We start from the raw sequence: 72,089 nt of genomic DNA on the forward strand, positions 1-72,089 counted from the left end.
TTTTTGTACAAACAAAACCAATATAACTAAAATCGGAAGGGAAGCAACAAATTGGGAAAGAATCTTCATAAAAACCACTGTTAAAGGTTTAATTATGCAAATTTACAAGGAACTAAATCATTTGTACAAAAAATCAAGCCATTCTCCAATTGATAAATGGACAAGGGACATGAACAGGCAGTTCTCAGGCAAAGAAATCAAAACTATTAATAAGCACATGAAAAAAGTGCTCTCCATCTCTTATAATCAGAGAGATGCAAATCAAAACAACTCTGAGGTATCACCTCACACCTAGCAGATTGGCTAACATGACAGCTATGGAATGTAATGAATGCTGGAGGGGATGTGGCAAAGTAGGGACACTAATTCATTGCTGGTGGAGTTGGGAATTGATCCAACCATTCTGGAGGGCAATTTGGAACTATGCCCAAAGGGTGATAAAAGACTGTCTGCCCTTTGATCCAGCTATAGCACTGCTGGGTTTGTACCCCCAAAAGATAATAAGGAAAAAGACTTGTACAAGAATATTCATAGCTGCACTCTTTGTGGTGGCCAAAAATTGGAAAATGAGGGGATGCCCATCAATTGGGGAATGGCTGAACAAATTGTGGTATATGTTGGTGATGGAATACTATTGTGCTAAAAGGAGTAATAAAGTGGAGGAATTCCATGGAGACTGGAACAACCTCCAGGAAGTGATGCAGAGCGAAAGGAGCAGAACCAGGAAAACATTGTACAGAGAGACTGATACACTGTGGTACAATCAAACGGAATGGACTTCTCCATTAGGGTCAATGAATGTCCCTGAACAAGCTGCAGGGATCTAAAAAATACTATCCACAAGCAGTGGATAAACTGTGGGAGTAAAAACAACAAGGAAAAGCAACTGCCTGACTAGAGGGGTGGAGGTGATAGGACTGAGGAGAGACTCTAAATGAACACTCTAATGCAAATACGAACAACAGGGAAATGGGTTTGAGTCAAGAACACATGTGATAATCAGTGGAATCATGCATCGGCTATTGGAGAGGGAAAGGTGGTGGGGGGGTGAGGAAAAGAAAATGATCTTTGTTTCCTGTGAATAATGTTTGGAAATGACCAAATAAATAATGTTTATAATAATAAAAAAAATTAAAAAAAATAAAAGATTTGACTTGATGGTCACAGGTATATTTCTTATCAAGGCAGAGCATTAATGTGAAGCTTTCCTGAGATGAGATATGCAAAGTAATTTGCAACTTTAAGGACTAGATATACATACCAAATGTTAACATATGTCATTATAATGAAATGATTCATGCATGGTACATGAGTTCAGTGTCTTTACTGTGCTAAGTGCTTGAATATACTTGATATGTTTGTTCATTAATGGATGCCATTGTCTGCTAACAGCTGAGGAAGTGAATATTTTCCAAAAAACAAACTTAGTTAAAACACATTGGGGAGAGGAAAAACCTTTAGACAGATGGCAATTAAGGGCAATGCAGTAACTTCCTGCAAAACAAATATAAAAGACACCATTAGCCAAATGGCAAGGTTCAACACTTAAAAGTTACAGTGAGTTTTGGAAGCAATGATTTGGGGTACTTATACTTACTCAGATTCAATGGCCATACTTTACCTAGTATTGATTGAATTATGAATAAAGAGGTAGCCTTGGAGCTGGTGCTCAAATCTCACCTCTGACACTCTGGATAGTGTTAATCTGGGTAAGACAATTGATCTCTCACAACTCTGGGCAATATTATAATATTAGTTTACAGAAAAGTTGCCAACTTAAATTGGTGGAGAGAATTTCACTCTTTGTAATTCTATGTATCAATGAAATTAGAGATCTAGTGACTATTATTGTAGATCAAGGATCCTTATTCTTTTTTGGATCATGGAAATTGTTGATGGACTAGTAAAGCCTATGGTTTTATACTTCTCTGAGGAATGTTTGAAATTTATAAAATGTAGAACTGATTACAAAGGAAACCAATTATAGTGAAATACAATTGTCAAAATATAAATAAAAAACCCTCAAATTTATCTTTCACAGGTTAAGAACTACTGAAGGTTGAGTAAGTGAGAATTCTGAGTCAAACAATTATAATTGGCAATAGGTAACATCAATCAGAGGGTAAGTAGCTAGATTTGGAGTCACAGGGCCAAGTTCAAATCCCTTTTCCCACCATTTAGAATCTATATGACATTATGTAACTTAATTATAAAACTGAATTCCTTATCTGCAAAATAAAGCCATCTAAAGTCTTTTCTATTGGGAAGTAAGCAGCATAGTGTTTGAGGTACCAAGTCTGGAGTCAGGAAGATTCATTTTCTTGAGTTCAAATCTAGCTTCAGACACTTATTAGTTGTGTGACCCTGGACAAGTCAACTTTATCCCGGTTTTCCTGTTTCTTAATCTATAAAATGAACTGGAGAAGAATATCTGTGTATCTCTCTCTTTTTCTCTTTTTCTCTCTCTCTCTTCCTCTCTCCCTCCTTCTCTCTCTTCCCTTATCTGCATCCCCCTTCTCTCTTTATTACTTTCATCTTTCAAATCCCTTTTGTTCTCAATTTCAATTATACTTAACTCCTCACTCTTTCTTACTCTCCATATAATATTTATCAAGCATTTTGAAGGAATCATCACTGATTATCTTCACAAACACTGGCATCCTCTTTATATCCTTCCAAATAGTCTTCAATTTATCCTCCTAATTTAGGAATACTCACAGGCATGCATTTTCCCATATTATTTGAAGTTGTTCAAAATGCAATTATCTTAAAAAATTAATGTTCTCTACTTGCAAAATATGGATGAATTTGTTTATTAAATTGTTTAGAAAAGTTAGCTTTTGGACTTGATTGACTGTTGACAATTTTATTGAAAAAATTTTAGAAACATGAGAGGATAAAAATGTATTCATATTCAAGATGTTTTATATCAGTCTCATAGCATTTGACACAGTGAATGCCACTTCACCCCTGAGGAATGAACACAAAAGAAAATGATCACAGAAGTGTTCAGTTCAATGGGTTTGCAAAAATACTCTTGAGATATGAGCTTTTAATTCTGTGGAACAAAGGGGTTCTATGAGAATATTACTACAAGGCAATGATAACCTATAATTAACAAGAGGAAATTAGATTAAATAGAAGGCACTTTGAATTCCTTAGACAAAAAGTACAAAAGCATCATTATACAAATTTCAAAGGAAAAATGGAAACAATGATAGGAATATCCTGCAACATCCCTCCAAGGATGGATTAAAAAACAGATGATATGAGGAGCAAAAGAAGAGGAAAGGACCTTTGCAGACACTTATGAATACTGGATAACAAAAATGTTTTAGATGAATATTAATCAGTTTTAATTAATCAAATTACAGTTTTAATTTTAAAACAAATAGAAATTTAGCTTTTTATTTCCTTTGCAATGATCCCAAATCAAGGATATAGAATATGATGAAGTCCAATGCAACCTTACTGCCAAGGTAACTAATATGATCGTGTGCTATACTAGAAAAGGCATAGTGTGTAGGACATGACAGGTGATGTCCTGTTCTGTACTCTTGTGTCCAGTAAGACCACCTCTGGAGTACTATGTTCTCTTCTGGTCACTAAATTTTAGGAAATATAGTTATTACCTAGGACAATGACTATATAGTCCTCTAAAACGTAGTCCTTTAACCAAATATTGCTTAAAGGAAAGAGGGAGTTTAAAAGAATAGAAAGCTTAGGGAAGGGCATGAGAATTGTCTTGATGATGTAGTATAGGAATTAACATATTCTTCAAGGTCCCAAAGGTCAGCACTAGGGGCAGTGAATAGAAGTTTCAGGGATGTGGATTTTTCTATAATGTAAGGAAATATTTCTTAGATACTAAGCTATCTAAAAGTGGAATGGGCTTCTTCAGGAAATAAGAAGTTTATCTCTTATTAGAAGCAAGCAGTAATAGAGTTCTGAAGAGATTTTTCAGACGTAGTTTGAAACTCATAGCCATTAAGGTACTTTCCAATCCCAGGATTCTGTGGATACTCTGTAAAAGTTCATTTAAAAAAGATACACACACATACACACATCAGCCATGGTCACTCTCGGGGGAGTGGAGTCCCTCGTTGCTGCCACAGTGAGGGGGGTGGGACTAGATTATCTGCTTATATTTGCAGTGGCAGAACTGCCTTAAAGCCTAGGTTGGAGCACCTGAGGTCAATCATAGTGTGGGGCTTGGAGGAGGAGGACCCAAGATTACATCTGATCCTGGACTATAAAAACTGGATTAAATAATAGGACCCAGGAAAAACACAAATACACTCAAAACTATTCCTAAAACCTGACATAACATACTCTGGCACCATAGGAGCCCTGGGACTTCAGAAAAAAACTAATCAAGTATATAACCTGGCTGCTAAATTTTTTAAAAGCAAACAAAGGGGAAATAACTCAATCATTGAAAGCTATTATGAGGACAGAGAAGACCTGGGCTCAAACTCAGAGGACAATTAAGAAAAATTGCCTTCTGCAAAAAAAGCAAAGAAATAAACGAAATGGCCACAAGGTGGAAAAAAAAACCCTTTGGAAAAGCTTAAAAAGACCTCAAAACCAAAGGAGAGAGTTAAAAAAATTAAAAAAAAGCAAGAGCAATGAAATATAATACACAGGAAATATCACTCAAATGGAAAAAAAAAGTATCAAGAAACTCACAAGAAAAAAAAAGTTTATTAAGAAGTGTAACTGGACAAAATGAAGCTAATGATTTCTTAAGAAAAGAAGAAATGCTAAAGCAAATCAAAAGAATTAAATAGAATATTAAAAAGCTTATAACAACTGATCTGGAAAATAGATCAAAGTGACAATATAAGAATAGTTGGACTCCCAGTAAATCAAGATCCACAAAAAAATTTAGATGCTATACTCCAAAAAACTTTGAGGGAAACTGCTCAGAAATTCTAAAATCATAGGGAAAATTAGAAATTAAAAGAATGTATAAATCACCACCTCAAAGAGACCCAAAGATGAAAATGCAAAAGAATGTCATTGTTAAATTCCATAACTCCCAGGTTAGTAGAAAATACTACACCTAACAGGAAAAAATGTAAATATTACAGAGGTAAAATCAGAATAACAAACATTGTAGCCACTACATTAAAAGACCTCATGACATGGAATGGAGTAGTTTATAGAGAAAAATAACTGTACTTACAACCATGAATAGCATATCCAGGAAATCTGAGTATAATTATAAAAGTTAAAAAAATGATATTTAACAAACTAAAGGAGTTTCTACTATTTCTGAGGACAAAACCAGAACTCAGTAGAAAATTGAACAATTTGATTTATAAGAAATTTAGAAAGGTAATGATACAAGACTAAAAATTATCTACCCAAATGTCAAATTGGTTGATTCATATATGGGAAAATGACACCTATGGCCTCTGGGATTGAAATCATTGCCTAGATATTTTGAAGGGGTGTGTAGTAAGGAAGACTTAAGGTTGAGATGAATGTAATGGAAGTCAAAAATGATATGGGAATAGGCCAGGAGGATATGGGGTGGAATGGCTATCTAATACAGGGGAGGAATGAATAGAGCAACTCTCATGGAAAAGAGGAGTTGGGGGTAGAGGGCTGATAGTATTAGAAACTACTCTCATTAGATCTGAGATAAACATACATAATTAGAAGAGCAAAAATCTTCTGAACATATAAATAAGTAGTAGCAAAATGGAATGGAAGAAGGGAAGGATTAGTAGTCTCCTTGGGGGACTGAGGGGACAATATATGTAGGATAGGTTAAAAGAAAGGAGAAAAAGAGGATAAATCAAGAGAAGGATACCTAAATAGGAGTACATACCAAGAGGTGTGGGAGTAGGATTAAGGTGAAGAGATAAGGGTGGTTTCTTAGGACAATATAGGGGAGAGATTTTTAGAATCAAACTTAAACAAAAAAGTAGGAGGACATGGTTGGGAAAATAAGGAAGGAATTTTTGGAAAAGTGAATACAATAAAATTAAAAGTGAAGGGGCTGTGACATTCAAACCAAAGTTCCACTGGATATGACCAAGCTGCAAAAACTTGTTTTGGGAAAGAGTATGGTCTAGGCAAAGAAATGTGTCTACTATCTAAGGATCAATCTAACAAAATATGGTTAATTGACTTGCCCAGGATCACACAACTAGGAAGTGTCTGAGACACTGAGACCATATTTGAATCTTCCATCTCCAGACCTGGCTCTCTATGAACTGAGGCACCTAGATGCCTCAAAGATTAAGCTGTTCTAATTTCCTTGACTATCGCAGTCCCTTAGCAGAAAATAGATTTAATTCTATAAATAAAGATAATGAAAAAAAATGTTGTAAAATGTGTAAAAGAATACAAAAGATATGTGCAAACACAAAAGAAAGTCATGAATAACTGAGGTAATATTCACTTCTCCATGATATTTAGAACCATGGTTCATTATGCTATTCAGAGACTTTTATTTATCTGTCAAATGTAGTATATTAATATTCCTTTTTGACCTTTCAGGGTTTAAGAGAACTAACAAACTAACCTTCTAGGACATAAGTAATGTCTAAAGATTTTTTTTTTCTGAATAATGCTCATATCATGTTTCAAATAATTATATTTCAATATATTTCAAATGACTCATACAGAGGAAAATTAATATGAATCTGAAGTTCCATCTAAGATTGATCAGATTTGCAACAAGAACAGAAGAGGAAAATAATTCATTTTAAAAGGGATGTGGGGGATAAGGTAATTGATGTATCATTGGGACTGTGATTTGGTCTAGCTATTCCAGAAAGCAATTTGAAACTTTCCCCATAAGTCACGGAGGCATGAATAATCTTTGACCTAGCAATAACATTACGGTATTCCAAAGAGATTAAAGACAGAAGAAAAGAATCTTTATGTATAAAATACTTCTAGAATCCTTTTTGTTGGGGGAAAAATTAGAGTCTAAAAAGTACCCATATATTTTGGAATGGTTAAACAAATTTTGATATATGAATACATTAGAATCCTGTTAGGCTTGTAAAGGGGAAAGGAATTATTTTTAAAAGGGTTGAACTGGATTATTTAAGAGTGTGTTCACCAGGACTTTATATAAATTTGAAAGAGATTTATTTACAATTTATTTTAAAAATGTAGAAAGAGTGAAGTAAGAAAATTAGAGAGAGGATAGGGTAAGATATCTAGCTTAAGCACTAATTTACTTCCGGTCCCTAGCCCAACCCAGGCAGGGAGAATTGATTCTTAGCTGACCTCAGCAGAGCTGAGGACCTGGGGAAAAACTTTCTCAAGAGGCTAGTTTCTTTAGAAAATATCCAGGAAAGGAGTTAGCTTTTTCACTCACCACATGTCAGTCCAATAGTCTCATCAGAAACAGGATCTTAGGTCCAGTCAGCAGATTCTCTCCTCCAGCCCCCACTCCAAAGAATGAAGAAGTGTCCCTCACAGGAAGTGACCACTCCTTTTAAAGATGCTTCTTTTGCATCACTTCCTGTGTCTTCCTCCACTTTTTATGTGCAAAAATCATAGTCTAAAATCTTGCTTAGGACTGCCCAGGTGGCAGTCAGTCTATTCTGATTCATCACTAAATATTGTATATGTATGTCACAGACTTCCCATTTAATGCTTAAGTGGGATGTTTATACTTTTGGTGATTAGATCTAAAAATGGGCAGATCTTCCTAATCAACTTTAAGTAGAGAGAACCAGGTCTGTGTTCAATTCTGATCTCAGATACTTCCTAACTGTGTGACCCTGTGTAAATAAATTGCAACTGCCTAACCATTACTGGTCTTCTGCCTTGGAACTGATACTTAGTATCATTTCCAAGAAAGTAAGAGTTAAAAAAGGAAAATAGAATATTAAGTGCCAATTTTCTAATGCTATCATTGTCTCTGGGTATTATGGCAAAGAGTGTAAGGATGTCCATATCAGGTAATGTTTCCTTTTTGCTACATGCCATCAACTTATTGGTAATTAAAAATAAGAAAAAACTAAAAACCTAAAACTAGAGCAAGTACAAAAAGGGAAAAAGAAGCACTAAGAAAAAGGAAAACAAAATATTTTCCTAATAAGTTTTTCCTTCCATGGTGAAAGTCTATTCTCAGTACTACTTCATCTTCTACAACAAAATAATGAGGATACTGCCACTTTATATTAAAACCTTAAAGCATGGAATTCCAAGCATGTCAATGAAATAACTCCTGGAGTGAACCAAGCTAAAGGGTAATAAAGCATGCTGTGTAGATATTGATGAATTCTTTTATCTTGACAGAATAAAAAAAATCCACACAGCACTTGATATCTCAATCTATCATTAAATAGTTGAATTATCTGAAAATAGCAGACCTACATAGACCTTTTCTAAATCTTCCTTAATATCTTCTCCATGATTCCTCCATATACTTGTCTTCAGCATATATGGTTACTGAAAGTTAAAAAGAATGGTTGGAGATGGTTTATTTATGAAAAAAATCAGTTGATTAAAATAAGTGGAAACAGCAGAGTCCTTTAGTTTAATCAAGCAAATGCTGGACAAATCCATCTTGTTTATGGCTGTAATCATTAGAAAGCAACCTCATATTCACATTGTTACCCGGCTCAGATCCATGAATAAAACCTATTGACATCATTGAGATGACTGGGTGCAAGAAGCAAATGGATAATAAATGTCCATCAATGATTATGAGAATCTATACAAGGAGTACTCAATTTACAGATTAATTGAAAGTTGGTGGTTAGGAAATTTAAAACCATTTTTTTCTGTATAAATATCTAAAGCTTTAGGTGGTAAATAGTAGTAGGAGTAATAGTTGGAATTGTTTTGACTATGAGAGAACCTATTTAACCCCAAATCCAGTTGAGATTAAAATATACTTTTTTTTACCTGATTTGCTACTCCATGTCTTTTTCTTATTATTCTCCTTCTAATTATGTAGTATTTCAGATATATTATGGGTTAAACAGGCTTTCAAATGATGTGGTGGTAAGCTAATTTGATATACTCAATAGATAAAAACAGCAACATGATTTGGCTAGTATTAAATAAAACCCACATACTCAAATGAAGAGGAACCACTCCCCAGAGATGCAACTATTGTATGCCAAATAGTGAGAATCATCCATTTGAGGATGTAGAATGTAAGTTGCTTGAAGGAAGGTACTGTTTTCACTTTCTATTTATATCCCTAGCACTTCAGCCCATTGCCTGTCACAATATAAGCACTTGTAAAACATGTATTATTTGATTCATTATGAGTTAGAAAGATCTTTTCCCTTCTCAGTATCTTTTATTGGAGCATCATTTATGCTCCAACATGGTATGTCCAAATGTCAAAATATGAAAGCAACTAAAGGCTCTGTTGTGCATCCTCTCATCTTTTTTCTATCCTCTTTGGGTTCAATTATTTTATCTATGCAGATGATTTCAAGATCTCCTAAGGTCTTTTCTTGAAATTTCAAATTAGATTTCCTACATTCAAACTCAACATGTCCCAAACAGAACAGGTATTTTCCCCCAAACTCATCCTTTTTCCTAGTATCCTTATTCCTTATGAAGGCTCTATCGCCTTTTAAGCACCTTTGCTACCAATTTCAGTCTTAATCAACTCCTCAATCTTTCTTACTCTACATATAAAATCATTTGTTAAGTCTTGTCATTTTTGTCACTGCATCTCTAAACCTGTCTCATCCTCTCCGCTTACAGGGACTCTACACTAATTCAGATCCTTATTACCTCTCCCTCAGACTATTGCAATGCTCTACTCACTGATAATCCTGGCCCAAGTCAGTCCCCCTTCCTGTCAGTCTTCCACATATTCACTCCACAATTGCCACAGTAGTGTGTGTAGGATGTGCCATGTAGCTAAACTGTAGGCTGGACCATATTCCTTTGTCTGTTCAGTATATTAGAGTGTCTCTATTTCCTCTAGAGTCAAATACAAACTCCTCTGTGGGTCATTAAAAGTCTTTCACCATATGGACCCAATCTAGCATCCAATTTTATTAAACATTACTCACATTTATGTTCTTTCCAGTTCTATCCAACTCTCTTTTTTGCTTTCCTCACACACAACATTCTAGTTTGTCCAACATGTTTACAATAAATTCCCTCCTCATTTTTGCCCTTAATATTACTAGAATTTCCTTCAAATATCTCCTTAAATATTACTTCCTAAATAAGGCCTTTCCTGATCCCCCCTCCACACTCCAAATTGAGCTCAGATAATGTCTAATGGCGTCTTACTCCAATAATATTAATTTTTGTTATATTTTTATAGGTTTAGTCATCAATACTTGTGTGCAGGTCTGCTGTCTCTATCTATAGAGATAGAATCAGGGGAATAAATGTTTTTTTTTCTTCATTTCCCTTCTGCTCTTTTCCTGGGCTAAAGACTTCAGAACCACATCCTCACACTAGCTACCTTCCCCCAAATCTCCCCTTCTCCTTACTTTTTAGCTCCCTATTGTATGTTGTCTGTCTATATAGAACTGTAGCCTCCTTAAAGGCAGGATATTTTTCTTTTTTACTTCTAATTGTATTCTTATTCCCTAGCCCAGGGCTGGGCACATGGTATATGCTAAAATAGATGCGTGTTAGCACCTTTCTCCACTTTCTTTGCCTTCTCTTTCTGTCACTTCATGTAAACAGTACTTACCATTGGACCTCACAGCTACCATAAGCTTAATGAATTGATCAATTCATCCATACATACTTCCTATAGAAAGTGGTCCATAAAGTGAACCTTGAAAGAATCTCGGGACGCTCATAGGCATAAATGAAATAGTAGCAAACTCAAGGAATAGAGAATAGTTTATAAGTAGACATGAAGGTGGGAGGTAAAATGATCCACTCTAGGGACCAACTGATATTAGAAATCAAAGGAAAATTATTGTGGACCCAGTAGGAATATGAGACTTCCTCCTGTAGAATCTGGTACCACTGTATAGAAGCAGAGAGGCAGGGAGTTATAGTAAGAAAAAGTGGACATGTAGGCATTAATATTAGAAAAAAGGAAGAAATAAAGGTTTTTTTTAAGGATTTTCAAGGAGAAGGTAAAAGGTAGTGAATAATCTGACTGATTAATTATAAGAACAAGATTATAAAGATAAGAAAATAAATACAAAACAGATGTGATTGACTGAATAGAAATATGGAGATTAGTGACTAGGTATGAAGGTGAGGAGGGAGGAATAGATTTAGGAAAAATGATGCACAGGAAAAAATGGAAAGATGGTATATCATAGTTAGATAAATAAGATAGAATATTTACCATCAGTAAGCTTAAAATTCAGATTTTTATTTTTTTAGGTAAAAAGGAATATTATTTCATTTTTACAAATAATCCTACATCATAACCATCCATTCAATAGTCTTCCATTGATGCTCTTAGTCCTTTATTAATTCTCTGTTCAAAACTTCAATCACTCCCTATTTCTTCCTTTTCCTCTACCATGCAGACACACACACACACACACACACACACACACACACACAGTTCTTTTTTTAATATTCTTTAAGAGTCCAAATTCTTCCTCTAGCTGACACTTTATAATTTTTCTTTGAAATTTCTCTCTCTGATCTATATTGACTGAGCAACTCACTTAAACTCTCAGTTTTCTGAGAAACTCTCTAGGATATAAGGTGCATAAGAAAAGTTGATCTGCTGAAAGAGTTCCTTTTACCAGTACAATCACACCTCTATTCCTTATTGCTTTTAATTACACATGAAACTTAGCAGAATAATCTTCCCATTTCTTCCCCTTCTTGAGCATCTACTCTCTGCATAACCCTCTGCAGTTTGATTTCTCTGCTCTCCATTTTATGGAAATTGCTCTTTTAAAAGTCACAAGCGACCTTCATGAAAACCAGGGGGCTCTCTTATGTCCTTGTTGTCCTGACGCATTGGACACTGTTGACTAATCACCATAGGATAATGAATTAGCATGCTATCCTTTGTGGGCTAAGCAGAGTGTTGGTTTATATTTCAGCTCCCTTCTTCCTGACCAAGTCCTCCAAGGTCTAAGGTGACTCAAAGATAAATGTGTTTCTTTTTCCTTTAAGAAAAAAGAAAGAGATGCTGGCAATTGGCCCAGGGTTCTATATCCTCATCATCCAATCTGATCAAAGCAATCAAGATCTAGAGGCCAGTGGCCAAGGCTGTACTTTTTCCAAGGAAGCACCCTTGCCCTAGAGCTAGTTTTTCCATGTCTATACACTTAAGCTAGCCATTTAACCCTTCAACTACAACAATAATACAAATATATGTAAACCCTTTTTACCTGCTTTTTCTCAAAAAATGAAAGCCTTTTTTCTTCTCTTTAGGAAAAAGAAAGGATTAACAGCTTTTGGTAGATTCTTTCTCTTTATCTCTGCCTCTTTACCTCTCTCCTTCAGAAAAGTCCATACTGATGCAATAGAGTTACCAAACAAAGCATAGGGCAGGTAAAAGAGTACCATCCTGTTAAAGAATACTTGTGTAATTTATCAGTTAGTGCTATTGAAAGAAAACAATATATCTGTTTTTTCTTTTTATTATTTAGAAGTCATTCTATAATGACCATAGTATCTTGAGCTACTGATTCCTTTTTTGATAGGTCACGGAATTGAAAGTTTAATCAATATAAATTCGATATATCTATAAATCTAAAAAGTCCACTATTTTCTATATTTTATAATACTTTTTACTTTTCTATTAAAACAAATAAAAATGATTCTTATATCAGAGGTCATGAGAAAATGATGCTTTAAGAAACTTTAATTTTGTTTCATTGTTTCTTTCTAGATGGAATTTTAGTATTTGGTACACCTCAACAGTAGCCTCTAGGTTTTTCCTAAACTACTCAGTTTCCCAATGCTTGAAGAGAAGAGTTTCCATATGCTGATTTCAGACATTGAAAGAATTCATATGGGAGGACATTGAGACACCCAATAGGATCTCTCTTCTTGGAAACTGTATATTTCCCATGACTACCTTAGGGTCTTCTGTGCAGTTTGGATAATTCTTTTCTCCCCATTTCCCTCCTTCCCACTCTCACTCCCCCAAAATGAGAAGGTGGTAGATAAGGTTATTATATTTTTATTATTATATTATTTTATTATTATACATATGTATGTATATATATACACATACATATATATGTATGTGTATATATATACATATACATATAATATACATATTATACATTAGAAAAAAAAAGTTTGTGTATTACCAAATAGAAAATGATTTGTTATGGATGGATCTGTGAATCATTTATGAGCTAGTTGTTCATGTACTGTTGAACCACTGGCCAGTTGGAGCAAAGATGAAAAAATAGAGAACTAGAAGAATAAAACATTTAAAAAAGAATATACAATTTTAAAATCCATCCTTATGTATTTATACAAACTATTGAAGGAATGTATGAAGATGATAGAGCATACACATAGAATAAAACTCATATTATATTTAATTTTTTTAAATCAATCACCATAACCAAGTGATCAAAAGAGCTTAAAAAGTCTTTGGTAAGTAAATATTTGACTTATTGCTTAACTGAGAGATATGATAACAAAGTATAAACTATAAATTCATTTCTAAAATTTTACATAAAACATTTAATAAAGATGATGAGAGACAGATTTGGGGAAAAATTAGAAGCAAAAAACATTTTGAAAAATGTATGGTGAGAGACTAACTAAGAAAGCTGTCTTGAGGTATTTAAGGATGAGAGTGCAATAAGCATAACCAAAAACATAATAAAATGGAAGATTTACAAAGATTTTTATAATATACTGTTTTTAACAGCAAGAATAATACAGCCACCATACATATTCTCAATGCCCCTAATGAGCTTTTAGAGGAAGTAGAAGTAGTACTAAAGCAGGAAAAGGCAGGAAAAGTAGTCAAATCAGATCAAGTTTACATGAAAAACTATCCATATTAAAAAATGATCCAATTATTGATTGATCAATTCATAAGAAGCATAGAATACCAAAGATGGATAGGGAGGGGAGAATTAAGAGAAGGGGGAATAGGACCTATTAATATATAGAAAGAAGACAGAGGATATCAACCACTGCTGAACCATAGGTCTACTGTTTCATGGATATGATTTTTTTAAAGAGTAATTCACATTCACAGTGAGAGCACCCATTGAAGGGATGAATGACAATGAACAAATTTTGGTCTTACTGACACTGAAGCTATCATTAATAAATTAACAAGTCTTTTCAGAGTATTATGAGGGGCTGACAGGCTGAAAGTGATAGTCTGCAGTAGACTACATTCTTACCACCATTTAAATGACTCTAATTTAAAGTGAATGCAAGATCTTAATGTTGATTATTTATTAAGCTATTATTGATTTTCATTTTAAAAACCATTTCTTAAAGAAGAGCAAAAATCTGTGTTGAAAGCTTTCTGCCAATAAGTTTTCTGTCACCAATCCATCAAAAGTATTAAAGATACTTTGAAAGACAAAATAATTGGAGATGAACTTATTATGTAATCCTTTGGTCATAATTATTAGGCAAGAGATAAAACAGAAAGATATATTCTTACCAAATTATTCACTTTAGTCATGGAGATCTAGCACAGAGTTTGAGTTGGAAAAGGAGTCTCTAGGATCATGAGATATTGCAAATATTCTTGTTTGTTGATTCCTTTACTTTTTTAATGAATCCATGCTTATGGAATCAAGTCCCTGAACATTTCAGAGATTCCTGAAAGACATATCTAACTATGCAAATTTTCTTCATTTATTGTCAATATAATGACATTGATCTCTTATAGATATCATTCAGCAGTTTATATGCCTTGAGTAGAGACATTAAATGGACAATGGGTTAGGCTTAGACTTAAACAAGAGGAGAACAAGGAGAAACAGAACCATTTTTTTTTAATGACCCCAAACTTCCCTGAAAAAAATCACCTTTAAAATACAGATATCCCATTTTGAATAGCTATGTGTCAAGGAACACCAAATTGAGAATAATTTAAAATAGATGTCCCTTAGAAGAAAATGAAGAGGAATATAGTAAGGATTACAATGGCATATCAGAAATCAAATATGGAATTATGTAATAGGATCAGAGAAAATATATTATCAGATAAATGCAAATAAATAAAAATAGACTGGTTAGGCAAGAGCTGATAAGTGGGCAGACTATGTTCTCTACTATTATCTTCACATCAGGCAAAAGCCAAGATTTATCTGAGAACCATGGGGAGACTGATCTGGATAATTTGTTTGAGGACATGGTCAAGAATTATACAAGATATAAAGGCAGAGAAGTGTAGAGATCTGTACCACTACAGTTATCACCCACATTGATGAAATCACAGAACCATTTGAATTTTCAAGTCTAGATTGCCCAGAAAGTTGGGATGTGAAATCAATCTATTTTAATCATCAAGTAAAATAAATATTTCATAGTGCTATAATATTATAGCTTTAGGGCTATAATAGGGCTCTTGGAAGTAATATAGACCGATATCACTTTAACAGGTGGAAAATTGAGGCCCATAGTGGCTGAGTTCCTTGATATCTTGATAAATTTGACCAAATTTTTTAGTTTAGTTTTGTTTCTGCTTTGTTTGGTAAAATTAGAGAAACACATACATACATTTTTATTACATTGGTTCAGACTATTCTATTTTTACATAAAATATATAGTGTAATTTAGCATTGATTGTAGTCATAGTCTTTGAGAAGAATTTAAAATAGTAATAATTTTAGATTCCTCTAAAGTACAGGGTGACATTATTACATTAACATCTTTGCTGCTCTTCCCTTAGAACCCTGGAATTTTTCCATTCCATTTTCACCTAAAATTGTTCCCATTAAAGTTCAACTACCTAAAAGTAGGGATTATCTTGCTTTTTAAATTATATCACCTGTGCTTATCACAGTGCTTCATAAATACTTTGTGTTTAATGAGTGTTTTATTCATCTACTGATTTATTCTTTCATATAAAAAGAATTTTGAAATCATAAACTCTAGCTCTGATGGAGAAGTTAGAGTATCAAGTTTAAACTTCTCATTTCATAAATGAAGGCATTAAGTCATTGAGAGGTGAGGAGATGTCTTTTCGTTCTTGGAAGTCTTCACGTAGAAGTTGGACGACCACTTTTCTGATATGTCATAATATGAATTCTTTTCATGTTTATGTAGTGCTAAATGGCTGCAGAAGTCTTTTCTAACTCTCTAAATTCTATGACTCATTGAAATGAAATGATCAGCTTGGCATTAGAAAATATAATATTTGGTGCAAAGGTTTTTGATTCCAAATACCATGCTCTTTCTGCCATGACAAAAAGCCTAAATGTATATGCCTTAATCTAAGATATTGTTTTTCCTTAGATTTAAAATATTTACTGATTTTTAAAAATATTTCTCAACAAGCAATCTGCAGTAATTCCCCTAATATAATTTAGATACTAACTATATATCATAAGCTATATTGTCAAAACTATTTCTAAAGTACTTAGTATTCAAATTCTAATTATTAAAAGAAAATATCAAAAAGAAAAATCTAATTTACTGTTGACATTATTACATTTATCAAAAAAGCAAATAAAATACTTCATACCTCAAACCTTCATTGAAGAAACACATTTTAGCTGAGTAATTGTGTCAATCACAAGAATTTAAACTCATTCATTGGCAAGTTCACTAAAATTTCAAGAAACTTGTTTCAGATAGCTGGGCATTCAAAATAGTGTAGCTTGATTCTTTAAAAATCAGTTCACTATGGCAAAATTAAAAGGCTTGCTTCCAATATTCTGAAGATGTTGGCAAACCCTTAAAAGAGGTCAAGGTACATATTTGTACCTATATCATATAGACCCCCAAAGTTAAATTCTTCTAGCTTGCATTCTCTCTGTCTTTCTGTCTCTCTCTATCTCTCTGTCTATCTATCTATCTAACTCATTTGAAAAGACTACATGGTATAAATGGTCAGCCTTGGAATCAGTAAGTCCCAAACTTATGTCCTGATGTGACAAAAAGCTCCTTAAGAAAGGGCAAAAGCCTGTGGTAAGTCCATAAAGTTTGGACTTTTAGAGGAGTTGCTAATCTTGGTCAATAAAAGTTATTTCTACACAGTGATTTCCCCACAGACAATGAGCCCCACAATAAAGAACCTATTCAAATGAGTGCCACCTCTTTGATAAATCTTGAAAATCATGCTGGATATTTTTGTCTCTCCCTTTGATAGGACCATCTCTTCTCATGATTTTAATAAGAAAGAAGCAGGATAACACGACAGTGAGCTATTCAAATCTGATTTCAGGAAATTACTAGCTGTGTGACTTTGGGTAAGTTGTCTTCTATAAATTTAAGGTTTTGGATTAGATGACAGCTTAGATGTCTTCAAGCTCCAAATCTGTGATCCTGTGCACATTTGTATCAATGAAATATGCCTATCTTATAGAGTTGCTCTGAAGAAAATGCATTGTAATTTTAAAAATATGATATAAATGTACACTCATACCACATCATAGAGGAAGTTATCTTGATAGTATATCATCTAAAACAATAGATTTTGAGTTCATATAATATGAATTAAAACTATAGAGAAGCAAATTGTAATTATACAGTATAGTACCTCACACATGAAATCCATGTGATGAGAAGAAAAAATGTGTTAATTTGAAACTCTGAAGACCTGGGTTTAAATACTGTCTCTGTCACTTAATTTCCATGTGACCATGGCAAAGTCCCTACCTTTTGGGGCCTCAATTTTTTTACCTAAAAAACATGGAATTTGGCTTACATAGCTTTTAAGGTCTCTTCTAGCTCTCAATCCATGATTCTGACTATTCCCAAAATGTATGCCCATAATACAGTAATAACTACATTTTATAATTAATAAACTGTTATCCATTTTGAACAAAATGACAAAAAGTTCATTCTATTGTTAATTAAAAACTGAAAGCATTCACAACCTAGTAGTATCTAGCATAAAATGGTAAATATCCTTCTTTCTCAAACTTCTTAGAGATTTCCATATTTTAGAAAACTCAGGGTCTAAATGAACAAATTATTAAATAATTCATTCTTTTCACTACTTATATAATATAGGCACTGGAAAAGACTAAAACAATCATCTAATTCAGTCCATATCTGAATAGTGGTTGTCCTAGACATGCACCTTGAAAACTAATACTATCTATGCAATTTATTTTTCCTGTGACCTTGGGCAAGACATTGATTCTCTGAATGGCATTTTCCTCATGTGTAAAATGAAAAGAGCATACTTGATAACTTCTAAGGTTTCTTGTAGTCCAAAATCTATGGTCCTGCTTCTACCAAGGCAGAATCCCCTTAGTTAGATTATTTCACTTCTGAGATATTCTAGAAAGCTTTTCTTCATAACAGTTTTATATATAAATGTGATACACACACACACACACACACACACACACACACACACACATATATATATATATATATATCTTTAACTGACAAGTGGTTATAATATTAATCAATTTTTCATGAAGTAAAGAAATCAGGGTTCCTAAATAGAAACTATGGAAGAAGAATAAAACTATTTTCATTTCTCTCTTTTATACAATTTATTAAGTTTTACTAAGTCCTTGCAGAATAAATTTTAGAATGGATTTTCTTGCTATTTTCTGTCTATTTTAATGAGTATTTATTTTTTGCTGAATGTACTAGATGGTCAAAGGATTTTCCTCTAACTCTCAAATTCTCTGATTCTAGGATTCAATGGAAAGTTAGAAAAAATAAACCTCCCAAAGAATCTATTTTTTTTCTTCCTTTTCCTTCCCAGGAGAAGAATATAGTACCTAACAAACATCAAATGCAACATTGTTATATTTAATTTCTTTACATAATCATCTGTCTTCTTTTAACTGATATTTTTGTTTGGTGTGGTGTTTTCAGTTCTGACATTTGATTTCATTGGTATAATGATAATAGCAGCAACATTTTTATAGTTCCTACTATGTGTCAGGCACTGCATTAAGTACTTTACAATGATTTCATTTGATCTTCACAACAGCCTTTACATTTTTGCCACTTCATAGATGAGGAAGTTCAAGTAATAAGAGATGACATCACTTGTCCAAGGTCACACAGCTAGTTAACTGGAATTCTGAGAAATTAGAAAAATAACTTTTCTACATATGTGGTTCACAGTCAGTTTACCTTATCCTCTACACCATGATGCTATTCTATACCATTATATTATAATATTCGTGTCAGGGCCAATAGATTTTCAAAGTATATTTCAGTACTTTGATGAATTTATACTTAGCAAACATAAATACTCCCACCCATTATAGAAGTAAAAATAATTCCTATCTCTTTTCCAATGTAACCCTTAGTAATACTTTCCTATAAATCTTTGTTAGAGATTCATTCATCATAACATCCTCTATATTTCTTAAATTTGGGTAGATATCAGTGATCTAAGTGGACTGTCAATAATCTTTCTTTCACTTTGGCTAAATGACAAGTAAGCCCATATTTATACATACATACATACATGCATGCATACATACACACATACATACATACAATTATTTCTGGCCATATATACAATCATTTAATTTGCTCATTGGAATTGTCCCCAGTGATATTCTCGTCCATCACATACACAGAAAGAATGCCCACTATGATATTACCAAAATTAGTTTCCTAGCCTCTTCTTGAAAACTTTCAAGCAAGCTTAAGCCACTAAAATATTTATCAAATGGCATTCTGGCTACTATTTCTTCTTAATTTAACAAATTTAAGTGTCTAGATAGACAGAAAAAAAAAACAAAGAAAAAAGAAAGAAGAAAGAAATAACTATGTAGATAGATAAACAGATATTACAATAGATATATCTTAGAAACTATTTAAAACCTATAAATCCCTCTTCCCTGCGGTCTCAAGAACTTGAGAAGTTAACGTGTGGAATTTCATGAATTACAACTCTACAGTATCAGCTAAAGATTGACATAAAAATGATAAGTGACAGACTTCCATGGACAGAGTAAAGATGGTAGTGTATGGAAAACACTAAGCTGACTTCTTCCAACATTCTCTTCAAATATTTTTTAAAAGCCTCCAATCCCCAAAGGACCTTAAAATCTGCATACCTTTTAACCTCAGAATGCCATCTCATATTTACAAAGCAAATATGAAAATGAAATTATAAGAGACTAAATAAGATTAGACTGTTTACATTTCTGTAAAGAGAGGGAAAGGGTTTGTGGGAAGGTGGTGGAGTATACCATGAAACTTCTTCTCCCTCCTATTAGAAATTCATAATTGTGAAAATAATCTGGTTAAAAAGCACAGTGGTAAATCAGTAGAATGGATTAGGTACACAATGCACAGTAGTAACTAATTGTACTAATCTAGAGTTTGGCAAAACCAAAGTTCCAAGCTTTGGGGACCAGAAGTCACTAACAAAAATTGCAGGGAAAATTTGAAAGCAATTTCGAAAAACTAAACATCAACTAAATCTTACACTGTATACCATTACAAGGTTAAAATGGACAGAGAATTCAGATATAAAATTTGATCTCCTAGGTAAAATGTAGGAACATAGAAAAATGTACCTGTCAGAACTATGGATAAGTGAAAAGTTTATGACCGAATGAGATAGAGAATGTCATGAAAAGTAAGATGAATATTTTTACATGAAATTAAAAACAAAAAGTTTTCATGTGAACACAATTAATATATTCAAAATTAGAAGGGAAATGAAAAACAGGGAACTTTATAGCAAGTTTCTTTAATAAAAGCTTCATTTCTAAAATATATGTGAGCAAATATATTTTAAAATAGAAGATATTCACTACTAATATCTGATCAAAGCATATGAACATGCAAGTTTCAGAAAAAAGATTTCAAAGCTATCAATAGTCATAGGAAAGATGCTCTAAATAATTATTGAGTAAAAATACAAATTAAAACAATTCAGAGATACCACCTTTTAGATCTGGTAATATGATAGGAAAAAGAAAATGAGAAAGTGTGGAGGAGAAGTGGAAAAATTATGACACAGTTGCCCTGTTGATGGAATTGTAAATTTGTTTGACCATTCTGGAGAACAATTAGGGACTACATTCAAAAATTTAAACAAAACAAAACAAAGCAAAACTGTAGATGCCCCTAGATACTGCAGTGCCACTATTTGGTCTGTAACCCAAAGAGAGCCAAAAAGGGAGAAAGGAGTCTTTTTAGTGACAAAAAATATTTATAGAAACTCTTTTTGTGGTCATGAGGAATTGAGGGAATGCACATCAATTGAAGAATGACTGAACAAGGTGTGGTATGTGATTAGGATGGAAAACAATTGTGCTATAAGAAATGAAAAAGAGCACAGTTTCAGAAAAAATGCTGCAAATACATATGGACTAGTGGAATATTAACTGATCAGAAGAAGAACATTGCTTACAGTAACAGCAATATTTTAATGATGATCAACTGTGAAAGACTTAGCTAATTTAATTAAGACAAGAATCTAAAACAATTCAAAATGTCCCATGATGAAAAATGCTTTCTACTCTACAAGAGAGAAGGGATGAATGTAAAATACAGATTTAAACATTTAATTTTTTGTTGTCTTTTTCAGTATGGATAAATATGCAAATATGATTTGCATGACTTCACATACATAATAATTATCATATTGCATTCCTTCTAAGTGTTTCAGGGAGGGTTTGGAAGGAGAGTTTAAAACTCATTTTTTTTAATGTATGTTAAATTTTTTTACAAGTTATTGGAAAATATTTAATGATATAAATAAAAGAGACAGGCATTTCAGGTAGATGCTGGTTATTATTAAATGTACTGTATAATTTCTCAAATCACACAAATTAATTTTTTCTTCCATTCAATATGGAATGCAGTTCTTTGATCATCACCAGAATCTTTATTAGGTAGATGCACTGATAGAGCATTTCTATAGATTTTCCACTCAACTATATCATGAATAAATGAACATTCCTTACTCATTTGCTTTTTTAGTGTGGATTACTAAGGCAAATACTTTTGAATGATTACAGCTTTTACTTACTTACTGGACAATGTTAGTATGCTAGAGACACTCAAATAAATTACATGAGAACAATAATGTCTCAGTACCCATGTTTTACATATCCTGGTGAATATTTTGTTAATTTTTTGACCAAGTGTTATACCATTCAAATATGCAAAAAACAATATTTATGTATTCAATTTCATTCTAAAAGTACATATATTTTTTAATATATACAAACTAGTTTCTTTACAACTCACTTGAAAGATAGAAAATGGTGTTTTGTGAATTAAAAACAAATTGAAAACTTATAATAGTAAAGTGTTCTTATTACCATGATACAATGAAGTATACATCATCCTGTGTGTGTGTGTTTATACTTAAACCAAAAGTAGCTACATTGTAGGCTATTATTCTCATCCAAAGAGATTTTGCCAAAAAGCCCACTTTTGTGACTTTAGCAATAGCACTTCCCAATATCCCTAATCTTTAGTTGTCAAACCAAAACATAGCAAAGATAAAACTACTGAAAAAAGCCACAAGTATTAAATTAACCCAATAAAATTTACATTAAGAGTTGTCAACAGCCAGACTTCAGGCTGTGTAGACTGGCAAATTTGACCAAAAATAGACATGTTATTTTCACCTGAATTATTGGAATGAAGATAGTCCTAATTCTCTGCATCACTGGCAATTCTGCAATTTACTCTAGGCTATGGTAAGAACAATAGCCTCTTTGGCATATTTTCTATGAGACAGAATCTAAAAACTCAACTTGTAATATATATTATCCCCAAGATGAAGGTAACATTAGACCATTATAATATTCAAAATAGGAAATTAATTTTCACCAAGAATTTTTCTATGGAGATAGTCCATTCTCCTTTTCACTGTCATATGGAATTAATGGATCACAACTTCCATTAATTCTTCAATAAAAATTATTATCTTCTTGTATTCTACCCTACTCAAGCCATATATGTATTACCATAGTCAATTCTGGGAATATTTTTGGAAGGAAAATTTCATAGGATTGAGCATATAATGGAGAAGTAGATGGCCATGATGAGGGGTAAGTCACACGAGAAACAACTGAAAGAAGTCCTGATATTTAGTGTAGAGGACAGGACATTAGGATCTGGTGGGATATATTCGTTATCATCAAGTATTTGGAGGGCTGGTTCAAAGATTGTCCCTAATTATAAATTAGACCTCCACAACTTGACTCCATAAGGCAGAGTTACAACCAATGGATAGAATTTGCATAGGGACAAACTTACAGGACAAATGTAAATAAGGGAAACATCCTAAAAATTATTGTTTTCTAACAGTAGAATGACTTTCATGGGAACTAGTGGGTTGGATAACTGTTGTTGGGATGATAGATAGGGGACTTTTAGTCAGGAAAAATTTTTATTATATACCTTCTAAAATCCCTTTCAGTTCTGAACATGAAAAAGTAAATCCATACTAATTTATATAATACACAGAGCTATCCCAACCTTTTCTTTTCTGATTGTAAATCCCTTTCCCTCTGTTTAACCCAGTTTCCTCATCTGTAATTAGGATAATAATAGCAGCCACATTCCAGGGTTGTTGTAAGGATCAAATGAAATAATACTTGTAATGTAATTAGCATAATACCTAGCATGTGATAACCATTTGTAAATATTTGCTATTATCATCAAATAAGAAATTTGGTTGTTGATTTTACTATTTTTCCTTTTATTTTTGCCTTTGACCAATATGTCTTAGAATTCGCTCTCTGGCAGGAAGGGAGGAATAATATATATATATATATATATATATATATATATATATATATATACATATGTTTGTGTGTGTGTCTGTGTGTGTATGTATGTATACTCAAACATTTGTTACATATATATATATATATATATATATATATTTACATGTACACAATCAACAAAACAATACATGGAGCCATGATTTGTTGCATTTGTTGATTTCCAAAGTGTAAATGCTCATGCTAAAATATTTAACAATAGGCTTTTATGAGCCAGTTCAAGTTATCTCTAACACTGCCCTTACTTTGGCAGTGACATCCCTATTATTTCATGTCATTACCAGGAAGGAAAATAATACATACATATATATATATATATGTATAACTTAAAATTGAATGTACAAATTATTAACACAATAGGAAAAATGGCTTAAATTAGAAGAAATCTTCCTTTAGACATCATTAGATCATACTTGCAATTGTGATTATTTATGACAACAGAAGTCTTCATAGATGGATTAAATAGCTTGTAAAAGAAATTTATATAAGATTGATGGAGTTAGTATGGCATTGGGATCTGTCATTCACTTTAGAGGAAGATGTCCTATATTCAAATCCTCACAGGTTTTTACTAGCTTTTGACCAAGAGTTGATCAAATCATTTATGAAATGTGATAAATTATGTGTCTTTTATTTATCCTGTTGTCCATATAACTGTTTAAGCCATGAGTGTTTGTCTCTGAACTTAATTCAGAAATTCAGCCATCTTATAAGGAGTTAGGTTTAGAAATCCAATTCTCCTTTTAATCATTGTTCTATTATCATTGCAAGGAAATATGTTACCCTTGAAAGAAACAAGTAGACACTAGAGAATCTGATGAAGTATATTTATACCACCAGGATATCTGTTTTGTTATCCAAAGAAGTCAAATTTGCTATTACTGTCCTTGCAAATGCATCTGGACTCAAACAATGAACATTTCTTAGTCACAGGAGGGAAGGAGAGGGTTGCTGCTATCTCTCCTACCTGATTTCCATCCAATCATATTTTCTTCCATTTATAATGAGAGCCTTCCTCTTTTCTCCAAAACTAAAAAAAAGAGAGAGAGAGAGAGAGAATTGTGCCCCTCATTCAGGGTTTTGACTTTGCTAGAAAATGATGTTCTGTTGATTGATAAATTGATGTTTTACTATTAAATTGAACATGTCCAGCCTTTTGCACCTTAGTTTATCTTTCTTAAATTATCTCAAGATACAGCCTCTTAGAGATTCACATTTTTTCATCTGCTAAAAAAAGAAATTGATTTAAATCATTCATAACTTCTTTTCTTTAAATTTGTGTGTGATAACTAAAAAGCATATCTTTTAAAAATATCTTGGGTGCTTTTCCTCATGAGAAGAGATAGAGGAACTACCTGGCTTGCTTTGGTTATAAGAAATATATAGCTTTGAAATGGATACAGAAGTAACTTGTTATGATTGAGTGTCCAAGTGGGATGTATAAACTTTTGACTTTCTTTGAAAAAAATTCATTGTATGGGAGAGAAAAGATGCATCTCTGTTAAGAGGTCACAGAGAAGCTTGGTATCAAATTACTATCTACAATTAACTCAATAAAAAAAAGTCTAATAACAAAGTCTTAGAAATTGTCTTATTTTTGTAATTGTCTTAACTTGTCTTACATAGAGATAGAAATGCTATGGCATCTCTATGATCTCCCATGGTTATCTTTGGTCTTCATGGAACTTGAGAGGATGTGAAAAATGAAAGACATCAATAGCCAATCAGGTACACAGTTACTTAATGATTTCAATATTGTAAAACAAAATATTTTGTAATATCTATCTTGATGAAATATTTTGAAGGTAATATCCCTTCTTACATTAAATAAATTCAAGCAAAAATAATTAATCCCTTATCCTCAAATAACTACAGAAGCTTAATTTTTTAAAAATGGAGATAGAATTAAGATTATTATCAGTTCATGGAGACTTTTCCAGTTCATATAGAAATCAAGCAGTTAATCATTCCTCGTAACACAATAATATTCCATAACCACTGGATACCACAATTTGTTCAGCCATTCCCAATTAAGACTTGCTCCATTTTTGAAATGATCAAATATACATTGGCAAGTTCCACCTTCCTCCTGTCTCTAGCCCTTGCTCATGGGACTCATCATGTTAATGCCAGATTTAACTTGGATACCCAATTTTGGCAAAACCCACTTCATCTGGGAATACTCAAGCTAAAGAGCGGAAATTACCTAGGGCTCTCTCTTAGCTATGATTACAGGCAAGTAAAACTATTTAAAATGTTCCTTTGTCTGAGAATTCAAAATTCCTAGGTCTCTTGAAGGTTCTTCTCATGCAATCATCCTCTTTGATGTTCTTCCTGATTCCTCAAATATAACTGTTCTTTCTGTCCTCAAAATATCATGTATATACTCACTTTTTTCATGCTTTATCCTATTGTGGAATGTTAACTTCTTAATTATAGTGGCAACAATTTGTTGCCATTGTTGTTGCTGTTGCTAATAGCTGGATTTTCATTACATTCTAAACACCTAGCATGTTCTTTTGGTACTTAAACGTTTTTGTTAAAAGTTGGAGGATGAGATCTATGCTTCTTTTTTTTTGTAGGAATATTTTGGCTGAGAAAACTTCCACAAATGAGATAGGGATACTATAGATAGATAAGGAAATAGGAAACTTTTATTGACAATTATTGCTTGGAGAGTTACTTGAGGTAACTGACTAAGGTTACACGGACATTAATCATTTCAGGCAGTACTTGATCTTGAATACTAATTAGTCCCAATTATTCTCCTACCAAATAGTTTCTTCACATAGTAGATATTAAATGAATTTGGGGGGGATTAGATTGGAATCAGGAGAAGGGATAGGGAAAGGATTCTGGGAAAAAGAGTGTTTTTTCTCTACAATAGTGAAATATTTCAATGTGATAAAATAGGAAGGATAACTGCTATTTTGCTGAACCTCAACTATTAAAGATTTTTAGAAAAAGTATTCCTTGTGAAATTGCATAGCCTGATGATAATCTTTTAACTCCAATAACCCTTACCTAATCTCTATGGGATTCCAATAAGAAGAAAGTCACACTTTGTAAGTACAAAGAAGTCAATTCTATTCCCTTAAAAATATATGGCTTCTATAAATTATGGTAGCACCAATTATCTCTGTAGGCCAATAGCTGCAGATTTCAATCTCATTGCCTTATTTAACATTTTGTCTCCGATTCCAACATAAGTTATTTTTTGAGCTATTTACTGAAACGTCAGAATGACAGACATTGATAGCAATTGAAAGAGGATTTGTAGCCATCATTACTTTTTGTCTCGTTTGAATCATCATCATCACAAGTAATAGCTTGGAAAGAATTGGAGCAGGCTCGTTTGTAATGAGCAGTATTCCATAGTCACTGTATCTATAGATGCTTTGCTGTCAAATTCAAGGTTATCAGTTGTAGCACTGGAGAGGAATATGAAAACTAAATTCAGGAAGGAGGGGGATTGGGGTAGAGATAACACTGCCTAACATTTCTTTAACTCTGCCATTTCCAAAGGTTTTTTTTTTACCCAATTTGATTTTTATAAGAACATTATGAGGCACATAAAGGCAGAGATGATTGTCCTCAATTTAGAAATTAGAAAACTGAGGGTCAGAGATGTGAAGTGACTTATTTAATACTGTATGGCCAGGGAATTAGTAGAACTCAGGCTTGAATTGGGTATTTTAAACTTCTACTCCAGTGTACTCCATTTTGATCATTGGTATTTTAGAAGTGAGATTTAGAGGCTGTTCTTCAGGGTCTTAGAGTAAGAACATCACCTGAGAAGACATAAAAGCATTCCAATTAAAATCATGCCGGATGACTGAGAATTGTAGTCAGGGGTAGAGTATTTCTCAGTTTCATTGTCCTCAGTTTCATGGCACTCATTCAATCCACATCATGGGATCATGGGATCTTAGATTTAGACCTATAAGGGATCTCAGAGGTCATTTAATACTTCTCGTCTGTGGGATAGCCTGCTCTACTTAACAATCTCATGCCACTTGATCACCAGAGTTACTTTGCATAGTTTGGTTACTTAACAAATGTTTGGAAAGGATATGTTTGGGAATATCAGCCAAGAAAGACCTTTGTAAAGTTCATTAGTCCTGACACAAGCACACTGTCTCTAATGTGTTATTATAATAAGAAGATAATGATTCCATTATTGTTTCAGCTGTTTTCCCCTGAGGCAGGGCAAATAATGCCATTTTCCAACTGAATGGTCATTGTTTTAAAATGATTGCAATCTACTCAATGATATCTTTTAAAAGTATTGCAAAAATATTAAGCACCAAAATGTTTAATTGAATATGGTTTGGAATCATTCCTATTTGAAATAATTAATTTCAATGCTTTAATGTTATAATATTTCTTGATCATCACTTTGTTATCTTTTTTCTGATCTAACTCAGATGTTAAGGGCTTCTATCTCTGAAATTACATTTAACTTATGCTTATATATATTTTTTATTTTGACTCTTCAAATTGCACATAGCAGGGACTTAATGATGTCTTTTAAAAAAAATCCTTACCTTCTGTTTTAGAATTGATCCTGACTATTGGCTCCAAGACAGAAGAGCAGTAATGACTATGTAGTTAGGGTAAAGTGACTCACCCAGAGTTGTACAACTAAAAAGTGTATAAGGTCAAATTTGAACCCAGGACCTTCCATCTCCAGGCCTTCCCCTCTATTCACTATTGTTTGATTCAATGAAGAAACTCAACTTCAGTTTAATGATCCTATCTGATGCAATGTAAGAGAGGATGTTAGAATATTAATACAGCTTTGTTCTTTGTCCATAAAAATTTACTAGGGGAATCAATCACCAAACCTTCTCCAACATTGCACATGTCCTATGGGACCAGAAATAATGGGTTTAAGTTGCATTCTGAAATCACATGCTATAGCTGGGAGTTACCATATGTGATCTGATACTGATTTCATATATTCTATATCTTGAAATGACTAGGAAGGAGTGGACAGGAAATCTATACTGATCTAACCTCCTTAATAAAAAATACGCGATTATTCTAATCATTTAACTAAATATTTTCTAATGTTCTTTCTGGAACCAAATCTATGATCTTATACCAGTCTATAAAGGCATTTTGTGATGATCTTTCTTAAATGATAATGTGTCATCAAATACATTCCATATCCCCAAATCCTTCCATCTCTGAATTTTATAACAATTAAAAATTGGATCAACTTTTTACCTATATTTTCTTCTAAACAGTGAAAAAAAGCACAGATCTTGGCCATGGGTAGGTGTTGATGTTACTCCACTAAAGAACTCTCTCCAAGTTAATATCAAATTAGCATTCTTAGAGCTTTTTCCTATAATATATTCTGAATCAAGTAATATTTCCTTATTACCCAGTTTATATTTATAGTAATTTACTAACATAAGAATCTAGTAAAAATTAAATTACTTGGGTGTAACTTTAATACAATGCAAAAACCCCATTTATTAAAAAGACTATAATGTGTTAGGCACTGAAAAGACAAAGAAACTAAAGTCTCTGCATTCAAAGAACCGATAATTTCATGAGAAAGGAGTTTATTACTAGGATATGCTTACACATGTCACATACCATCAGCTTGCAAAGAACCTAACTCATAGCCTAAATGACTTAAGTTAATTGAAAGTAATTGCTTTTGCTTTCTTTACAAGTGATCTATCTAAAAATTCAAGAATTTTTTGAGTCAAATCAAATTCATTAATATAGTTTGTGGTATCAATACTCTTTGTATTTTGTGTGTTTATATATATATGCATATATATATATATATTACATATATGTGTGTGTGTATGCCAGGGCATGTTCATTTGTGCCAAGAGGGCAGAGTACAGGGTAGTACCCAGCTGAACTGTTTCACCATCCCATTCTAAGCAAACTTAAAATAATATCTCATCGAATTTTGAACAGTCAACAAAAGGTAAGAGGGATGAATTTACCTGACAAATACAAATTATGAGGTCTGTAAGAGAGATGTGTGACATTGGATTGGGTGCAGGTCATTGGATTGGGTACAGGAGTACCAGAAGAAGTACCCTCAGGAGTAGCAGCTTTGGCAATTCTCACGACAAAGATGGTAAGGATGCCAGACAATTGATCAGAAAGAGATTACAGGGTACCTGTTGCTGACACCAGTTGGAACTGCTGCTGCTGGGCAACTAAATTCCCACAAGCAATTCTAAGACTCAGTTCCAGGATGGAGAGGAGCCCTTGTATCCATAAAAATGGAAAAGGAGACCTAGTCACAGTTAAGGGATGAAAAAAACAAAACAAAACACTATTACTTGTTAGCAGGGTCCATCCTGAGTAAAGACCAGAGCACACGTCACAAGAACAGTGACCACATCTAGCCCCACATCATTTCACCTTTGAAGCATTCAAAGATTGCAGACTCCTAGAATTAGCTCTGAAAACAACATTAAGTAAAAGCTCATGGACTGACACTCTTCCTCCCCCGATTCATACTTTAACATAACGTTGAAAGTGAAGAAAAAAATTGGTTAAAAATATAATAAACACTAAAAAAGATGGGAAAATGGATTAAAGGAAGAAAAATATTTAACCTCAAAAGCTGGCAGGGGAGAACAATACATAAATTTAGAAGACAACAATGTGAAACCAGCTATAAGAAAATCCATAAAAGATGGAAGGAATTATGGGACAATGGCAGAATAAGGCATTAAGCTTCATCACCCTCCTAATTCTTCCCACAGGGGAAAAAATTATTCCATAGAATCAATGCTGAAAGAAGAAAACAACAACAGAAAGAAGTTGAGAGTGAAACAGAATGATCACAGATAAATAGTGAGGAAGATCTTTGATTTCCCTGGCCTTTGACACACTGTGGAGTGTAGACACCCCTAAACAAACAAGACTGAATCAACAAGGCAGCCCTGGGGAAAGGATTGGCAGCCTCATCTTATTTGTTGAACCTGAGAACTTGAATCACTGAGGATATCACTAGAATTTGTTGGCAGAAGGCCCTGGGAGCAGCTGTGTCTGCTTTGGTCTCATCTCCAAAGTCTCCTATTTGCCCAAAGATGGTGGTTAAAGGAGTGTATAGCACAGAGTCTATTGGCATGGGGTCCGAAAGGCAGGACTTTGTCTCCTGCTGAATGGGGAAGATAATTTTGGGGCAGAAGGGAAAAGAACTAGATATCAGCTTTGTCCAAGGCTGTCTCATTAGGAGAGGAGGAGGGAGGAAGGAACATACAATTGTGAATGTGGTTGCTGGAAAACTATGACTATGTCTGCTGTGCCCCCCTCCATGAGAGTCGAGTCCCCAGCTATTGCCACAGAGGGATATGGATCATCTGCTTGCACTTGCAGTGGTAGAACTGCCTAGACTCTGGCTGTAGCACCTGAGTTCAATCACAAACTAGACCTTGAGTGAGACAATGTAGATTACACTTGACCCTGGATTATAGAAAATGGAAGAACTAAATAGGGTCCAGAATATAACAAACACAAAATATCTTGAAACCCGAGGTACCCTCCCCGAGTACCATAAGAACCCTGTGTCTGAAGCAGGGAGCTAATAATTAACTCTATTGGCCTGACTACAAAAATTAAAAATATATAGGCAAGCAAAGGAGAAAGAACTCAAATACTGATAACTACTATAGGGACAGAGAAGACCTGGGTTCAAACTCAGATGACAGTGAAATAAAAATACCTAGTTAAAAAACAGCAAAGAGAATTTAAAAATTGATCACAAGCTCAAAAGGAGCTTTTGGAAAAACTTTAAAAAAAAGACCTCAAAAGCCAATTAAGAGATTGTGGAAAATTTTGAAAAAATATATGAGTGAAGTAAAAAAAAAAATCATGCAAGAATGATCACACAAATGGAAAAAGAGATGAAGAAACTCACAGAAAAAATAATTCAGTAAAAACTTGGATTTTATAAGGAGAGCTAACAACTTCTAAAGACAGCAAGAAATAATGAAGCAAAATAAAAAAAGAGTGAGATAAAAGAAGAGAATATGAAATGTCTTATCACCAAAATAACTGACCTGGAAATGTATCAATAAGAGACAATGGAAAAATAATCAGACACCTGGAAAATTATGATTAATAAAGAAACAAAAAAAGATTAGATACCTGACTCAAGAAATCAAGGAAATCTGGCCAGAAATTCTAGCATCAGTGGATAAAATAGAAATGGAATGAATCCACTGATCACCTCAAAGAGACTCAAAGATGAAAATGTAAGGAATATATTTGCTAAATTCCAAAGCAAACATGATAAGGAGAAAATACTACATGCAACAACAACAATAACAAAACAATTTATATATAGTGGAGTTATAGTCAGAATAACACAAGACTTTGCATCCAAAACACTTTTAAAAAGAAAGGTTTGGACCACAATATTTTGAAGAGCGAAATTACTAGGTTTATACCCCAAAATAACATACCTAGCAAGGATGAATATAATAATTGAAGGTAAAAATGGCTATTAACAAACTAAAGGAGTTTAATATATTCCTGTGGGGAAATCCAGGACTCAGAAAAAAATAGATCTAAAAGCAACATATACAGGTAATTATGAAAAAAATGAATTATAAGCAACCCAAATGGTCATTTAAAAATTCTCATATCAGAAAATTCCATTTATAACCCTTAATAATGAAATCATTATGTAGTTACTTTGAAAGGGTATATTTTGATAGAAGACAAGGTTGAATTTTATATAATGGAATAAGCTAAAATAATAATAAATTAGACCAGGAAGAGGTAAAATGGAACAATTATCTCATATGCAAGAGAAATGAGTGGAAGAACTACCACAAAGAAAGGGAGGGGAACAGGTGGGAAGCTGTTAGTACCAGAAGCCTACTCTTTTCAATCAGGGTTAAAGAGAGGACATGTACAACTAGAAGAATAAATGTCTTCTTAATGTAATGAGAATAAGAGGGAAAGCAAATAGTTTAAGGGATGAGCTAATAATACCCTTAAGGGATTTAGGAATTAAGGGAAAGAAGGCTAAATTAAGAGAAAGGAGGAAAGAGGGATAAGAAAAGGTAAGGATACTTAAAAAGGAGTACATTTCAAGAAATAAGGATTGGTAAAGTAAGGTGATAAAGGAGTACTTCTTAAGACAAGATTTGAGAAATTAACACCAGTTTACATACCTTTTTCTTAATACCCTAAAATCAGTCATGGCATTTTAAAAGGAAAGTTTCATATTGAATATTAGAACCCATTCTCTAGTTAATTGGCTAAAAATAGTTTAGCTCTCACCCCTTGATTGGATTAAGATTAAGCCTGGGATTTATCTGGATATGGGGAACCAGGCAGAAGCCTCATGGCTTCCTCGAATCCCAGAAGATGCTTCTTATCCCATAGCACTCCTAGCATGAAGAATAGTGGCCTCTGAGCTGGCCTGAGGTCATCTGCTCAGTCAGGGAGATTAGTAAGAAGTGATGTTGCAGGGATTATAAATTATGGATCTAAGAAGTGTATACCTCTTTCTGGCCAAGTAACAACAGTAAATGGAGACAAAAAATGTTGCTGTGAGCTCAGATTAGCTAGGGCAGAATGTGTGCAATGGGGAGAGATGGCCATGTGACTATGTGCCTTTTTTCCCCAATAATATGGATGCAAAAATCATAATTATACAAACTATTATACTACATCAATATATCACAAAGATACTATATTGTAACCAAATGATATTCATATCATAATTCCAGGGTAGTTTTATAAGAAAAAAATCAATATAATTGATATCAATAATAAAAACAATAAAATAATTTATATAATAATCTCAATAGATGGAGAAAAGATTGACAAATTAAAATACTTGTTCGTATTAAAAAGACTGAAAAGCATAGGAATATATGATTTTTTTCTTAAAATTATATGAAAAAACTATATAATACCATTAGCAAATGTGATTTTTAATGGGGAGAAACTAGAAGTTTTCCCACTAAAATTATGAGTGAAACAAGATTTCCTGATATCACCAATATTATTGAACATTGTGTTTGAAATGCTAGTAATAGTAGTAAGAGAAGAAAAAGAAAATGAAACAATCAGAATGTACAAGGAGTTAAGAAAACTGTCTGCACATGACATGATGGTTCTATGTGGAAAATCCTAAAGATCCAATAAAAAATAAGTGATATTATCAACAATTTTAACAAATAGTAGGAAATAAAATAAATCCATATAAAGTATCTGCATTATTTACAAATGACTAACAATGTTATGAATAGAAGGGATAGAAAGAGATACTTTGTTTATAATAACCAGAGATAGAATGAAATACCAGGGTATAAATCTTCCAAAACAAACACAGGAACTAGCTGAACATAATAATAAAACACTTTTCACACAAATAAAGAACAATATAAATAATTGGAGAACTAGTAATTATTTTTAAGCTTTTTAAAAATTTTATTTAATTGATTAATTTAGAGCATTTTTTCCAGGATTACAAAAATCAAGTTTTTTCCTACCCCTAAGCACAATTCCCCTGGGTTTTACATGTGTCTTTGGACAAGACCTATTTCCATATTATTGTTATTTGCACTTGAGTGATCATTTAGGGTTTATAACCCTAATCATATCCCCATTGACCCATGTGATCAAACAGTTGTTTTTCTTCTGTATTTCTACTCCCACAGTTCTTTTTCTGAATGTGGATAGCGTTCTTTCTCATAAGTCATTCAGAAATTTCCTGGATCATTGAATTACAACTAGTACAGAAGTCCATTACGTTCTATTTTACCACAGTGTATCAGTTTTTGTGTACAACATTCTCCTTGTTCTGCTCCTTTCACTCTGCATCACTTACTGGAGGTCATTCCAGTTCACATGGCATTCCTCCATTTCATTGTTTCTTTGTGAACAATAATATTCCATCATCAACATATACCACAATTCATTCAACCATTCTCCAATTGAAGGGCATCCCCTCATTTTCCACGTTTTTGCCACCACAAAGGGTGCAGCTATGAATATTTTTGTACATATCTTTTCCTTATTATCTCTTTGGGGTACAAGCACAGCAGTGCTATGGCTGGATCAAAAGGCAGACAGTCTTTTATCACCCTTTGGGCATAGTTCCAAATTGCCCTCCAGAATGGTTGGATCAATTCACAACTCCACCAGCAATGAATTAATGTCTGGACTCTGCTACACCCCCTCCAGCATTCATTACTTTCCTTTGCTGTTTTGTTAGCCAATGTGCTAGGTGTGAGGTGATACCTCAGAGTTGTTTTGAATTGCATTTCTCTGATTACAAGAGATTTAGAGTATTTTTTTCATGTGTTTGTTGATAGTTTTGATTTCTTCATCTAAAATATGCCTATTCATGTCCCTTGCCCATTTATTAATTGGGGAATTGCTTGATTTTTTTTGTACGATTTATTTAGCTCTTTATAAATTTGAGTAATTAGACCTTTGCCAGAGGCTTTTATTATGAAGATTTTCCCCCAATTTGTTGCTTTCCTTCTAATTTTAATTACATTGGTTTTATTTGGACAAAACTTTTTTTAATTTAATGTATTCAAAATTATTTATTTTACATGTTGTAATTCTAACTCTTGCTTGGTATTAAAATCTTTCCTTTCCCAAAGATCTTACAAGTACACTATTTTGTGTTCACCTAATTTACTTATAGTTTCATTCTGTCTATTCAAGTCATTCACCCATTCTGAGTTTATCTTGGTGTAGGCTGTTAGGTGTTGATCCAAACCTAATCTCTCCCATGCAGTTTTCTAATTTTCCCATCAGTTTTTGTCAAATAGTAGGTTTTGGTCCCCAAAATTGGGAGCTTTTGGTTTATCATAGACTGTCTTTCTGAGGTCACTTACCTTAAGTCAATTCCACTGACCCTCATTCTGTCTCTTAGCCAGTACCATATTGTTTTGATGACCACTGCTGTATAGTATAATTTGAGGTCTGGTACTGCTAGGCCACCTTCCTCCACATTTTTTTTTCAATATTTCCCTTGATATTCTTGATTTTTTGTTCTTCTAAATGAACTTTGTTATAGTCTTTTCTAATTCAATAATAAAGTTTCTTGGTAGTTTGATGGGTATAGCACTAAATAAGTGAATTAGTTTGGATAGGATTGTAATTTTTATTATGCTAGCTCGTCCCACCCATCAGCAATTAATATTTTTCCAATAGTTTAAATCTAGTTTTAATTGTGTGCAGAGTGTTTTGTAGTTGTGTTCAAATAGTTCCTATGTTTGTCTTGGCAGATAGATTCCTAAATATTTTATATTGTCTAGGGTGATTTTAAATGGAATGTTTCTTTCTAAATCTTGCTGCTAAGGTGTGTTGGAAATATATAGAAATGTTCATGACCTTTGTGGGTTTATTTTGTAACCTGTGGCTTTGTTAAAGGTGTTGCTTATTTACTAGTTTTTTTTTTTTTATTTAGCTTAGTTGCTAGTTTTTTGGTGGATTCTCTAAGATTCTTTAACTAGACTGTCATATCATCTGCAAAGAGTAATGGCTTGGTCTCCTCATTACCTATTACGGCCCTCAATTTCTTTTTCTCTTTTAATAGCTACAACTAGTATTTCTAGTACAATGTTTAATAATAAAGATGATAATGGGCACCCTTGTTTCACTCCTGATCTCATTGGGAAGGCTTCAAATTTATCCCCATTGCAGATGATGCTTGCTGATGGTTCTAAATATATACTGTTTATTATTTTTAGTAAAGGCCTATCTATTCTAGTGTTTTCGATAGGAATGAGTGTTGTATTTTGTCAAAGGATTTTTCTGCATTATCATAAGATTTTTGTTGGTTTGCTTGTTGTTATGGTCAATTATGTAGATGGTTTTCCTAATATTAAACCATCCTTGCATTATGTATCAGATGTTTGTTTTTTTATGGATTATGCTACTCATTGTTGGGAAAACCTACAGACCAATGAGGTAATGAGGTATCAGATCTGAGTCCCTCCTCCCTTTCTCCCTCCCACATCAGTTAGTCTTTTCAGTTGATGATGAACTGGGATTCAGTTCTGAGTAAGTTGTCTGATATATCTGATATATAGCTCAATCATTAAGTTGTTGGAACAAGGAGTTTATTCAAGGAAGGGGAAGGAAAAGGTAATTGTATAGGAAAGAGGGTTTAGGATTTTCCTGATCTTAATTCAAAACCGAGAAATAATATTATAGTCTTGGATGAAGGATGGGGTTAACAGGTTTGGGGATCTTTGAGTCACTTCTTGATTCAGTAGAGAAAAAATCCATAAGAAAGGTTCTTCTCAGTCCTTCCTCCTTCATGTGTCAGGAAAAAGAGAAATTTCCAGTAGTTTGGGTGTTTCTTTTAACAGTGTCCTCCTGGTCACATTCTCCTCCAGAAGGCTGCTTGATCGACAACTCTGCAAACCTCCATCCATTGCCTCTGTTTGCAGGTTTTCTTCAATTTACTCATTCACAATTCCTGGTATAAACCCCACCTGATCATTGTGAATTTTAAAACTAGTCTACCCAACTCAGGCCATAATTTAGAAGATCTGATTTAGCTATTTCCTGATTAGTAACAATGGAGATACTTGGTTTAACAGAATCAAGTCTTGGGAACATACATTTCTCCACCCTATTCAGTTTAACAAGGTCAGGATGCCTGCACTATACTCAAAGATTCAATGATCTGAAGAAATGGCCTTCAACAGACATGTGCAGAAAAAGCAAACAGACCCCTGGGCTATCCAAATTCAAGCTAAGCTATCATTGGTACCGATGAGATGCAGGAAAGTGATATAAACCGTCTATATAAGGCACATCACTTGCTCTTTCTTTTTCGTTCCCCAGAGAGGCAACTCTGGCTGGCAGCATGCTAAGCATTCCTACATCTTGGCATGGTTGCAGCTATTATCTGGGTTTGGCGGTGAGTTTGCCCTTGACCTGATTTAGGTTCAGGCATCTTGGTTGAGCCCTTTGGAGTTCATGCTTATTCCTTCCTCCTTACTTTTCAAAAACCTTATCTTCCTAGAGTTTCTTATCTTCCTCCTGGCAGTTGCCAGGAGGGAGGAATCCTACACATTTATCCTTCTTCCTTCTTTTTAATTTCTTTCAACTATATTGATTAAATCACCACAAATTTCCAGCTTACTTGGTTATATTTTTTATATATATTTGGGATATCCATGGCAGCCAAATAATTAACATATTTTAGGTCACAATGCTAAATTATCTTTTACATCATAATGAATGACTCATGATCACTTGCTGGAGTCTTTTTGTTTTTATTCTATTAAAAGTTTTTGCATCTATGTTCATTTAAGGAGATTTGTCTATAATTTTCTTTCTCTGTTTTTGAATTGCCTGGCTTTGAAATCACTGCCATATTTGTAACATTTGAATTGTCTCTTTTTACCATCTTGTAAATTTTTTTTCTAAACTTGACAGCTCTTAAATTTGGCAATTACATTCCTGGGGGTTGTCTTTTGAGGATTTAGTGTAGAGGGTGTTCTGTGAACTCTTTCAATGGCTTTCCCCCCCCTCTTGTTCAAGAACATCACGGCAGTTTTCTTGGATGATTTCTTGTAGGATGATGTCAAAGTTTCTGTTTATTTCTGGGTTTTCAGGTAGAACAATAATTATCAAATTGTCTCTTCTTGACCTGTTTTCATGGTCAGTCATCTTATGAGTGAGATATTTCATGTTTCCTTCTATTTTGTCAAGCTTTTGATTTTGCTTTATTAATTCTTGCTGTTTTGCAAGATAATTGTCTTTTAATTGTCTAATTCTGGTCTTGAAATATTTTTTTGCCATAATATTTTGATTTTCTGCTATAATCTTTTGATTTTCCCTTTTGGTTTTGTCTATCCTGCTTTTCATGACTTCCAGCTATTTAATTTTGGTCCCTAATTTATTTATCATTTCATTTGATTTCTGGGTTGTTTTCTCCAATGGGGAGTTCCTGTCTTTTAAACTGTTATTTCTTTTTGAAATATTTCCCATTTTTCTTGCTGATATTCTTCAATTGTTTTGATAAACTCTAATTTAAATTCTTCAAGAACTTGTGACCAATTTCCATTGTTTTTGGAATATTTGGGAAGCAATAAATTGAAGGTCCTCTTCTGCTATTTCCTCTATAATCTGGATTTTTCCTCCATAAAAATTATACAAGGTCAAATTATTATTCTTGTTCTCCCTGGTGTTAGGAAATTGGTATTTTGCCATTATTATACTGGTTTTTCTTTCCCTTTCTGAGTGAGGAAGGCAATATCTCTGTGTATGGAGCTAAGTAGCAAGATTTTTACCTGAGACCACCTTTGAAGATTTCACAGCTTCTACTGTTTGCAACCCTTCTTTGCTCTATCTCCACACCTGAGATCTGTGCTCTTCTGCCTATTGGGGTCTCAAGTCTAGCTGACAGGGAGTGGGGGGTGGCTTTGGCTGACTCACTGATTCTAGAGCTCTCTGTCTCTGAATCTAGTGCACTGTCTCCGTAGGTAGAGTGGTGGAGATTAGTTCAGCTCCTATTTTGATGGAAGTTATTTCACCCCCATATAGTGTGGAAATGCCTAAATTCCATGTGCCTTCAATGCTGCCCCCTATTAAGGAGTCCCTTCATTCATATGAATTTGTTTTTTATGTCCTTTTGAGGTGGTCAATATCAGTAGGCTTTAAGGAGAGGTAGATTCCTACTTCTAAGCTGCAGCCATGTGTACCAGGAAGTCAAGTAATTATTCTTGGATATACATAACCAATGTAAATAAAATGATAATTCTATCTAAACTAATTTGCTTATTCAATGCCAAACCAATTAAATTATTTTTTTTCAGTGAACACAATACAATTCAATTGGAAGAAGAAAAAATCAAGACTATCAAAAAATTAATTTTTAATGAAAAGAAAGGAAATCTACCAGCTCCATATTTTAAATTGTATTATAAAGCAACATTTATCAAAACTATCTGGTACTGACTAAAAAATAGAATAGGAAGTAGAACAGTACAACAGAACAATTACACATCAAACAGGGGAAAAATATAATGACATTATATTTGAGAAAAGCATAGATCCATGTTTTATGGATAATAAATCACTATTTATTGAACATTGCTAGGATAATTTGAAAGTAGTTTGGCAGAAACAAGGTATAGAGCAATACCTAATACCATTCACTAAGAAAAAATCAAAATGAATACATGACCTAGAAATAAAAAGAAATAACATAACCTATCAGATTTATGGATAGGAGGGTAATTTATGAGTCAACAAGAGATGGAGAACATTGTGAGAAATAAAATGGATAATCTTGTGTATATTAAATTGGAAAGGTTTTATAAAAATAAAACAAATGTTGTCAAGATAATAAGGAAAACAATATTTGGGCAAAATTTATAGATATTTCCTCAGCTAGATGTCTCATATCTAAAATATTTTTATGGAGGAAAAACCCAGGCTAGAGAGGAAATTTCCTGGAGGAAATTAAAATAAATGCACCAAAACCTTACCAAAAAATGAAAATTGTTCACAAGCTACTGAAGAATTTAAATTGGAGCTTGTCAAAAAAGATGGAAGCCTTCTGTCAAGGATAGTGGGAAATAGTTCAAAGAGAAAATAATAGTTTAAAGGAAAAGAACTCCCAATTGGATAGACCAAACCAAAAAGGAAAATCAAAATATTATAGCAGAAAACTAGGCTTTAAAGACCAGAATTGGGCAATTGGAAAACAATTATCTTTCAAAACAGCAGGAATTAATAAAGCAAAGTCAAAAGACTGACAAAATAGAAGGAAACATGAAATATCTCACTGAGAAGTTGATAGTTCAGGAACACAGAGCAAGGAGAGACAATTTGAGAGTCAATGGTCTACCTGAAAACCCAGAATTAAACAGAAATCTTGACACTATACTACAAGAGACCATCCAAGAAAACTGCCTTGATGTTCTTGAAAAAGAGGGGAAAATAAACATTGTAAGAGTTCATAGAACACACTCTACATTCAATCCTCAAAAGACAGCTCCCAGGAAAGTATTTGCCTAATTCAAGAGTTTTCAAGGTAAGGAGGAAATTCTATAAGAATCCAAAAAGAGACTATTCAGATACCAAGGAGCACCAATCAGGATCACACTAGACATGGCAGCTTCCACACTAAAGGACCAAAAGGCTTGGAATATGATATTCAGGAAGGGAATAGAATTGGGTCTTCAACCCAGGATCACCTATCTATCAAAACTGACTATATACTTCCCGGGGAAAGCATAGGCATTCAACAAAATAGAAGATTTCCATGTATTTATAAATAAAAGTCCAGAACTAAGTGTAAAAGTTTCATATCCAAACACAAAGATGAAGAGAAAAATGAAAAGGTAAATAAGAAAGAGAGGCAAAGGGGGAAATTTTTTATTCAAACTTTCTTCCTTAAGGGCTACAATTAGATCAAATTTTATATATATATATATATATATATATACACATTTCCCCATATATATATATATATATATATATATGGGGAAATGTTATTTATAACTCAAAAATTATATTCACTGTTATAGTAATTAGAGGAATCATTCACAGGAAGAGATTGGGGTAATAAATGTGATAAGATGATATGCCAAAATGAAAAAGGGAGGGAGGAATCAAAGATGGCACCAAGAGATACTTAAATTAATAAAAAAAATAGGATGATCTTTATCACACAAAGATAGGTATGGGAAGGGGAGGGGAAGAATACTCTTATAAGAAGGAGAGGAACAGAGTGCTAATAGGTAATACTTAAATGTTACTCTCAGAGAAATCAATTCTGAGAGGGAAGAGCATCTAGATCCATTAGGGTCTTGAATTCTATCTAATCCTACTGGGAAAGGGAGAAGGGAAAAATACAGGGGTAAGGGGAGAGGGAGTACAAAAAGGGAGGGAAAGAGAGGTGGGAGGGAACTCAACAGACCCTAACAAGAAGGGAACAAAAAAGGAGGGGCCAGAAAGGGAAGCATATTAAAGTGTGGGATTAGGGGGATTGATTAAAAGTAAACCACTGGTTGAAAAGGATATAGCAAAAGAAGAAAGGACAGAACGAGGAGAGGATATCAAAATTTTGGGGAATACACAAGTAACAAACATAACTTGGAACATGGATGGGATGAACTCAGCCATAAAACAAAATAAAATAGCAGAGTGGATTAGAATCCCAAATCCTACCATATGTTGTCTACAAGAAACACACCTGGGGTGGGTAGATACTCAAAGGTTTAGAATTAAAGGTTGGAGCAAAACCTATTGGGTCTCAATTGATAGAAAAAAGACAGGAGTTGCAATCATGATATCTGACAAAGCCAAATTAAAAATAGATCTGATTAAAAGGGATAGGAAAGGTAAATATATCCTGATAGAAAAGAGTATAGAAAATGAGAAAATATCAGTACTTAACATGTATGCACCAAATGGCATAACATCCAAAGTTCTAAAGAAGAAACTAGTGGAATTAAAGGAGAAAATAAATAGTAAAACTATACTAGTGGGAGACCTGAACCTACAGCTATCAAAGTTAGATAAATCACATCAAAAAATAAATAAAAAAGAGGTAAAAGATGTGAATGAAATCTTGGAAAAATTAGAGTTAACAGATATATGGAGACAAATAAATAGTGACAAAAAAGGAATACACCATCTTTTCAGCAGCACATGGTACATTCACAAAGATTGACAATGTACTAGGTCATAAAAACATGGCAAACAAATGCAGAAAAGCAGAAATAATAAATGCAATATTTTCAGATCATGACACAATAAAAATAATGTTCAGTAATAGTACATGGAGAGTCAAATAAAAAATTAATTGGAGATTAAATAATATGATTCTCCAAAATCTGTTAGTTAGAGAACAAATCATAGAACCAATTAATAATTTCATTGAAGAAAATGGCAATAATGAGTTGTCCTTTCAAAATCTATGAGAGGCAGCCAAAGCAGTACTTAGGGTAAAGTTTATATCCACGAATTCATATATTAACAAATTAGGGAGGGCAGAGGTCAATGAATTGCATATGTAAATTAAAAAAAAAACTTGAAGGTTACCAAATTAAAAATCCCCAGAAGAAAACTAAATTAGAGATCCTAAAAATTAAGAGAGAAATTAATAAAATTGAATGTGAAAGAACTATTAAACTAATAAATAAGGCTAGAAGCTAGTATTTTGAACAAAGAAACAAAATAGACAAGTGCTGTTCAATCTAATAAATAAAAGGAAAGAAGAAATCTAAATTAACAGTATCATAGATGAAAAAGGGAGACCTTACCTCCAATGAACATGAAATTAATGCAATCATTATAAACAATTGTGCCCAATTATATGGCAATTAATATGGCATTATAGGTGATACAAATGAGTATTTACATAAATATAAATTTGCTAAGAAAAAATCCCCAGGGCTGGATGGATTCACAAGTGAATTCTATCAAACATTCAAAGAACAGCTAATCCCAATACTATAAAAACTATTTGACATAAGGAAAGAGGGAGTTCTACCAAATTCCTTTTATGATACACATGTGGTACTGATTCCAAAGCCAAGCAGCTCAGAAATGGAGAAACGAAATTATAGACCTATCTCCTTAATGAACATAGATGCAAACATTTTAAATAGGATACTAGCAAAAAGAATCTAGCAAGTCATCATGAGGGTTATTCACTATGATCAGTTGGGATTTATACCAGAAATTTAAAGATGGTTCAATATTAGGAAAACTATCTACATAATTGATCATATCAACAAACAAACCAACAAAAATCATTTGATTATCTCAATAGACACAGAAAAAGCCTTTGACAAAATACAACATACATTCATATTGAAAACACTAGAAAGTATAGGAATAGAAGGGTCTTTCCTAAAAATAATGAATAGTATTCATCTAAAACCTTCAGCCAACATCATCTGCAATGGGGATAAACTAGATGCATTCCCAATAAGATCAGGTATGAAAAAAGGATGCCCATTATCACTGCTATATTTAACATTGTACTAGAAATACTAGCAACAGCAATTAGAGAAGAAAAAGAAATTGAAGGTATTAAAATAGGTAATGAGGAGACCAAGCTATCACTCTTTGCAGATGATATACAGATACTTAACGAATCTTAGAGAATCAACTAAAAAGCTAGTGCAAATAATCAACAACTTAAGCAAAATTGCAGGATACAAAATAAACCCACATAAATCGTCAGCATTTCTATGTATCTCCAACACATGTCAGCAGCAAGAATAAGAAAGAGAAATTCTATTTAAAATCAGCCTAGACAGTATAAAATACGTAGGAATCTATCTGCTGAGACAAACACAGGAACTATATGAACACCACTACAAAACACTTTCCACACTATTAAAATAGGTCCAAACAATTATAGAAACATTAACTGCTCTCATGAGCTAACATAATAAAAATGACAACCCTACCCAAACTTATTTACTTATTTAGTACTATTCCCATCACACTATGAAAAAATGTTTTTACTGAATAAAAAAAAAACATTACAAAATTCATTTGGAAGAAAAATAGATCAAGGATATCCAGGGAAATATTGAAAAAATGCAAAGGAAGGTGGCCTAGTAGTACCAGATCTCAAATTATATTATAAAGCAGTGGTCATCAAAACAATATGGTACTGGTTAAGAGACTGAAAGGAGGATCATTGGAATAGACTTGGGGTAAGTGTCCTCAGCAAGACAGTCTATGACAAGCCCAAAGATCCCTGAATATGGAACAAAAATCCACTATTTTAATAAAAACTCCTGGGGAAATTGGAAGACAGTATGGGAGAGATTAGGTTTGGGTCAACACATAACACCCTACACCAAGATAAACTCAGAATGAGTGAATGACTTGAACATAAAGAAGGAAACCATGAGTAAATTATGTGAACACAGCATAATAAACATGTAAGACCTTTGGGAAAGGAAAGGTTTTAAAAACAAGCAAGACTTATAAAAAGTGACAAAATGTAAAATAAATTATTTTGATTACATCAAATTAAAAAGGTTTTCTAGAAACAAAACCAATGTAACCAAATTTAGAAGGTAAGTAACAGATTGGGAAACAATCTTCATTATAAAAACCTCTGACAAAGGTCTAATTACTCAAATTTATAAAGAGCTAAATCAATTGAAGAAAAAGTCCAGACATTCTCCAAATGATAAATGGACAAGGGATATGAATAGGTAATTTTCAGTCACAGAAATCAAAACTATTAATAAGTACATGAAAAAAAGTGTTCTAAATCTCTTATCATCAGAGAGATGCAAATCAAAATAACTCTGAGATATCACCTCAAACCTAGGAGATTGGCTGACATGACAGCAAAGGAAAGTAATGAATGTTGGAGGGGTTGAGGCAAAGTTGGGACATTGATTCATAGCTAGTGGAGTTGTGAAAAGATCCAACAATTCTGGAGGGGAATTTGGAACTATGCCCAATGGGCACAAAAAGACAGTCTGCCCTTTAATCCAGTCATAGCACTGTTGGGTTTTTACCCCAAAAAGATACTAAGGAAAAGTACATGATCAAGAATATTCATAGCTGGGCTCTTTGTGGTGGCAAAAAATTGGAAAATGAGGGACTGCCCTTCTTTTGGGAATGGCTGAACAAATAGTGGTATATGTTGGTGATGGAATACTATTGTGCTCAAAGGAATAATAAAGTGGAGGAATTCCATAGGAACTGGAACAACCTCCAGGAAGTGATACAGAGTGAAAGGATCAGAACCAGAACATTGTACACAGAGAATGATACACTGTGGTACAATCAATTTAATGGACATCTCCATTAGTGGTAATGCAGTGATCACGAACAATTCAGAGGGATCTGTGAGAAAGAGCACTATCCACATTCAGAATAAAAACCGTGGGAGTAAAAACACCAAAGGAAACCAACTGCTTTATGATATGGGTGGAGGGGGATATCATTGGGGATATAGACCTAAAGGAACATCCTGGTGCAAACATCAACAGTATGGAAATAGATTCTGATCAAGGACACATGTAATACCCAGTAGAGTTATATGTCAAGTTTGGTAAAGGGCAGGGGGAGGACTTCCGGTCAAGATGGTGGCTTAGAGAAAGCTAAAGTTCAGATCTCCTGAAAACCCTTCCCAACTGATCTCAAACTATAAGCTCCTAAGGCACCGAAATTCAAAACAATCAACAGCATAGACCGTGGGAATCCTCCTCCTGGACCTGGACCTGGATCAAAAGGTACATCCCCCCTCAAAAGCCAGAACCCGAGATCACTCAGACCTAAGGGGTAGGAGCGCAGAGTCCAAGGCTCCAGGAAGCCTCAGCCCCACCCCCCTCAGAAAGCAGGGTCTTCTGAAACAACAGCAACCCTCAGGGAGGGCAAGACAGCCTCACCAGCTGGATGCTGCTATCCAAGTCTCAGTGAAAGTCACTGCCCTAGAGCTCCGGGAAGCCAGGGCCCCTTACCCCGCAGAGAGCAGGGTCCCCTGATAAAACAGCAACCCTCAGGGCCAACAAGACAGCCTCACGGCCAGCTATTATTAAGGCAACTTCAGGAAAGCAACACAACCCAGAGAGCCAGGAGAGAGTGTGGCCCCCTGGTCCGACCCTTCCATTCCAGTTCCAGTGAAAGTCATTGAATTAAAGCAAACTCAGTTTAACCCAGGGAAAGCTCATAGAACTGACAATCTGCCCAGGATTAAGCCTCTGAAGACCAGACAGAGATAAGAAAAGCTAATCCTCCCCATTCAGAGATGGCAAACTCCACAGAATCACAGAAGTCCCAAAATCCCAAGAAAAATAAGAAGAAAGGGGAGACTTTGGACACATTCTATGGAGCCAAAATACAAAATACAGAGGAGATAGAAGACGATACACAAGAAAATGCTCTGAAACCTTCCAAAGGAAATGGAAACTCTCCACAAACCCATGAAGAATTTGAATCAGAAATAACCAAAAAGATGGAAGCCTTCTGGGAGGAAAAGTGGGAAATAATTAAAAGAAATTCACACATCTACAAAATCAATATGACCAAACTGAAAAGGAAAACCAGGCTTTAAAGGCCAGAATCAGGCAACTGGAAGACAACGATCATGTAAAAGAGCAAGAATTAATAAAGCAAAGCCAAAACACCAAGAAATTAGAAGAGAACATAAAATATCTCACCAACAAGGTGACAGATCTGGAAAATGGAGGGAGAAGAGATAATTTAAGAATAATTGGACTTCCAGAAAAGCCATAAATAAACACCAAACTCGACATCGTGATACAAGATATAATCAAAGAAAATTGCCCAGAGATTCTAGAACAAGGGGGTAATACAGCAACTGACAGAGCTCACAGAACACCTTCTACACTAAACCCCCAAAAGACAACTCCCAGGAATGTAATTGCCAAATTCCAAAGCTCTCAAACAAAAGAAAAAATCCTACAAGAAGCCAGAAAAAAAACAATTTAGATATAAAGGAACGCCAATCAGGGTCACACAAGACCTTGCAAATTCTACTCTGAATGATCGTAAGGCATGGAACATGATCTTCAGAAAGGCGAGAGAGCTGGGTCTTCAACCAAGAATCAGCTACCCAGCAAAACCGACTATATACTTCTAAGGGAAAGTATGGGCATTCAACAAAACAGAAGACTTCCAACTTTTTGCAAAGAAAAGACCAGAGCTCTGTGGAAAGATTGATACCAAAAATCAAAGAGCAAGGAATACCTGAAAAGGTAAATATTAAGGAAAGGGGCAAGGAGAAAAATGTTATCTTCTTCTTTTATTCAAACTCTATTCTATAATAACTACATTTCTATCAATCTATGTATACTAACATGTGGGGAAAATGTAATGTATAAATAGGGGGTAAAGAATGATCAAATAGAATAATCTTTCTCACACAAATATTCACATGGGAAGGGGAGGGAAAGAAAACTCCTATAAGAAGGAGAGGAAGAGAGGGTTTTTTACTTAAACCATAATCTCAGGGAAATCAACTCTGAGAGGGAAAAACATCCAGATCCATTGGGATCTTGAATTCTATCTTACCCAACAAGGGTAGGGAGAAGGGAAAACCTAGGGGGGGAAGGGGGAGATGGAAAACAAAAAGTGAGGGAAAGAGAGGGGAAAGGGGGAGGGAACAAAAAAGGAGGGACTAAAAAGGGAAACATCAAGGGAGGGGACAAGGGGGACTGGTTCAAAGTAAATCACTGGACTAAAAGGTAGAGCCGAAAAAGAAAAGGTTAGAATTAGGGAAGGATAATAAAATGCCAGGAAGTCCACAAATGACAATCATAACTTTGAACGTGAATGGGATGAACTCACCCATAAAATGTAGACAAATAGCAGAATGGATTAGAATCCAAAACCCTACCATATGTTGTCTTCAAGAAACACACATGAGTTGGGTTGACACCCACAAGGTCAGAATTAAAGGATGGAGTAAGACCTTCTGGGCCTCAACTGACAGAAAAAAGGCAGGAGTGGTAATCATGATATCTGATAAAGCCAAAGCAAAAATAGACCTGATCAAAAGGGATAGGGAAGGTAACTATATTTTGTTAAAAGGGACTTTAGACAATGAGGAAATATCATTAATCAACATGTATGCACCAAATAATATAGCACCCAAATTTCTAATGGAGAAACTAGGAGAACTGAAGGAAGAAATAGACAGTAAAACCATATTAGTGGGAGACTTAAAAGAACCATTAACAAATTTAGATAAATCAAATCAAAAAATAAATAAGAAAGAGGTAAAAGAAGTGAATGAAATCTTAGAAAAATTAGAATTAATAAACATATGGAGAAAAATTAATAGGCATAAAAAGGAATACACATTCTTCTCAGCACCACATGGCACATTCACAAAAATTGACCCTACATTAGGTCACAGAAACATAGCACACAAATGCAGAAAAGCAGAAATAATGAATGCAGCCTTCTCAAATCACAAGGCAATAAAAATAATGATTAGTAATGGTACATGGAAAACCAAATCTAAAACCAATTGGAAATTAAATAATATGATACTCCAAAATCGTTTAGTTAAAGAAGAAATCATAGAAACAATTAATAATTTCATCGAGGAAAATGACAATGGCGAGACATCCTTTCAAACCTTTTGGGATGTAGCCAAAGAGGTAATCAGAGGTAAATTCATATCCCTGAATGCTTATATTAACAAACTAGGGAGAGCAGAGATCAATCAATTGGAATTGCAAATGAAAAAAACTCAAAAGTGATCAAATTAAAACCCCCCAGCAGAAAACCAAACTAGAAATGCTAAAAATTAAGGGAGAAATTAATAAAATCCAAAGTGATAGAACTATTGATTTAATAAATAATACAAGAAGCTGGTACTTTGAAAAAACAAACAAAATAGACAAAGTACTGGTCAATCTAATTTAAAAAAGGAAAGAAGAAAAGCAAATTAATAGCATTAAAAGATGAAAAGGGGGACAGCACCTCCGATGAAGAGGAAATTAAGGCATTGATTAGAAATTATTTTGCCCAATTATATGGCAATAAATACACCAATTTAGGGGATATGGATGAATATATACAAAAATACAAACTGCCTAGACTAACAGAAAAGGAAATAGAATTCTTAAATATTCCCATATCAGAAAATGATATCCAACAAGCCATCAAAGAACTTCCTAAGAAAAAATCCCCAGGGCCTGATGTATTCACCAGTGAATTCTATCAAACATTCAGAGAACAGTTAATCCCAATACTATACAAACTATTTGACATAATAAGCAAAGAGGGAGTTCTACCAAACTCCTTTTATGACACAAACATGTTACTGATTCCAAAACCAGGCAGGTCAAAAACAGAGAAAGAAAACTATAGACCAATCTCCTTAATGAATATAGATGCAAAAATCTTAAATAGGATACTAGCAAAAAGACTCCAGCAAGTGATCAGAAGGATCATTCACCATGATCATGTAGGATTTATACCAGGGATGCAGGGCTGGTTCAACATTAGGAAAACCATCCACATAATTGACCACATCAACAAGCAAACCAGCAAGAACCACATGATTATCTCAATAGACCCAGAAAAAGCATTTGATAAAATACAACACCCATTTCTATTAAAAACACTAGAAAGCATAGGAATAGAAGGGTCATTCCTAAAAATAATAAACAGTATATATCTAAAACCATCAGCTAATATCATCTGCAATGGGGATAAACTAGATGCATTCCCAATAAGATCAGGAGTGAAACAAGGATGCCCATTATCACCTCTACTATTTGACATTGTAATAGATACACTAGCAGTAGCAATTAGAGTAGAAAAATAAATTGAAGGCATTAAAATAGGCAAGGAGGAGACCAAGTTATCACGCTTTGCAGATGACATGATGGTCTACTTAAACAATCCTAGACATTCAACCAAAAAGCAAATTGAAATAATCAACAACTTTAGCAAAGTTGCAGGAAACAAAATAAACCCACATAAATCATCAGCTTTTCTATATATCTCCAACACAGCTCAACAGCAAGAACTAGAAAGAGAAATCCTATTCAAAATCCCCTTAGACAATATAAAATACCTAGGTATCTACCTCCTGAGACAAACACAGGAACTATATGAACACAGCTACAAAACACTCTCCACACAACTAAAACTAGACTTGAGCAAATGGAAAAACATTAACTGCTCATGGATAGGACGAGCCAATATAATAAAAATGACCATCCTACCCAAACTTATTTATCTATTTAGTGCCATACCCATTGAACTACCAAAATACTTCTTCACTGATTTAGAAAAAACCATAACAAAGTTCATTTGGAAGAAGAAAAGATCAAGGATATCCAGGGATATAATGAAAAAAAAAACATGTATGATGGGGGCCTTGCAGTCCCTGACCTTACACTATATTACAAAGCTGCAGTCATAAAAACAATTTGGTATTGGCTAAGAAACAGAAAGGAAGATCAGTGGAATAGACTGGGGGAAAGCGACCTCAGCAAGACAGTATACGATAAACCCAAAGATCCCAGCTTTTGGGACAAAAATCCACTATTCGATAAAAACTGTTGGGAAAATTGGAAGACAGTGTGGGAGAGACTAGGAAGAGATCAACACCTCACACCCTACACCAAGATAAATTCAAAATGGGTGAGTGACTTAAACATAAAGAAGGAAACCATAAGTAAATTGGGTAAACACAGAATAGTATACATGTCAGACCTTTGGGAGGGGAAAGACTTTAAAACCAAGCAAGACATAGAAAGAATCACAAAATGTAAAATAAATAATTTTGACTACATCAAATTAAAAAGCTTTTGCACAAACAAAACCAATGTAACTAAAATCAGAAGGGAAACAACAAACTGGGAAAAAATCTTCATAGAAACCTCTGACAAAGGTTTAATTACTCAAATTTATAAAGAGCTAAATCAACTGTACAAAAAAATCAAGCCATTCTCCAATTGATAAATGGGCGGGGGGCATGGATAGGCAGTTCTCAGATAAGGAAATCGAAACTATTAATGTGCACATGAAGAAGTGTTCTAAATCTCTTATAATCAGAGAAATGCAAATAAAAACAGCTCTGAGGTATCACCTCACACCTAGCAGATTGGCTAACATAACAGCAAAGGAAAGTAATGAATGGAGGAGGGGATGTGGCAAAGTAGGGACATTAATTCATTGCTGGTGGTGTTGTGAGCTGATCCAACCATTCTGGAGGTCAATTTGGAACTATGCCCAAAGGGCGATAAAAAACTGTCTGCCCTTTGATCCAGCCATAGCACTGCTGGGTTTGTACCCCAAAGAGATAATGGACAAAAGGACTTGTACAAGAATATTCATAGCTGTGCTCTTTGTGGTGGCCAAAAACTGGAAAATGAGGGGATGCCCATCAATTGGGGAATGGCTGAGCAAATTGTGGTATATGTTGGTAATGGAATACTATTGTGCTAAAAGGAATAATAAAGTGGAGGAGTTCCATGGAGACTGGAACAACCTCCAGGAAGTGATGCAGAATGAGAGGAGCAGAGCCAGGAGAACATTGTACACAGAGACTAATACACTGTGGTATAATCAAATGTAATGGTCTTCTCCATTAGTGGAGGTGTAATGTCCCTGAACAATTTACAGGGTTCTAGGAGAAAAAAAAAACACTATTCATAAGCAAAGGATAAACTATGGGAGTAGAAACACGGAGGAAAAGCAACTGCCTGAATACAGCGGTTCAGGGGACATGACAGAGGAGAGACTCTAAATGAACACTCTAATGCAAATATTATCAACATAGCAATGGGTTCAAATCAAGAAAACATGTAATGCCCAGTGGATTTACCCTTTGGCTATGGGGGGTGAGGGGGAGGAAAAGAAAATGATCTAGGTCCTTAATGAAAAATGCTTGGAAATGATCAAATAAAATATATATTAAAAAAAGGGCAGGGGGAGGAGAGGGAGAAATAGAATATCATTTTTTGTAACTAAAGAATATTGTTTGAAACTAACGAAATAAAATGAAAATTAAAAAAAATATAAATAAAATGAAATATATAGTGAACTTTTTCCATTTTATAGTAAGAGCCATTTCCCAATTGATAAAGTTGCAAAAATTATTAGTAGAATATTTTTGATGAAGAAATCAAAACTATATATTAGTATGTGAAAAAATTATCTAAATCTCTAGTAATTAGAGAAATGCTAACCAAAACAATCCCAAGATATCATATCATACTCATCATGACAAGTGTTAGACAGGATAGAGGAAAATGGGGATGCTAGTATGCTATTGGTTAGAGCTTTTTACTGCCTGAGTCATTTTGGAGAGCAATTTAGAATTATACCCAGAGATTTAGAAAGCTCAGTATATCTGTAGACCCAGAAATTCTGTTTCCCATGGTGATCAAGGAAAGGAGGGATAGGAATAGAAACCATATGTTCTAAAACATATATAACATCCCTCTTTGTCCTCATAAAGAATTAGAAATTGAGCAGATGCACTTCCATTGTGTAATTGCTAAACAAATTATGGTACATAATTTTGGTGGACTACTACCCTAACATAAGAAGCAATGAGCAGGCTAATCAATAAATCGTATATTGGAAAGAACTCCATGGGAAAATAAACAGTGAATTAGTAGAACCAATAGAATATTAAACACAGCTACAGAATTAATACTGGAAGAATACTTTGGGAATATTACCTCCCATTATGAACTGGAAGTTGAAAACACAAAAGACTTAATTTGTATAGAAATGTTTCTTTCCCAGATAATGCCTTCTGTTATTATGGTGAGTGTAGCTTGAGACTGAGACACTTCTGAATGAGATTTATTATGTAGATAATAAGAAATATAAGATAAACATGTAAAGGCTTCAATTTATATACAATCATTTTTATTAAATATGAAAGTGCTTCTTTTATTTGTTTTTTTTTTTAACTTGGAATAAAAAATCCTCAAAGAAAAGTACTTAATGATGGAAGAGTTAAAAAAGGAAGTAGAATGGTACAGGAAAAATGGGAAAAGAAATAAGATTGAATGATCTGAAATAAGATTCATGAAAATTATGAAAAGAGAATTAGCTTGGTAAAAAAAGGCACAAAAAAGGACTAAAGAAAATAACCCTATTTCAATTTTATCTTTTAATCAATTAGATTTTTAAAGATCTTTCTCTCTTATGTTTAAACAAAATTCTCACTCTTTCCTTCTTTCCTACCCCTTTTTATTTCTTGAGATGGCAATCAATTTGATAATAGATTTTACATGTGTAATAATGAAAACATTTACCTATATGAATCATTTTGTGAAAGAAAATTAGAACAAACAAAATAAAAGTGAAAAAAAATAAAATGTAATGTACTCTGTCTCACTCTGCATTTAGACTAGTTCAGTTTTTTCTATAGATGTAGATGGCATTTTTATCATAAACAGTTGAGGATTTTCTTGGATCACCACATTGCAAAGAATAGTTGTCATTAATAAATATTAATCATATAATGTGGCTGTTACTGTCTGCAATGCTCTGGTTCTGTTCACTTTGTTTTACATTAATTAATTTGGTCTTTCCAAGTTTTTTTAATCATCCTCATCATTTCTTATAGCACAGTAGTATTCCTTTACAATCACATACCACAAGCCTCTCAACCATTACCCAATTGATGGATATTCCCTCAGCTTCCAATTCCTTGCTACCACTCAAAAGAAAGCTGCAAAAATATTTTTGTCCAAAGAGGTATGTTCACCTTTAAAAAATCAATTTGATATATAGACCTAGTAGAAGTATTTTTGGTTCAAAGGGTATGTACATATTTCAAGCCCTTTGTGCATACTTCAAAATTTCTATCCAGAATGGTTGGATCAGTTCACAATTCCACCAGCATTGCATTAGTGTTCCAGTTTTCCCACATTACCTCCTGGGCTTATCTGATAAGTGTGGGGTAATATTTGCATTTCTATAACCAAGATCATTTTTTAGCATTAGAGTATAATATAGTATCAATAAGAAAATAATATCTTAAATACAGTTCTGTGTAATGGTAAAAGAGGTAGTGAAATTCACTGAAGGAAAAGAACTTCTTAAAAATATAATTGGCCATATGGAAAAGGAGGTACTAAAAGTCTTTGAAGAAAATATTTTTTTTAAAAAATTAGAATAGAAACTAGAAGCTAACAACTATGTGATATATCAAGAATCAATAAAAATATGCAAAAGAATAAAAATTATATTAAATCTCATTGAAAAAATCAACTCACCTGGGAAAGAGATTTAGGAGAGATAATTTAGGAATTATTGCATTACTCAAAATTTATGACTAAAAATCTAGAGCCCAGACATCTTATTTCAAGAAATTATCAAGGAAAACTTCCCCAATATCTTAGACACAGAAAGGAAAATAAAAATTGAAGGAATTTACCTCCTGAATGAGATCCCCAAATAAATACTCCTAGGAATATTATAGTGAAATTCCAGGGATTCTAAGTGGAGAAAATAGTGGAAGAAGCCAATAAGAAATGACTCAAATATTATGGAGTCATAATCAGAAGTATATAAAATTTAGAGGCTTCTATATTAAAGATATAGAAAGCTTTGGGTATGGTATTCTGGAAGTCAAAGGAACTAGGAATACAACTAAGAATAACCTTATCATAAAACAGTATACAAGCATTACTTCCACATCATGAGTTTCTCAATCATGCCTTTGATACAGTGTAAATTTGTAGAAGATATTATGTGGGAATTTTGGGGATGTATTGTAGAAGCCACACATTATAGGCAAAGGTCAGCAGAAGATGCAGAAAAAGTTTAGAAACTCAGAAATGCATAATATATGTGACATTATAAATCAATATAATTTTTCTTTTAACACTATAAATGCATATAATTTCATTTATTTTAAATATCCCATGAAGAAAAAGAAAAAAAAATCAGACTTCCCCTATATGAAGACATAGCCTAAAAATTTAATAACATTTTTCTAGATCATGGGGATTCTCTGTCTCTAATCCCAGAAATGTAGAAGGGATATTTATAATCTTTCAGGAGTTCAAATGGATATGTAATGAAATATAGGATTTTCAACTATTTCTCACAAAAAGCAAGAGTAGAAAAGAAAATTTGACATTTAATCAAGAGACTCAAGAAAAGCATAAAAATGTAAACATGAAAGAGCATAATGGACTCAATAAATTTAAACTTTATAGTTTATATAAACTATATACCTATAGAAATAGGGGAAGATTCCGGTGATTCCTAAAAAAAATTATCAGTATTTGGGCATTTTGAAGAACTACATAGATAGAGGACAGCAATGTGAGTTGATTATATTGGAATGATTTTCAAAACCAAAATGTAGGATTGAGAAAAAGAGGGATCCTCAGGAAGGAGGATGAAATAAAAGATAGAAGATGTGGCAATTTTCTCACACAAAAGAGGAAGGCAAGATTTTATAGTAGTGGGGAAAATGGGGTAGGTTGGCTGGCAATGCTTAATCTTCACTCTCATCAGAATCAGGACAAATAGGGAAAATATACAGATATTAAATACTTATCTATAAGTTCAAAGTTAAAAAGGACAGTGACTTAAGGCAGGCAATGGTCAGAAGCTAAAGACTTGAAAAGGTACAGAATAAAATAAGGGATAAAAGGAGAAACATAACACAATGGAACAGAAGTAAATACACAAAAATAATAACTATGAATGTGAAAAGACAGTTAATCTTTTAAAACCTAAATGGATAGCGTTATGGATTAGAAATTAGGCTCAAACAGTTTGTTATGTTTAAGAGAAACAATTGAAAATAGAAAGACTTATACAGTTTGTTAAGATTAGAGTTCTATGAAGATTGTATCTTAATTTAAAATTATTTATAAACCAATAATAAGATGGTCAGGAAAGGACAATACATCAGCCACATGAGTGCAGTTGTTCCTTTGGCAAGCCTACTTAACCACTTGACTGCACCAGATTCACATTCAGACCTTATGTGTCTTGGCCCTAGCCAGCAAGAAGCTGAACCATGTATGTGTCCTGTGGTTTCTCTAGCCAGCTCTCATTTGGGTTGGCACTCTCCTATCAGTTTCCTTCTAGAGAGCTGCACAGCCACATCATGGGCTAGTCAGTGCTCATCTAGTCACCTCCTCTCCATGATTCTAAGGCAAAAGAGAGTTCCTTTCCCTAGTTCAACTTATATTCCTTGTGACATCCTTTTCCTAAGGCCCTCTGATTTGGCAGACTCTGGCCTCAGTCCAAAGCAGAGGTAGGTCTTCCAGACACCAAGAGTCATCACATGGTCCTCAGAGTGGCAAATCACCACTGCCACACCATCTCCAAAAATTTTAGGAAGTACTTTACCTATGTCCTCAAGGAGATACTGTTCAGAGGTTCAGAAGCAAGATTCTTTGTTTTAAAATTCAATTTTTTTCTTGATAGGCTAATGTTAAAATTTCACAAGTTAAATAAAAAAGCTATAGGATGATAAATTCTGCTTTAACTAAATTTTAAAAAGCCAAGGGTAACATTTTTGATCTCAAACAAAAATAGAAATAGACCTTATTAAAAGAGATATTTAGGGAAAATACATTTCACTAAAAAGTACCATAGATGAATTAATACTATATAAAGAAACAAGAACAAATTTAAAAAAATAAAAATTAATGAAAAAGTTTCTCTGTTAAAAACTTCTTCAAATATTTAAGAACTCAATCAAATTTAGAAAAAAAATATAAGAATCATTTCCTAATTGAAACAAATTTTGAAAAAAAATTAATAAGAACTATGTCCCAATTGATTAATGGGGGACTGGCTCAGGTATCAAAGAGAAAAGTTATTTTTAATCCTATTGTAGGTAGCAACTTAGTACTGCTGAAATTAAGAGATCCACCTGCTAATAAGCAGAGATTACAGAGGTACACCAGCACACATAGAAAAAAAGTTATTTTACATGAACTTCAGTTCAATAAATACTTAATATGTACCCTGTAAAAGGTACTATGACTTTCTGTTAAAGTTTTTTTAAAGGTTAATAAAAGATTACTGCTAATCTCCAACAACAATGTATATGGGTTTAGGGTGTATAAAAATGTGCAAAATTAATAGAATGCAAAGTAGAGTGAGGCAGAATACTTAGAATTCAGAGAAATTTTAGTTTCCTGGGGATAAGGGAAGAAGAATGGGGGAACTTATTAGGTAAGAAGTGGCTTTGATCGATAGGAGGGATTTAAATAGCAAGTGACAGATTTGTAAACAAGATTACATATAGAAGAAAGAATAATGTCTAAAAATTGAATGGTTGTAAAATTTAATAAACAATATTTTCTACAGATTTGCATAATATAAAAATAAAATTTCCATTGTTTTCTTGTCATGTTGAATTCTTGAATATATAGAATTTTTTAGGCAGAAGAAAGTCACTTAAACTACTTCACTTGCCATAAAACCAATTGTTTGTGCTTTGATTTTATATATTTACTGTATTTTGTTGTTTTTAATTGTTGCTATATAATGAATAAGTAATGAAATGTATCTCATAAAACTTACATATGAAGTTATTACTTATAAATAGGCTAAATTTGCTTTTTTAATTATTCAGCTTGCTTACAAATGTAAATGACATTTTAAGTATTAATGATATTGATGTGACTATATCGCAATTTTTTCCAAAGAAAACCTTCTTTTTTTTTTCATGTGTAAAAAGAATATACTTTCATAGAATATATCAGATTTTAGTACCTAAACCTGTCTCAGGTGTGAATATGAAAGATGTTTCTTTCTATGTCCCTCTCTATGTTTCTCTCTGTGAGTCTTTCTCTGTCTGTCTGTCTCTATCTTTCTCTTTCACTCTTTCATTCTCTCTTATCTCTATCTCTCTGTCTCTCACACACACATCACTATCATCACCACCATCTAAAGTATGGATATTCCCTTAGGCAGAATAAAATAGCCCTTTTGATGTGCAACAAAATATTTCCATTTGTGTGTGTCTCACTTCCAGTTTGACTTGGTGATCTCTGGATTTCTTGGAGAAATTTATTTTCCATTGTCAAAGGAAGAAGAAGTAGATTTGGATATTTGGGTCTATGACACTTTTATCTTATTGCTTTATGAATTTATTATGTTTGGAAGTAGTCAGCTCGACATGAAAACAGAAAAAAGATAATATATTCACTCTTTATGATTTAAGGATGAACATAGTGACTTTGAACTAATTCAAACTCTCACATGTTCCTATCTAAAGATTATTAGGATCAGTAAAGCCCATGGTAATTTTCTCACCTGCTTATTATTGTTTCTGTATGTATTTTGGTGACATATTGCTATAATCTCCTTTCTAGCACTTGATTTAATTTTTTTGAATCAGTATTCATAGTAAGATTGGTCTATACTTTGTCCTATTTTGTTCCTAATGCCTTAGGCATTAAGAAAATATTTGCATCATAAAAAGAATGTGATAGGACTCTTGTTTTACATACTTTCCAAAATAGTTTATATACTATTTGCATTAAGTGTTCTTCAAATGTTTGTTACAATTCATTTTTGAATCCATGCATTACTAGATTTTTTTGGGGGGGGAGCTCATTAATGATTTATTAAATTTATTTCTAGATGGGGTTATTTAAATATTTTCTTTTCTCTTTTGTTAAACTGAGAAAATCATATTTTATAAATATTCATAATTTCACTTATATTGTAATATTTATTGACACAATTCTTTAAAATATCTTGGGAAAGGTCTTAATATCAGCATTATTGGTAGTGCATCTACCTTTTTAATTTTTAATACAGGTATTTCAATTTTTTAAAATAAATAAAATAAAAGTTTATTTGATTGCTTCCCCCATAAAACTATCTTTGAGCTTTATTAATACTTTTATTTAATTTAATTAATCTCTCATTTCATGTTTAGAATTTTCATTTTTATGTTTACTTGAGGATTTTTAATCTGTCTTTTTTCTAGTTTTTTTAATTGTTACTCAATTCATTGATCTAAATTTTCTCCATCTTATTGATGTTAAGTATTTATAAAAAAAATTTCCTCCTAAGTACTACTTTGGCTATATCTCATGAATTTTGATATGTTGTCTCATTTTTGTCATTCTCTTAAGTAAATTATTGAAGGTTTTTTTTAATTTTAGTCTTCTACTCAATCATTATTTAGAATTAAATTATTTAGTTTCTCATTATTTTAATACATTTTACAGGGTTATCAAATTAATTGTTGTCTCTGGTTTTAAAAGAATGTATTTATTATTTCTACTTTTCTACATTTGTTTGTGATATTTTTGTCTTAATACCTGATTATTTTTTGTATAGGTATCATGTACAGCTAAGAAAAAGTTGTACTCATTTTTTCCTTATTCATTTTTCACCAGAGATATATAATTTCTAACTTTCCTGAAATTATAATTATCTCTTTTCCATAATTCTTATTTATTTTATAGTTATTTTTTTCTAGTTCAGAGAAGTAAAAGTCAAAATCCACCCATTTAATATATCCTTTAAGAATTTGGTTACTATGTGATTTGACACACACACACACACACACACACACACACACACACACACACATATATATATATATTTACTATTGAAAATACTTCTTTTTCTATAGTACTATTAAAAAACCCCCAAAATTCCCATATAGGAGTATAAACTCTCTTTTCTACTTCTCTTAAGTCTTATATTTGTCAAATTTTCTATTCAGGTCTCAACATTTTTAGGAATGCCTGAGTGTTCTCTATTTCATTAAATGTCTATTTTTTCCCCTGGAAGGATTTTGCTCAGTTTTTCTGTGTAGGTTATTCTTTATTGTAATCCTTGATCCTTTGTTCTCTAGAATACCATATTCCTAGCCCTGTCCTTCTTTAATGTGGAAACTGCTAATTTTGTGTGATCCTGATTATCACTTCATGATCTTTGAATTCCTTCTTTCTATTTGCTCTCAATATTTTCACTTTGACCTAGATATACTATATATAGTATATTTGGATATACTATTCCTGGGAGTTTTCATTTTGGAATCTCTTTCAGTAGTTAATTGTTGGATTCTTTTAATTTCTCTGTTATTCTCATTTTCTAGGATATTGGAGCAATTTTCCTTCATAATTTCTTGAAATATGTTGTCAAGATTCTTTTCCCCCCTTTACTTCTCTTGCTGGTTTCCTAGGTTGTACTAGGCTAGAAAAATTTAACATACCAATCTTTTCTTGTGTCACCATACCAAATGATTGGAGGAATTATATTAAAGTTGTTTTTCAATGTTTGTAGAATTCATCTGATTTGCTGAAGCTGTTCTGTCATATTGGGTCCCACTCTAAACTCTGTGATTTTCAAATTGTTAAAATAATTTCTTGAGATGAAGGCACTATTATTTGTGGGGGTCATGCTAATCCTTACATAAGGAGTTCCATTTGGGCTGAAACTTGAAGGAAACTAGGGATAATTTCAGCCAAAGTAAAAGAATGAACACATTCCTAGCATGAATGGACTGTCTGAAGAAATTTATTTGGATACCTAAGTAGCTATCAAAATAACTTCCTTGCTTTCCCTTAAAGACAAATAAGGCAGAAGGGGGAAAAAACAAGTTTATTGTAAGAATGAGCATCTTATGAAGAAGATGGTGAGATAAATCAGGATTTTTAATTTTTAAGCAAATTTTAAAAATAGAAGTACCAAAATCCTGGTCAGTTTTAAAAAGTATAAAACAAAGGCTATATGTGTTTTCTTGATTCAATGCAAAAATAAACAAAATGGCTTAAAAAAGAATAGGGGAGAGAGATGCTTTTTAAAAATATCATTGTATAACATAAAGATCAGTTAATATAGAGAGGGAAGACAATGATTTAACATCAGATTTTTGTAGGTAACAAAATACAAGAAAATATCCTGTTATTATCCATCATAGGTTCAAAATTCAGAATGTCAATATCCTAAATAAAGTATGATGAAATTCTTGCCCAAGTAAAATATCTAATAACTTCATAGTTTACATTTTAAGAATTTTATTATTCATAAGATAGAGAAACTGACATGGAAAAATTCCATTTGGGATATGATTTTTTATAACAGGTATGAAGTATATAAAATAAAATGATGAAAACTGAGGGGAAAGGTTCATTATTTCCTAACGTTTGTGACATAGAATAAGAAGGCTAAGAATAGATCAATATATTTCATATCTTAGGAAAGCATGTTTTTAAAGGTTTTGTTGAATAAAGAAGTACCTTCTAGGGAATAAGAATGGTAGGCATATAGCAAGGTTTGGGATATGGAGTGTCATGTGTGAGAGGCAGAAAGAAGGCTATCTTGACAAGATCATAGTTTGAAGCAAGGTATGAAGATTGGATTTAGCTATCTCCTGATTGTAAAAATGAAGATACTTGGCTCTTCCTTTATAGTGAAGCTAGAATTGTATGCTACAATTTATTTTTACATTTTAATTACAAAAAGATTTTAAGTAACTACAAAAGGTGAATTAACCACAAAAAAGGTGTTAAATAACTACAAAAGTTGAACTTACCAAAAGAGGTGTTAAGTAACCCAAAAAGATATAATCTAACCAGAGAAAGTGAGAACTAAAGACTGGGCAATACTGGAGAAAATCTAACCAAAGAAGGTGAGAAGTAAAGAATGGACAGTCCTAGAGAAAAGCATCTACTGTGATTGGTAGACATGAAAATTTGGGGGAGGTGACACCAGAAAAAAAGGTCTTTAAATAGAGGAAGCAAAGTCTGAAGAAAGACAGTCAGTCACCTGGGCTTGTAGTGAAGGATCAGTCACTTGGAGCTGAAGGGAAGATAGACATGTATACTGAATTTCATAATATAGTTTCAATCCAAATTATAAAGCAATTTAAAAGCCAAACAAAAAACTCCATATTTTATTCTGGTAATACTAACATGACACAGAAGTTCATGGAGTAGAAGAGGGTCATGACCATATTTACATTACATTTAAAGATAACCATTTTTGCAGATTATGAAGGGTTATAGCGTGGAAATAAGAAATATTCAATGGAAATAGATATAAAAAGGACATAAAATTGTACAAATAAGAAGTGAGGATAACCTGAACTAAGATGATGTCTATGTTAAGTATGGTGTCATCCTATATGAGAAGTTGTTTGCCTTTTGACTGGAAGAATTGGGCAAAGGAAAAATGAGAACTTGTAGATTATTCAGAATTCCTAAACAAAATATATTGGAAGAATGGGCATAATTTCAATGAGGAAAAAGTATTTTTTTCTTATTAAAATATTATTCATTTATTTTTAACATTCATTTAAAAATAGTTTCAAATTTGCTTCCTCCTTCTAGCCCCTCCTTCACTCATTGAGAACTAAGCAATTTTAATCCATTTTACTTGTGAAATCATGAAAAATATATTTCCATATTTACCATACTGAAAAACAAGAGCAAGAAAAATAAAGTGAAAAAAATGCATTTCAATTTGTACTCACAGTTCATCATTTCTCTTCCAAGAAGTTGAAAATATTTTTCATTATAAACTTTAGAGTTGTCGTGGATCATTTCATTGACCAGAGTAACTAAGATTCATAGCTTATCATCAATTAAATCATTGCTAACACTGGGCAAAATGATCTTCTGGTACTGCACATTTTAATTTGCTTCCATTCATACAGACCTTCCCAGATTTTTCTAATATCATACTACAATGGCATTCTATCATAATCACATGTCTCAACTTATTTAGCCATTTTTGAATTAATGAGAATGCCCTCAATTTCCAATTATTTGCTACCACAAAAATATGCTATATATATTTTGTACATATAAATCCTTTCCCCTTAAAAAGTAATTTTTAATAGAAGGAAAAATGAGAAAATAAATGAGTCCCTTCATAGGTGAATTGAGTTTTACCATATTCTTAAATGAAATGAACACTAGACTCTTAGTAACACAAGACTTGAGCTTAGAAGAGGGACTGATGTTGGGTAGGTAAATGTATGAACCCATCAATTAGAGATGACTATTAAAACCACTGTGCTGTTCTGTGGTTAGATCACAGAGGGAACATGGATTGTAATATACCAGAAAACAAATATTGAAAAATTGAATTGACAAGTAATCTAGAAAAATATTATAATAAAAAAAGAAAATGGACTGCTGTATTATAGGACTTCAAGCACAGGCTCTATCACTTGCAGATACAATCATAGTAGGAGATTCTTTTTCAGACATACATTGTATTAAATGGTCACTAAGATGTCTACCAACACAGACATGTTACAATCATGTGAAAACTATGTGACTTCAGAAAGGGTTTATATTATGATCTTTATTTTATGGATGATAGATAATATGTGAAATGTTTTATCACATTGAAGATGATGGATGCCATTCAAAACAGATCATAACCTTTATTGCCTGAAGCACAAAGATATCAACATGATCTTTCTAGGACCACAAAACTAATGATAGAAATGAAATGACACCTCACATTTCTCTGATTGCAATCCCAATACTCTTTCCACTATATCATTTTATATCTTTAATATGATCAAAATTACTTATAGTTATAAATACTTTCTATCCATGATCACAGTTGATCCTTTAATCAACCATAAGTCATAGGAAATAATAGCAGTTTGTAATACAAGAGGTTCTATGTTTGTAAAAGTGCTTTATAACAAGAGATTGTAGTATATTATTATAACCATTTTAAAGATTAAAGAACTAAGAATCAAATTTAGATTCTTAGAAATTTAATCATTTAATCAAGGTTTCACAAGGAATGAATAGTATTACTTGGAAACCCATCTCTTTCTTTACATAATAAATATATATATATGTATATATATATATATATGTTAGAAACTGAATTATTCTATGTTGCAGGCAAAGGAGAATTCCTAAATTACTTTTAAAAAACTGGACAATCTCTTTTAGGGAATTTTTCCTACTAGAAGCCATCTGAAGGGCAGTCTTCTAAATAAGCAAAACTGTGGATCCAATTATGTGGCATATTTTGGAGGATTCCAAAGATCCTGCCTAAGCACAAATGCCTTTCTTATTACTTTTTCATGAATTTGACATTTACACCATGGTCATGATTGTGCTATCTGTTGTGAGTAGACAGTCAACAAGAATTTCAGAGAGGATGAGGATTGGGATTTGTTAATATCTGAAGGATTACAACATGAAAGTCTGAGAATGGAACTGAGAAGTATTTCCTAAAAATTACCCACCTCATAATTTTACATACTGCTAGTTGTGGGCAAGGATTCTAGTACAACTGAGAGAATATTTGGTTGTAATTTGGATGTTATGTCCCTATACCCTTGCCATACCTGAGTAACATAGAATGCATATTATAAATATAATTGACACTCATTTAGTTTAAAGTGCCTTACAAAAGTCCGAAATTCTACTACACTATATTGCCATTCAGAGAGCCATTTCCCTAAACTATGCTATATTCTCTACTGCCTCTATTTAGAACTGAATACAACATGACACAATAGGCTGGATGCATTCCATTAAAAGGGAGTTCAGTTTAATTCATTAAGCATTTGTTAAATGACTAATGTGTGCAACACAGTGTGCTCCATATAGGGATACAATAACAAAAAGCATAAACAGTCCCAAGCTTTGCTGAGAGTTAACATGTATACAGATAAACAAAAAAGTAATTTCATGAGAGGGAGAACACAAAAAGAAATGAGGAAACAAGCAGAATGTTTCTTTCACAAGTGCCACCTGATCTGAGCCTTGAAAGAAACTAAACTTTCTAATGACGAAATGATGGAGAGATGCATTACAGACCTCAAGGATGTCTTGTACAGACACATAATTTGGGAATTGAATGTCATGCATGGGGAACATCAAGTTCCCCAATTTAGCTTTAAAATAGAGTATGTGAAGGGGAGAAAAATTATTCAGGGACTTGATTATGATGAAGTATTCAAACAGAGCTAAGTTAACTAGTTTTTGCAACAAACTTTATTTCCTTAGGGTAGTGCTCAATCTGAAAAGCCTGATCTATTTACATAGTAGGCTAACATGCATTTAATAGAAGACTATACTATGAAAAGGAGTGAGTAGAACACATTTTAAAATGAGTAAGTTTTTCTGGAAAATAATAAAAAAACTGATATAATGTCTCACCAAATAGTTTATACACGATCAAGTTGTTTTTAAAGAAGGATTTTTATACTATGACTTTAAAAAAGACTTTCTTCACACTCATTTCCCTCCTCACACTGTATTAAGACTACATATATTATTTTGTTCTTTTTTGTCTTCAAGAGTAAATTGAGTCTTCAGTCCACAGTTTGCTACTTAGCATTGAAACTGACATCTTCAATGTGCCACTGTAAATCATTTCCAAGTATACTGACAAGACAATAAAGATCAAATCTGAAGTTTATGGATATTAAAATACATGCAAAATATATGTAATAATTAGTTACAAACATATGAAAAAATAGCTCATTAAAGTGCCCCTGGAAAACAACCTTGTCAGAAATAACTCACTTTTATACATTACACATTTTTACAATGTTTCTCTTCTCATTCTTTATTAATAGAGATATTTGCATTCAAATAGAGATCATTTGTTCCAAGGAATTCATCTGCTCCTGCTGTTTGTTCTCTACCTTCCATTTAATCCTAGGTTTATAGCATCACCATTGGTTGCCATGGAAATGATGAAGATGTCAAAAAGGTTTATGACTTCAGGTAAGAAAATATAGTAAATTGTGTCGGCTATATGACTTAGAAAATCCAAGTTCTATGTTTACTTCACTGACTTTAAATTTAATGATTAAAGGATTAGGTACATCAAAAATACTGTTACTTCAATAGGGCAAGAATGTCTTTGAATGGAGGGTTTTAATATTTTTTACAACTTATCCCCTATTCTCAATGATCAGAATAACATTATGATTGATCATGATATATCAATTAAAATGTACTAAAGACCAAAATATAAGATCAACAGGTTGACAGTACTATACCTCACTGTCATCCCATTGTGATGTGAAAATCCTTATTTATAAAATTGGGAATTAATATTTACCAGAAAAATGGAATTATTAAAAGTAAATATATATATGCAGCCTTGAAGGGTGGCACCTTTATATATATATATATATATATATATACATATATATATATATGTATGTATATATATATATACATATATATATCACTTTGTTAGACTACCTACTATTTACAGTTTATGGGTGTATAACTGCTGGGGATTTAAACTCATGTAGTGAAAATGTGGATATACATTGTGCCTGGTGCCAAAGCAAAATATAACATGGTGTTCTGTTTCAAGTGCAAAACTACTAATCAAATGAAAATGTTACTGTTCTCAGCAATGTGTTCCAAATATCATTGTTGAACACATTGGAAATGACTTTATTAATATAATTTTGTGAAGGAAATGACATCTAAAGGGATATAGATGCTGATCAAATTTAGAGGGAAGGAGATTGGAAAAGCCAATGGAGATAATAAGTTCCTGCTTTGTCAAGTCATAGGAAAGAGCTAGTTGGTGGAAATAAAAAGCAATTTACTGGCAAAAGAATGCACAATAAATAGTGTGGGTCTCACAGTTTAAGACTATAAAAATATTTTGGTCAGAAAAAAGAATTGGAACCATATTTCTATTGTTAGTCTCTAACCCTAAGGCCAATGCTCATGTTTAGAGGTTATTCAGAGTTTTCATTGGGGAGAAAAAGAGATTATCCATTATCTTTTTCTAAAGAATCACTGTAATATAATCCAATGTGAAATCAAGCAGATTTGGCAGGGCCAGGGGCTCTGGAATATTATTTTGGGTTACATATTTCACAGAAAAATATTCAAATTTCATAATAGCCATGAATCTTGGAGTTTCTTCCTTTTTCTAAATGAAAGAGTATCCACATGCTTTCCATATAATTAAATAAAATGAATAATAGTAGCACAATAAAATGGGCTCAGTAGGCCTTGGTGTACTTCTAGATTAGGTCTTTTAGGAAAGATGTTTATATTCAAATTGGATACTATGGGCACTCTCTTTATAGAGGACTGTTAAATTGAACTTAAATTTGGGATTTTGAATTAAATTGCTTTAGTGTCTTTATATTCCAATGTGACCTAAAATTTCCAGTGAACTGAGAAAGTCTAGACTATTTAAACTTGAAGTCTGAGTTTGTGCCATGTATATGCCATCCAACATTTCTTCATTTATTAATTAGAATATTGTTTAGGAAGTGCTTACTATATGCCTAACACTGTGGTAAGTCTTACAAATAAAAATAAAACCTGAATTCAAAATGAAACAGATGAACAGTGTGAAAGAGGGCAATGCCAAATTGAATGGAAAAGACAGGATTTGAAAAGCTGTCTCAGAAAAAGATGAGATGCAATCCTGCTGCCATCGGGGGATGGGATGGAATATTCCAGCCAAGTTAAAGATGGAGCAGTTGAGATCTGCTGAGTTCTTCTTCTCTCCTTGGCTTGACCTCTGTACCACAGCAACAAAGTGAACAAATGAACAGAAATGAAGTTTCCTCCATGTTGGATCAATAGAATCAGAATTTTTGGGACCATTTGTCTTCATTATTTTTTCCAAAGGATCTTTGTAATATCATCCAATGTGAGACCAAACCAGGATGATAGAGTAGGAGGAAGCAGAATAGCCCTGCTCTCCAATGACTGTTGTTATAATATCAAATAATATTAAGTAGAGGAATTATTAGAAATTTGAACAGAAATGACTGTCATTTTTTCAGATCAAGATAATTTTTTTCAGACCAAGATAACTATTGACTCTGTAGGCAATAAATAAGATTAGGGATGATAGAACAGGTTTGTGCCAGGACTATAAACTCATTGCGCCAAATTCTAAGCTAGGTTTATGAATATGGAAGTCAAGAGTTTGGATAAGTTCCAGACATGTGCAGAAAAGCCAACAAAACATGAACATAATATAATGGTAGTAATGTAAAGAAGATTTGAACATGTTTATGAACTAACCATAAGGTAGCATGAATAAGAATTAATTCATAATCTCTACCAAAATTGTATAAAATAAGACATCAAACTCTGCCTTCTCCAGCACTCCACCTGTTATGGTTCATTTTGCCTATATTCTTCCAAACCCTTATTAGGGTCAAAACAATTGAAATAATAACTCATTAAATTAATTAGACATTCATATATGCTGTTTTAGTACATAAACCTAAGGAATATAATGATCAATGGGAGGAAGAAAAAATAACATAATATAATGGTTTATAATTATTTACTAAATAATTATATGTGTAACTGAAGGAATCATTCATTTAGTATTTCACTTTTCAGTTAGTCACATATCTATTTTATATATATGTTATCATCTAATTAGCTTAACAAAATATGTAATTAAATAAACATATGAATTGACCAGACTTATTATATCAACACATCCATTTCATTGTAAAAAGTTTGACCTTCTAAAAGAAGAACTAAGCAGAAAAGAACCCTGGATTTAGACTCCATACCTACTTTAGAATCTTAATTCAGTAGCTAACTATTAGCATGACCCTGGGAAAGTAATTTGATTTCCCAAGGAGTCAGTTTACTCATATTTAAATGAGGATGATATTAATATTTGTAATATATTCCTCTTAGGGGACCCAGTGACCAAATGCATGTAAAACACTATGAGAACCACAGAACACTGTCAGTTATATAATATTATGCAAGGTAATAGTGTTCCTTTTTAAAAAAAATTCTTTATCATCAAATATGAATGTGCCAAATATCAACATAAATATTAAATCATTAGGAAGAAAATTTAAAACATTGTTTGGGGGAGAAATATAAGATGTCAAAAATGTGAGAAACAATAATTTTGGTTGGGGGAATATTTAACAATCTCAAATACTTATGACATTTAATGTAATAGGACACTAGGAAATGATTTCAGGACAGTAAAGTATGAAATTTGGACAAAGTAATCAGGAGATCCCTTTCTATTCTAATATACATAAACTGAAGGTTTTATTTTGAAATATATAGAGAGTAGCAAAGAATTAATTTTATTTGAAAAATGTGAATTGTTTCTCTATTTCTTCCTTGTCTCAACATCTCCGCTTCTATTTCTATTTCTCTCTGTCTCTCTATTTTCCTCTCTTTCTCTCCTTCCATTTCCCTACCTTTTTCTCTTTCTTTTTCTCTGTTAGATTTTTTATTCTGTTGTTTAGGGAAATTTATATATCATTTGCCAATTAAGGGGTATAGTGGATTTAATGTTGGACACAAAAGTGCCTCTCTGGATTTGGAATTGACTGCAGTTCAACTCTTGCCTCAAATATTTACCAGCTATAAAACCCAAAGAAAGTTACAGACTCTCTCAGACTACTTTCTTATTAGTAATTGTCAATAAATATTTATTAATATTTACTAATTAAAGTTACATGTACTGTGCTAAGCCCCAGTGATTCAAAGAGAAGCAAAGCAGAACTCCTACTCTTGAGGACCTCACAATCTAATGGAGGAGACAAGACAAAAACAGTTATATGTAAATCAGCTACATAGAAAATAAATAGGAAATTATAAACAGATGGAAGGCACTTGTAATAAGAGTGATTGAGAAAGGCTTCTATAAAATTACAGGTGTAGGAGTTGATAGTCTCTATGGTGTCTTCCAACTCTAAATCTGTGGTCATATAATTCTACCCAAGCTAATTGCATCTGAAGTGAGAATTTACTGAATAGACAAGTTTAAATTTTATGTGCTATGATATTTATCTTTCCTTGAATTCCCTCCCATAGTAAAAGACTTGTCCTTTGAAGTAGAATAGCACATGAGGGGAAGATAGGAAGCTGCTGTTATTGACAGAGTAGAAGGGTAAATATAACAAGGAGTAGAAAAATCAGTTAACTACCTACAACTTATGACTGGCACTAAATCAGAGTCTATTGTTTCATTCTGGATGAGTAAACCTATTGTTAGATAACTCATACAAACCAATAAAGAAAAATATCCTCTACAACAACAACAGCAAAATCAAAACAAGAACCATAAGCCTGATTGTACTGGTTTTCAAAAGGAAAAATGGAAAGATAATGAAGATGGATGAAAAGAATCATTTTTATCATCCATAATAAATATTTGATTCTGCATTTCAGAGCTTGTAACTGAATCACAACTATAGATAACTTGTTCATGTTATGAACAAGTGTTCATTACATGTGAACACATGAGTATGAATGCTCTCACAGAATCTTAGAGGAACAATGAGTACTTAGAGTACAATGTCTCAAAATTTTTCCCATTTTTTTTCTAATTGTGAATCCATTATTGGTTGATTGTAGAGCCTTCAGTGATCTTCTTGGACACTTTTCTGATTAACCTCTGGTTCCAAAAAGCAGTTCAGATCTTTTATTACTTTCCTTAAGTATAGGTGAAACCTAGTACTGTTTACATGCTGTTTAGAAGCTCTATGTGCCTGGTTTGATTGTTAAACTGCTCAATTTCAGTGTCCAAAGTGTTGTTAAACTTAGAGAACTACCTAGTTCTTACCCTAGTAAAGATTAATTCACTGTAGGATTAACAAATAAGCTTAGAGTTAAGAAGAATAAAGTATAGCATATCCCTGGGTCCAACTAAATGCACAGATGATTTTAGAACAGATCCTAGTACTATGTTCATCTTGTACTGAGACTTGGATGGGAGAGAAGAAAAACAAGGTATGGAGCATATTAGAATTTAAATAATGAATATGTGTAGAGGATGGGCATTCTATTGAAGACCCAATATTATCTATATAAGAATAAGTTTAAAAATAAATATAATAAAGTAATAAATTAACAAACAAATTTATTAAAAGCTTCAAAATTCTACTGATTTATCATTATATTGCACTCTGGACTTCTCCATTATGTCCTCAGAAATTAATCTTAGTCCTGGAAGTCTATTCAGCATTGGGATTCTAAACTCTAAAGTAATAGCAATCTTGAGTTCCCTCCTTCTCATTAGATGCAACTCATATAAAGTCCATTTCAGGGGAATGCTCTGACCTCCCTCCCTCTTTCTTTTATGTGTGGTCTTTCCATATTATAATTTAAACTCCTTGTGGTCACTGCCCTTCTTTTTGCTTGTATTTGTTATTTCTTACACTTATTAAAGTGCATGATACATAATAAATGCTTAATAAATGTTCCTTTTTGATTAACTTCTCCATGACCAGATTGCCCTTTATGACTCCTCTCATTTATTTGCAATGACTTGTGTCATATTTATAATTGTGAGTGGCCTACTCAATACATCAGTTCCTGATATATGTTCCATACTACTAAGTTACATGAGTATGGAATCAATTTTTTGAAAGTGTGTGTGACATAATGCCAAGGCAATACTGAAATGTCAGACTAGCATGGCGTGATTGGCATGCATTTATAAGTATTTTAGATATTTCTCTTTCTTGGAGTTAGAGTCAGTGATTAAAGTTCTCAAAAATTATCAGTATTTATAGACCTTTGTTTCATAATATGTTAAATTTTGCTGATATTAAGTACAAGCAATAATTCTTATTTTATTATGGACACAAAAAGTAGTAAACATTGAATTATCTTATTGCATGACAATGTGTAAACCAATAAATAATCTCATACTGTTCCTTTGTTAACAAAAACAGAAGAGAAAGTCACAGAACTATGAGAATTTGGGGAAAGTGTACTGAGAGGCAGACAATCCAGTTCCATTCTTGGAAATGTCATGTTAGAATGTGTGATCTTTTTATCTTAAACTGAAAAAAAAATGAACCAAGGTATACAATTGCCAAAATAGATCAAAATGGAAGTGTTTTAACTTAACAATAAAAGAAATACTGAAATTGAAATTATATTC

Source organism: Monodelphis domestica, chromosome 6 (genome assembly GCF_027887165.1).
Source record: "Monodelphis domestica isolate mMonDom1 chromosome 6, mMonDom1.pri, whole genome shotgun sequence".
NCBI lineage: Eukaryota > Metazoa > Chordata > Mammalia > Didelphimorphia > Didelphidae > Monodelphis > Monodelphis domestica.